The sequence below is a fragment of the Anas platyrhynchos genome, chromosome 5 (genome assembly GCF_047663525.1).
Source record: "Anas platyrhynchos isolate ZD024472 breed Pekin duck chromosome 5, IASCAAS_PekinDuck_T2T, whole genome shotgun sequence".
NCBI lineage: Eukaryota > Metazoa > Chordata > Aves > Anseriformes > Anatidae > Anas > Anas platyrhynchos.
In genome coordinates this window covers 654,545-725,066 of record NC_092591.1, presented here as the reverse complement: position 1 = coordinate 725,066, position 70,522 = coordinate 654,545, and the positions used below count along the sequence as shown (strand labels likewise).

General features: G+C 53.3%; 1 protein-coding gene and 1 long non-coding RNA gene across 4 annotated transcripts in view; both read right to left on the bottom strand.

The window, feature by feature from the left end:
- Positions 1 to 5,608, bottom strand: part of LOC106017790 (uncharacterized) — a 15,628-nt gene extending 10,020 nt beyond the window's left edge. Inside the window, exon 1 of the long non-coding RNA XR_011809368.1 lies at positions 5,288 to 5,608. This is a non-coding gene — a long non-coding RNA (uncharacterized lncRNA). The remainder of the gene's footprint in view (positions 1 to 5,287) is intronic.
- A 7,108-nt stretch (positions 5,609 to 12,716) lies between these two features.
- On the bottom strand, positions 12,717 to 68,103 carry LRFN5 (leucine rich repeat and fibronectin type III domain containing 5). 3 transcript variants are annotated; one of them, XM_027458579.3, is made up of 4 exons: positions 67,235 to 67,619; positions 21,331 to 22,738; positions 19,954 to 20,666; positions 12,717 to 13,125 (listed from the first exon to the last, which is right to left on the bottom strand). In XM_027458579.3, the coding sequence occupies exons 2-4, from the start codon at positions 22,716 to 22,718 to the stop codon at positions 13,022 to 13,024; spliced, it is 2,205 nt and encodes a 734-aa protein (XP_027314380.1). In that variant the 5' UTR covers positions 22,719 to 22,738; positions 67,235 to 67,619; the 3' UTR covers positions 12,717 to 13,021. The 3 variants fall into 3 exon arrangements, with proteins under 3 accessions (XP_027314380.1, XP_027314379.1, XP_027314378.1); XM_027458578.3 differs by lacking the exons at positions 12,717 to 13,125; positions 67,235 to 67,619 and adding an exon at positions 67,655 to 68,103 and having other exon boundaries at positions 19,150 to 20,666; XM_027458577.3 differs by lacking the exon at positions 12,717 to 13,125 and having other exon boundaries at positions 19,150 to 20,666; positions 67,235 to 67,622.
- Between the last annotated feature and the right edge of the window lie 2,419 nt (positions 68,104 to 70,522).

Genomic DNA, 70,522 nt, shown 5'->3' with positions numbered 1-70,522 from the left:
ATCATAACCCCGGCACACACTCCATGGCTTTTTGCACAGTTTAGTTGATGTCAGTTCTGTGTTGGGGAGGTCACCCTCTTTAGGAAGGGATGCAGAACTGTCTATGACCGCTCACCCCACCGCAGGGCATGAGACCTGGATATTGACCTCTGCACAACGCAGGGGCAGCAGCTGAGCATCCAGCAAGCAGCCGGATCCTGCCAGACAAGGGCAGGGCTTCCCTCCACGGAGCCTTGCCCCGGAGGCGAAGGGCTGTGTTGTGCCAGCCGCTGTCGGTGCTCCAGGAAAGCAGCAGCAAAGCCCCCACATTCCTCCAGCACAAAAATATCTCTGTGTGGGCTGAGCCGTGTGAACGCTCCCATCCTAACCAACATCTGCGCCGTCACCAAAGGCAAATGAGACGTAAAAATAGCGCTCTGCTCTTGCTGCTGCTCCACGGCCGGGCAGGAGGGCTGTGTGCGGGTGCCAGGCTGTGGCACGGCCAGGGGAAGGCGGCCCCGCACCCGGCCCCATCCTGCTGCCGCCGTGCCTGAGCTGCACCAGGCATTGGTGTTCTCAGGCAGGACTGTGGGCAGAACGCAGGGGGGATGGGGAGCTGTGTTCCAAAAGGCTTCAGATCTGGCATGCCATTGCTGCTCATAGGCTGAGTGCTGAGCCTGCACACAACACCTTTGTGCTACAGCAGCGAGACCAAGGAACAGACAAAGGCAAACCCTTTACCCAAGCACGCATGCAACCCCCTCTTCTGCAAGTCTGCCTCCCATGCTACCCTATTCCATTTTGACCAGCCCAGCATAAGGACATCACCCAAATACATCAAGAGCCATTTCTTTCACCAGGACACTGCTGGCATGGCCAGACCCCATGGGGCAGTACCAGTGCCCTGGGACAGGGCTGGATGCGGCTCCAAGGGCCTCCCGCAGCTCCCAGCCCTGAGGCTGCTTCTCCCCAGGTCAGGAGCCGGGTGGGCAGCCAGAGGCCCTCCTGCGCCTCCAGGCTTCCCCACTCCTCACAGCATTTGCTGTAGCACAGAGCCGGTACTGGGGACACTGAACAGGCAAGGGCCCCCAGAAGGCCCTTTGTGGCACTTGTAGGTGAGGTGTGGCACGAGTCCCATCCTGGGAGAGGCACAGGAGCAAGCATCTGCCCCAGTGCTGGGCTCACACTTCCACCCCCAAGCACCAAGAACTGCTGGCAGTATTTGCCCTGCACCATGCAAACGTTAAACAGCATTTCATAAACTCCATCTGCCACCATGCAACATCAGCTTCTGCTGCTGTTTACTTCGAGAGGTGAAGGTAGAACATTCAGCAGCTGGATGGGTTTTGTGACACAAAAATGCAGAAAGAGCAAAGCAGAATAAGGTGTGACTCACCCAACACAAGTGACAAGATGTGCCGGCTGTGCCAGGACCAGCAGCAGTCAGAGGGGACAATCCTGCCTCAGCCCTCCCCCACACTCAGAAGGTCAAGATTTTGCTGCTGTGTGGGCAGAAGAAAGGAAATCTGAGTCAGTATGGCTGCACAAAGCCCAGTCAGCTGCTGCAGCTCTGGAGAGGGGGTGTCCGTGTGTGTGCTCGCTTTTGCCGTTTCTTTCAGCTTGATGCCTGGACCCAGGTAGCCTGGCCAAGCAGTGTGGTTTACTGTTTCCAGAGCACACAGCACAGAGGTACATGCACCATCGCATTTCCCAGACCACAGAGAACTAGAGTCAGAAGAGCCCAGGTTGGAAGAGACCCCCGAGGACCATGGAGTCCAGCTCCAGGTTCCACATGGGACCACTCAGGGACCCCTGCGAGCGTTGCCCAGGCACTTCCTGAGCTGCACCCAGCCGGCGTGGTGCCACAACCCATGCGGACCCAAAGAAGCTCAGCAGCTCTCAGGCTCCCCCCAGCTCAGCTCCTGCACACCCCGTACCCAGGCAGGATGCGGAACCAAGCTAAAGACCATTTTTTTTTTTTTTTGTAATATACTTATTTTTATTCTAGACCTTAACAAGATATAAGCACATTTATTTTGATTTTAAAAGGTCTGATTGATAGTCTAGATTAACCCATATCTAGATTTCTGATAATTTTAAATTGTAATGCCAGGCACCAGAGCCGTGACTTGTCCAGGGTGATTTGTATTGAACCTTCATAGCAGCACAATAGGGAACTATTCTCTTCTATGTGATTGTTTCTGAATGTTTTCATCTACCAAGTTCTCCCTTCAGTATCAAAAATACAGATCACTTGTGTTCTAACATATTTGGGGATGAAGTTTGCAAGGTACAACTATGGAGCCAAACTGCACCAAAAAACAATAACCCATTACTGCAAGAGATGACCTTCAGGTCCTCACCTGCACCACATTTTTAGAAGATCTACACTTCAAATGCTTGACTGGTAAGCACTAGAATGGGATTGATGACCTGCCATTACCTGCAGCAGCAGGAGCACAGCCTCTGCCACCAGCAGCAGAGAACCAAGAGGTCTCTTCAGAGACACTGCCTGTCCCACTGCCCCCCTCCTCTGCATGTTTCCAGCCAGCCTTTGCCATAGAGACAGCGTGCACAGTGCTGGTATCAGTTGTGCTGTGCTCCAGTCACAGGCACATCCTCGGCCACAGCCCCACATAGCACTGTGCTGATGCTGCACATGCCCAGCAGACCCAGGCGCTTTGTGCAGCACTAGTGAACAGTAACAGCTTTCCCCTTGGAGCCTCCTCAGCACCCTATCACACAATCAATTCTTGGCATCATAAACAGAAGTCACAGCCCTTGCAGCAGGCAGCATTAGCTGAGAGGCCAGTGCTGTGCCCACACACTTTGTTGGTGCAGCACTGTCCACACCTCTAACTGCTGCACTGAGCCTGTCATTGATTTGGTGAATTCCTCTTACATCTAAATCACTCGATGTGTTGTTCTTCCAGTGCCACCTGACAACGTTTGTTCCTAACTGCTGACACACTGCGGGAGGGGACCAGGAGAACTCACCCAATGCCACAGGCAGCTAGGACAGACAGGCACGCATCCACTCTCCTCTGCAGAGCCAGAGCATCACAGGCCCTTGTCCCTTGGGTGAGGCTCTGCACACTTAATAATGCTGCCTCTATCTCCAACAAAGAAACAGAATCAGTTTTAGCTCTTCTATATTGCAGGGATTTTTTTTTAGGTTCAGTTTATTGCAATGTGTCAGAAGTGCTGGGTGCAATTTGTACCCTGCTGTATCACTTTGAAGTATAACCTGCATCTTCACATACGAACTAGACTAGTTATTTGTTCATTTAATGTTATGGGGTAATAGGGAAAGAAAGGAAACATGTGCACTCCATCTTTCTATTACATCAGCAAAATATACAAATATATTTCAACCTCATTTAAAATGCATCAAAATTCAACAGTTACACACCATATTATCCAGCACAAATAACAGGAACTACAATACTGCATATTCTAAAATAGCAGTCCTCACAGTTGTGCTTTATAGCACAGTTATTCACCAGAGGACTCTGTAATTGTGGTATGTCAAATATATTCACTATTTAATGACTGCAAAAGTTTCACAGCATGCAGCTGGCAAGATACTGTGAAGCACACTGTATTGAACTGCTGTGAGAGGGCTCTGTCAGGTCAGTCTGAACCCCAGATTAGATCTTATAAAAGTAAAAACCATTCTGAGAAAGCTACTGCTTTTTTGTTTTTTGTCCTGTAAGAATGTTTCTTTTTTTAAAGTAATCACAAAATCAACATTCTTCGGAGTGCTTGCATTCCACTAATACAGTTGGCTTCAACCTGGATAATGCTAGCTGCTCACATTCGATTATAAAGCTTCTCTGGTTTCAGTGAACTGCACAACAAATAATATTCCTGCAGGAAGAGAAGCCTTCCTTTCCCTTTCCCTCTGCCTGGGCTGTGAGTGGTGCAGGTTTCAGCAGGTCGCACATGGGCTGTGCGTGCAGAGCGCTGCACACCTGGGCACGCCGTGCAACCACCCCACCTGGGGAGCAGCACCCCCCCTGGAAGGAACCCAGCAGTGTGATTGCACTTCTGATTAGATGCAGCCAACATTCAGCAGGTGTGAGAGGAATTCTGTCCCCCCCAGACTAGAGCTAACAAATAGATCTGCCAGCCTGGAACCCTTTTCCCTGCTGCACCATCCCAGCGCACTGCCATCCCCCACCCACACAGAGGTGGAAAAGCAGTATGAGATCAGAGGGTGAAAAGCAACAAGGACACAGGAAACAAATCCCTCACTCCCTCTCTGTTACAGCCAAGAACACTGCAAACAGAGGTTGGCTGGCCAGGGAATGCAGAAGGCTTCAGGAGTCCCTTCTAGAACTGAATGCTAATTGGAAGCAAAAAAAAAAAAAAAAAAAAAAAAAAAAGCAGCCTTAGACCAACCCATCAAGCAGGGAAACTGAGCACAACTAACCTGAGGATAAAATCCTGGAAGGCTGAGCTGTTCTTGTACAACAGCTTCCAGTTCTGTGAAACATTTGAAGCAGCCACATACGCGCACAAAGAAGCCTTGATGCCAGCACACAAAGCCACATTGCAATGGGTCTTTAGCTTCCCGCAATCCATTAACCCCGCACAAACCCAGCAGTGCTGTACAACCGGGATTCAGGGGAGTCCTACCGCCAGCAGCCATACTTATGGGGAGCACAGAAGAGATAAAAAGCTTTGAGGGGACCACCCAGAGCACTGACCCGTGCTGGCTTTCCTGCCTGTCCTTGCAGCACAGCACCACTGGCAGCTACTCTCAGGCTGAGGCTTCTTCCCTGCCCCTAGCACCCCACCTCCCCCCCGCTTCCCGTATCTCTCCAAACCTCCAGGCAGGGGCTGGGGGAGCACAGTCCCTCCCACAGTAAGGGAAGGGCAAGTCTGGGACCTCTGGAAGCGACTGAGCAGCTACAAGTCGGCAGGGCCCAATGCCATGCACCCCAGGGTCCCAAGGGAATTGGCTGATGGAGCTGCCAAGCCTCTCTCCTTCCTGTTTGAAGAGTCCTGGCAGTCAGGGGAAGTCTCCGGTGGCTGAAAAAAAGGGAAACATCACTCCTACCTTTAGAAGAGGTAGAAAGCAGGACCCAGGAGCTACAGAGCAGTGAGCCTCACCTCTGTGCCTGGGAGGGTCATGGAGCAGATCCTCCTGGAAGCAATGTCAAGGCACATGCAGGACAAGGAGGTGATCCGAGACACCCAGCACAGCTTCACCAAGGGCAAATCCTGCCTGAGCAACCTGGTGGCCTTCTGTGATGGGGTGACTGCATCAATTGACAAGGGAAGACCAACGAATGTCATCTACCTGGACTCCTGTAAGGCCTTTGACGTGGTCCCACACGATATCCTGATCTCCAAATTGGAGAGAGGTGAATTCAAAGAGTGAACCATTCAGTGGATAAGGATCAGCTTGAAGTTTGCACCCAGAAAGTGGTGGTCAATGGCTCCATGTCCGGGTAGAGGCTGGTAACAAGTGGTGTCCCTCAGGAGCCTGTCTTAGGACCAGTGCTTTTCAGTATCTTCATCAAATATAGATGATGGGATCCCACCTCCACAAAAACACTCCAGCACAACACCCCTGCCAACCTTCCCAACCTCAGCAGTGCTAGCTTTATACCAGCTGACAGGCTGGTTCACAGGCTGGGAGATCAGGCAGCTGGCTCCTTTTATCCTTATTTCTCCAGCTGCAACAGGCACTGCTCATCGGCTGGTGCTGGGCTTCATCCCCCTAAACCCATCACACCTGAGCCTGCAGTGAAAATGTGTCTGTAATGTCTGCTCACTGGGGCTGTCGGCCTCTTCCCTCTGGGGTGACAGGGCAGGGCATGCTGCAGGCGTTGTGTGCTGTGTGCTGTGTGCTGCGCTGTGCTGTGCTGCTGTGCCAGGGCTTGGCTTCACCCGCTCGCAGTGCCCTTGCACCTGCTGCCCAAGGAACACGGGGGTTTGGCCATAGCCTGACTCCCTTGACCAGCAACCTTCAGACAGCTCACAGAGACAGAAGGATGCACTGGTGTTACCTGGCAGTCGCAAGCACCTTGGTTCACCTCCTCTCGTGGTGAGCTGCGGGCGCAGGCTGCAGAGTGGTCACACAAAAGCTGCAAAGCGGTGTCACGGCCACGCACAATGACAAGCCAATGTGAGAAAACTCTTAGTGGTATGCTTGCCCGCTCAAGAAAACTGCAAAACTGCCAGCTGAAAATTTGAAATACATTGTGTGGATAGAGGTGATTGAAAGGAGACCCGGGGTAAGAATGGGCTGATACACTAACAAATACATTTTCCACGGGACAAAAGAGGTCGCATTTTGAAAATGCTTTTCCTTTGAAGCACGATTCCCAGTGATCATTCAGACACAAGGCAGTGCCGCAGGCTGACATAACAGCACTGCATATCTCTGCTTAGTGCCTCTACGAGTGCCCTGCTTTGTCCGTGTCCTTCTGGGGTTGCCCTCACATTGCACCTGCTGTGTCCCCACAGCTTTTGGAAACAACAGGCAGGGGACCTTGCTGCGTCCCCCGAGGGACAGAAACTGCTGTTCCCCAAGGGCAGCTCAGTCCCTTGGTTTGCAGGTATCTGTGTCACTTCACATCCTGGGAGGTGAACACTGAAGTGAAGTGAACAGAGAACAAAAGGAACAGCAGAACTGCTACTTGTAGTCCAGGCCACCCCGTGGCCCTGCGCTGACTCCCAGACACAGCCCCAGGCGGGACAGAGCCCCGGGGTCTTTCCCCAGCCCCTACTCTGCATGAGGCCGGCGCTGGGCTCAGGCCAGGCTGCTCAGGGTGTTCCTCCATCAGCTCCCCAAAACCTCCAGGATGGAGATCCCCCAGCCCCTCCAGGCCCCACACCATGGCCTGGGACAGAGGGGATGGTTTCTCCCCATGTCCAGCCCCGCACACCCCAGCTTCATTGTGTGCCCCCCTGTAAGCATCTGCCCAGACGGTGCGGGACCACGCGCTGCCTGCCTCTCCCACGCCTTTCCCCCAGAGCCCAGGGACAAGGTGCTAACACACAAGAAGCTGTTTGTCTCACACACACTCAGGAGAGATACGGTGCCAGCAGTGAATTACCCACTGCAGTCACATTTGTCCTCCAAGACAGTGGCAGGAGGAGATTGGTCCAGGCACAGATTAGATTCAATGCGTTTTAAAATTCAGTTGGATTTTAGGACTTTAAAGGTCAGACAATTTTTTAGGGATGAATACTCCTAAATAATGAAGACAAATATTTGACTACTTAGAAAAGAATGGCTGTTTAAGAGCTGTATAATTACTGTCATTTAGAAGCATGAGCATAGATACAGCAATGGATATTATAATGTGAAATAATTCCAAAGGCCTGTGTTATTTCTAATATAACTGGAAAAAGGGGTTGCGAGGTCATTAGTCTACAGTGAAATGTCTGCATCAAGGCGGGTGACAGCAGTGTGTTGACTTCCTCCTTGTCTCACACATTTTTGCTGTCTTACAGCCTCCTTGGGAGCCTATTTGACATTCATCATCCACTGGCTTGTGTTAAAGCTGAACCAGTCCACCTCAAACATCGTATGTATAAGATGGTTTATAGAAAAAAATCACAGAAAGCAAGTGGTAACTTGAAAGGTGGCCCATGGCTCAAGGATTAAGGGTTTCTCTGCTGCCCCCAGAACTGCCAGGGCAGGAGCTGGGGGCACACCACCTTCTGACACACATACAGCCGAGAGCATGCACCCTGCACCCCATAACGTGTGTGCAGCTGCATCCCGGGGGCTCCTCCAAGGAACCAGCTGCTGAGGTGCTTGCAGCTTCCTTGTGCTGGTGGAAGGCTGGTGCCGCCTCTCTCAAAGTGGTGGCAGTGGTGGTGGCAGTGTGACTGTACACATTTTTGGCCAGTGTGCAAAATCACTACATTCATTGTGCTTCAGAACAGCAAAACGAACACAGGTATGACTCCTGATACAGATATGCTGGTAGGAAGATACCTAGGGTAGAAAAAAGTTATCTGTGTTATGAAGCAATATTAGCAAAAAAGAACTGGTGCAAGTTGTCAGCAAATAAAAATGTCTGATAAATGTCTTGGAAAGATCCCTCAGAAGGATTTGCAGAGAGGAGAGGTCTAACTAGGCTTTGGGCAGGGCCTGATTCATTGATTGGCAAGATTATGTGAGGCTGTACTCTGCAATGGGAAAGGACTGGACTGCACATTGCAGACAGCATCCCCAGTCCTCCTCATCCCGACAGCCAGACTGTCTCTATGTTTACTTTCCACTGCTTTAATTTCCAGTAGGCTTTTTCTTATTATAGATAAATTTCTGATCTGTCACTGTCCATCCTGTGGAGCCGGTGTCCCCCCACGGGCAGATGCCGTATCCTGCACAGGACCACCTGCAGCAGCCTGGCACACGCAGACCCCATCCAACGAGGTGGGAGTGGGCCGGGGGCTGGCAGCAGCTGCCTGGTGCCTGTCTGTGGCCCGTGGACAGCGCGTCCTCTCCTGGGGCCTTACGGTGAGACCCCGGGGTAAGGAGTGCCAGGAGCTCTGGCAACAGCAGCTGGAGCACATCACCACCACGTCTTCTCTCCCGCTGGCTTTTGTTCGTGGGTTTTCTGCACCACCACTGGAGAGCAGCCCTGGGGTGACAGCGGTCAGCAGTGCTTGGCAGGAGCAGGCACTCAGCGCAGGGCCCCTGGCAGGGGGCTGCAGGGCAGGGACAGCACGGAAGGCAGCGGAGGAACGGAGCGGGGACACCTGCTTGTCCCCACACACCGGGAGGGACTGGGGCCGCAGACAGCTTGTGGAGGTGCACAAGGAGCAAACTGCAGAGCTCACAAAACAAACTCTCCAAATCAGTGAGGGAGGAAAACATTTACTAATATCAAAGTAACCAGTACTTAGCTGTTTCTTTGGCTGTTTTCCACACGCCAGGCAAACGGCACACGTCCACCATCCACCGGCACTGGACATGTGAACAAACTGGGCAGTTATTTCAGATTTCTGTGGAAGTGACCCTGAAATCCCAGAGCTGGAGTAGCAATCAGAAGGCTGGCTTGCAGCACACGTATCCTGCATGGTGCATGTCCACCTGCCCCGATGGAAACATCCCAGAGGAGTGGAGTCCGTGCTGAGCTGGGGCCAGGCCACCCTGTGCTGGATGGACAACCTGGAAGGGCTGCCTGAGGTGCCTCCATGGCCTAGTGAAGCTTTCAGGAGACTTAAAAGCAAACAAACAAACAAAGACCAAGCATGTTGTTTGAAGTGCCTGTTAAACTCAGTCTTGTTTAATACTGTGTCCTTGACACCCATGGCTAGTGTCTGGGTGCACGCCTCCTCAGTCCTGCATGCCTGGTACGGAGATCTGTGAAGATGACTCTCATTAAAGCAAGAGGACAAGCAGGCTTAGAGAGAACGGGCTGTTAGTGCTGGGGTCACTGCTCTGCTGGGGTATCCTGGGACCCTGCTTACTGACGGCTGAAAGATGCTACAGGAACAGGTCTCCTTGCGGTCCTCCTCGTGCAGTGAGGTCGGGGCGATGCTCCAAGAATACTTTGCAGCCAGGATACAGCCTCCCTCCCTCTCTAAAGCATGGGGAAAGGGCACTCCAGCAATTCCCACTCCTGGAACGGCAAGAGAAGGCATTCCCAGGTACAACAGCCACAGTTCCAGTTCCCTGCTGGGCAGCAGTGTGTTCATCAGTAACTCCGTAGTGCTTCATCACAGCTGAGCAGGACAAGAGCTGTCCCGGTGTCCCTCGGTTGCAGTAAGCACACGACAAGGCAATTCTCTCCTGCCAGCAGCAGAGAGAACAGAAAGGCCTGTGCTAATTTGGGATTACAGCTTGGGGCGTTAGTGAGTGATGTTTGCATCAGATATGGAAGATGGAAATGTAAATCCCCACTGCAGATCTAGTCAAATCTGGGCTTTCTGCTTCCCAGGAACCAATCCTCTATGGGCTGCTCGAGGGTTTCATTTTTCTCTGAAAACAAGTTTTTTCTTCATTTATTTTTCTCCCACTGGAAAAACAAAACAAAACAAAACAAAAAAGACACAACTGAAACAGAACAAGATCATGGTAAGTCTGCATACTTCTGTGGGAACAAAGTTGAATCAGAAGTTTCCCAAGTAGCTGTCCTTGGTGCAGCACAGGACCGCCAGAGCAACAGCAGCCCACAGGCTGCACAGCCCGGCTGCCTCTTGCTGGGACACCCGGGGCACAGGGTGTGCATGGGGGTGCTGCTGGTCACAGTGTACAGAGGTGCTGCTGGTCACAGTGTGCATGGAGGTGCCGCTGGTCACGGTGTGCATGGAGCTGCAGCTGGTCATGGTGTGCATGGGGGTGCTGCTGGTCACGGTGTGCATGGGGGTGCTGCTGGTCACGGTGTGCATGGGGGTGCCGCTGGTCACACTGCCAGCACCTGGGCTGCCCGCAGCCTCCACCACCGGTGCGCCCTGGGGGTCTGTATCCTTGTCTGTCTTTCTCTCCACCGGTTCCCACTGCCTCCTTGTCACCTACAGACATGTCCTGAGCTTTCTCAACCTGTTAAGAAAAGCACTTCCCAGTGTTAATCCATTCACCTGCTGTGGTGAGCAGCAGCGGTGGCTGCGAGCTGCTGCCCACTGAGCGCTGCCCGGCCCCAAGCTGGTGGAGCTGAGGGCTGCTGCCCGCCGAAGTGGGGACGCTGGCACACGCAGGTGTCGAAATGCTGCTAGTGGGCCAGCGTTATCTCTAGCTTCATCAACAGAGACGATTGGCATGATTCTTCAGTAAGTATCCAAATTCTGTTTTTCTGTAACAAGTCATTTTTGCTTGTTGATATTCCTCTAATCTCTGAATGTATGGATGAAATGCCATTAAACTATCCAAGCTAAAGCAGTCCCCCACTGCTAGCCCACCAACAGGGCTATTAAAGGCAGAGTGCAGGTGGCAAGCTCTGCTCTTCAGATATTGCAGGGGTTTTTTTTGCAAAATCTGACTCACATCTTCTGCAAATCTGACCACGGTGAAATCTGGATTTCTAACTAACATTGAGCTGACAGGTGGAACTTACCTTGACAATTAATTAAAAGGACATAAAAAGTAATCAGCAAGGGAAAAACAGCTCTGCTATGTGCGTGAAAGCTTGAAATTGGAGCCATTGACTGAGGGTAATAACATGGTATTAATGTGAAATGAAATCCTGAGAGCTGATACGGTCTTTGCAGGAAGAATTTGGAGCTTGTTGGTTTAATAAGGTTTCAGCAGCTGCACAGCCTAATGCAGAATGTCAAAAGGAAGAAACAACCTCTCATTTCTTCTTATAGCCCCATCTCTGAATCATGGTTTCACACTACTTGGCTGTTTCACAGACTTCCTCCGAGAAAGGCCAGTCATCCTCCGTCTGCACAAGGGGTCAGCGGGGTCTGCAGTCAGAGCTGTGGTGATTTCATGGACTGATTCCACCAAACATATATATTTTTTTGTAAGTAGTTTATTTTGGGCTCATCCTTTTCCAGAATCCAAACCCCAATTACACTGTGCAGTAAGGAAAGGGAAGAGCAATATGTGCTGTTATAATCCAAGTAGAATCCAGTCTATGTGCAGTGCCAGAAAGATCCCAGGGCATGCTTCATGAAAGAGCATTGAGTCCAATTCCTGATCAAAATTGATGGGTTTTCCTCTTTAAATGTCTATCCGGCATTCTAGTGCACTGGACAAAGCCCTGACCATTCATCCCTAGGGTCTGTGGGGCCGGACCTGCCCCATGCCTCCTGCACACACTCAGCCCGGGTGAGCCCATGCCCCTGCTGCTCGCCCCGTGCAGCTCCACAGCCCAGCTCTGTGCTTTCTGTGCTTTCTGTGCTTTGGCCACCTCCAGGCAGCCTCAGCGGGTGCCCAGCAGCTGCTGGTGCTCCTGGGTCAGCTCGCACTTGAGATGACAACCATTGAGATGTGGCTGTCCCTGCTGGTGCCGCAGACCCCAGGTGAGCCCCTCGGAAGGGCATCTGGGCTGGTGTCCCATCTGCACAGGGCATCAGCAGCTGCCCCTGGGAGCCGTGGGGATGGGACAGGGCTGCGGTGCTTGGGCAGCACCAGCACCTGCCCTCCACACAGCCAGCCCCACCGGCAATGCTTCCACCGGCTGTTCTTTAGGTGTGCTGGATTCACTGTGTTTTCTGCTAAAGATGTTATCTCTGGAAGCCATGTGGAATTCTTAATGACAAAGAAAAAAAATAAAACCCTTCATCTTGTTTGAAAAGCAAGCCATGATGGGAAGTCTCGGTGTCATGTAGGACCAGAGTGTGCCGAAGGTGCTGGCGCAGCCACAGGCAGCTGCAGCCCCCACAGCCCCCAGCTGCAGCCCCTGCAGCTCCCGCCTGCCCCAGGCCCCAGCCCCCCGAGGGCTGCCCTGACTCAGGACCGGCAGCGCGCCCAGGGCTGGTGCTGCAGGAGCACAGGGAGCCCGAACACAGCCGCACCCCAGGGTCCTGTCTGGAGGAGAGAGACGCGGGTGCAAAGGCAGGGTTTTGGTGGTGCCCAGGGGCAGGAGGGGCTCCCCTCCCCGCTCCCAGCCCTGGCGTGGGCGAGATCCAGGCGGCTCTTCCCGAGGGGACCAGGGGCAAGGCGCAGGCAGTGTCCTGCCCGCACCACAGCACCACAGCACCGCGGCACCAGTCCCACACCGCGCTTGGGGCCGTGGTCACGGGGCAGCAGCACCCACACACAGGAGGTGTCACAGCCCCGGGCACTGCCCTCCGAATCAACCCACATGCCAGCTCCATCGTAGTAAAACATTTATTCGTTAAGGTGATATAAGCTACCATGTTTACAGTTTGTGAACTCACCACTGGCAACGTTTAACATGACCGGTACTGCAGCTGTTGCCACCAAATTTTTCATCATTAGTTTTATAAAAACCTCAGACACCAGAAAAAAAGGAATTTAGACTTAATGTGGCAGATGGGAGATGGGGAATCTGTGAACTGGGGAAGGAAGTTTATCCGACGCAGCCAACCTCCACGGCCTCTTGGCTTCGGCCGTGGCTTCAAGTAAGAGTTTTGATGGGAGTGAGCACGGTTCAACACATCAATCTTCACTGCGATGGAATCGTTTTGTTTTCTGCCGAGTAAAAACGTCGGTGGCAACGTTCTCAGGGAGCGGAGGAGGGCAGGTGTCCTTCGAGTCAGCTTCTGTGCAAAGAGACAGAACAGAGACAGTGAGGGGCAAAGCGCAGGGTCGGGCCTTTCGCTCAGCTGCAGCAGGACTGCTGGCTGGCCCCCTGCTGCAAAAGGCAAATGAACAAACAAACAATGCCCACATAAAGCAACGACCAGGTAAAGATCATTGTTCCAGAATCAGGATTTTCCATTTTCTAGATCGGCTTTTGCCTTCTCCAAGTTGAAGCCCTCTTCTACGGCAAGGATTTCAGCTCCTAGTATAGTTTCAGAAGTGTGCACAGAAGTGAAAACACCAAAAGAAAGCAGTGGGTGGGCACGTGTCCAGCACTGGCCCTTGCAAGGTGTACATGCAAGTGAAAAAGTCACTCTGTGGAAAACGTGCAGGTTTGTAAGTGCTGTCCCTGAGCAACCTCACTGTGCGCCGCAGGGACAGGGACAGCAGGCGGCACAGGGCACCCTGCTCCTCGGGGAGCCGCTGCCGCGCGGGGAGGGCTGCGGGCTTGCTGCCTGCCGGCCCGCAGCCTCACTTACCTTTGGGAACACCAGGCTGCGGTACCCTGCAGCCAGCCGGGCGCCCTGCTTTCGGCTCACCCTTGGCTTGCTGTGGGTCACAGCTCTCCCAGCTGCGTGAAGCCAAGCACCGGGGCCTGGGGGGCTCCCTGCCCACCGACCCCGTAGGAAGGTTGTGCTGCCCACCACCCCCCCACCCAAAGGAGCACAAAGGAGTAGAGGGAAGGTGCCAGAACCCTTCATCTTCCTTCTCATTGTCCTCTCCAAATGAAATTTGCTGTGCAGAAGAGACGGCATGGCTTAAACACAAAATCCCCATTGGTGCTGGGAGACCAAAGCTGCTCCGCAGTGGCCCTGTGGCTCCTCCCAGCCACAGAAATGCTGCACCTTGCAGGCTCACCCGGTGTCTCACAGGGCTCCAGCACCAGCAGAAGTCACCCTTAAAAGGCAGCTTCAACGTGACAGAGGAAATGGGCCCCCATGGCACAGCCCCGGCCAGCTAGGCAGCTGTGCTGAGCCAGCCTCGAAAGCAGCTGCAGGGCAAAGCCAGGAGTTTAATGAACGAGTGCCCATGAGGCTCCGCATCAGGCTGGGACATGCTGTGACTATTCCCACACTAAAAGCTGCCCCCGGTAGCCCCCACGGGCTCGGGCAGCCCCACCAGCATGCTGCACGTGCAGGAGGGCAGCAGCTCCCAGTGCACTTGCGGTGCTGGGGACCTGCTGCTCTAGCTACAGACGAGGGGAAAAAAGCAGGGAAATGCACCCCCTCCTCTGCTCTCCTGTCTCCAGCATGTGGCCGCCCTCCTGCGGGGCAAGGGGTAGCCCCTCCAGAGGTGCCCCCCAGCACTGACCAGGCTTCCCCTGGGGGACACGCATTGTGGCATCAAGGTAGGCACATGGATTTGCTCCCAATTTCCCAATTGATAACAGTTGTTACCAATTGTTATTAATTTCTATCAATTGGGAGGTTGATATCAATTTAATAACAACTTCAAACGGCCTGAGGGGGACACGGCTTGTTCCAGCACAACAAGAGCAGCACAGCTCATCCTGCTTACTTCCACAGAGACAAAGTTTGAAACTCGTGGTCTCTCTGCAGCCAGCAATTTGCCATGTTTGCTTTTTTCTTTTTTAGTTTCTTTCCTTGCAAGCTAAGCTTCCTTCTTGCTAAAGCAGCAGCCTTCACGCCTGGCTCTGTGAATAAATCAATTGTATTAAAAGCTTACTATCAGCAAGATCAGTAGGATTTGCCTTTTCTTGGTCTTGTATTACTGATGCCAGGCTGTACATGCTTTAACCCATTCAGTTTTGGCCCCACTAACCTGCACACTTTTGCTTCACAGACACCTGCGTTGCTGTGAAAGCAAGGCCACAGCCTTCAAAGAGTGTCTCAGAACACGGCACATTTGTTCTTTTCACTTTATGATGCTGACTCCATCCAACATCGAAGCGCATGTGCCTAATGCAGCCACCTCCCCGCAGCCCTCGTGGGACAGTCAGTGCCGCCGTCCCCTCTCTGCCCCGGTACCCCAGGGACATGGCAGCGCTGGTGCAGGCGCAGCGGGGAGCACCACGGCCTTGCAGGGGGTGCAGGCTCAGCGGGGTGCTGCGGGCAGGCTGCCTACCGGGGGCACCGGGAGCACCGCCCCAACGGGGGCCTGGGCACCCCAGGGTGGGAGAGGTAGCACAGCCACTGCCATGGGGCAGTGCTTTCCTTGCACAACACTGTTAGGCTGTAGCTGTTAACATTAACTCTATACAGGGGAAGTTTTCCTGTGTGCAGTAAGAGTATTTTCCTTTAAAATGAAGGTACGCAGCCGGTGCACCACACCTGTGACAAAAGCGCACACTTGCACGTCTGCACAGAGGAGAGGAGACGCTGCCACAGCCCACAGCTGCAGAGGCAATCAGCGTTTTGGTGTCATGGTCAGTGCTGAGCTAGAAGGCGTGCAGAAAGACATTTGCAAAAGCAAAGTACTGGAGACATGTTTTCAGTAAGCAGGACCCTATTGATTTTGCTGTGTTTTTGCCTTTTTTTTTTAACCGGAACTTTGACCTACCTTAAAATTACTTACTAAGTTACCATGGGAAAGGCATTGTGCTGTTCTGTTACTGTTGTTATTGTTGCTTTAAGAGAGCAAGAGAACATCACTTGTTACAAGCAGCACCTTAAAAGAACAGGGCAGTAAATTTTCTGGAGATATTGCGAGGTTGACAAATGTTGCCACTCTGCCAGCAGTACTTCTGAGCTTCCAGTTTCTCCCAATTAACACAAGAAGCAACAGTAAGTGATAACAACCGTGACCATTACTTTTGCTTGTTGGATCAATCACTGGGGACAGAACCCACTGCCTCTCCCTGCACAGTGCCTGCTGCGGCTCTGGGTGCTGGTTTTACAGGCGACGCAGGAAGAGCTACGCTGTGCTTTTTGAAGGACACGTGGGCAGTGGGCACAGGGACAGCAGGCTGCAGCAGGACCCACGGCCAGCCAGCCCTGCGGGACTGCCACCCCCCAGAGCTTGGCATCGAGCGGCTGGCTCGTGCTGCTCTGCAGGCACGCAGCTGGCTCGCGTTACTCAGGACCGCAACGTGCGAGCACGAGGCAGCAACCAGCAGACCTCCAGGAACATGCACCCAGCTCTGCTCCGCAGGGAGCACAGCTCCAGCCTCCAGCAGCTCTGCTGGGTGCAGCACCAGCCGCAGGAGTCCCGCTGGGACAGGCGCTGGCGCCACGCTGCACACCAGGCACGGCCACGAGGACGCCGGCAGAGCAGCACCGCGGGAACGGGCCCTGCCACCGCCTCCCGCCGTCCCTGCCAGGATCTGCCCAGCCACCACGGGACGTGTCCCTGCAGCCACGTGGCGGCCGCCAGCACCAGTGGCACAGGGCAGGGTGGCAGCCTGCGGCACAGGGCAGGCACGATTCCGCAGCCCTCCACGGGCATCGCCCGCCGGGCCACAAACACCTCCGGCCCCTGCCGGACCTCTGCCTGGCACCCTGCTGGCAGCTGCATCCTCCCCATCCATTGTTATCTACCGCAGGGCTGCACAGCTGCCTGGGAGGAGGCTTCAAGCAAACCAGGACACGTTGCCAGAAATAAAGCCACATTTGCACCCAGAGCTGAGCAGTACCATATATTCACTGTCAAGAACATGTCCAAAACATAAGCAGAAAGCAGCACAGAAAGAAAAGCTAACACAACAAACTTTTTATCCAACAAAACCCTGCTTCTCCATCCAAACATTGTTTGTACCAGACCTCCGTAACAGAACAACCATGCTCTGGAAAAGGGATTACGAGTGCATTTCGAAAGATGTAGGAGGAAGCACGTGCCAGAAATTTTAGTAGGAGTAAAACCTATTTTCAAGAGGCATCATTAAAAGGCAGCCGACCTGCAGGCCGGGTGGTACCTGCAGCAGCACGGTTCTGCCTGCTGCCTGCGGTGCCGCACACCCCTTGCACAGCCCCGGGCCAGAGGCGCTCAGCCAGGAGCAGGGCCCAGCACTGCAGAGCCCTGCGAGTCTCAGCAGCACCCCGCCAGCACCCGAGCTCCCAGGGCCTGCCAGTGTGAGCACCAAGCACCCGCAGCGGGGTACTCCTGGCTTGGATTCATTAAATGCACACTTTTGTTTCCGAAGAACTAGAAAATTTTCCAGCACGTCATTGAACAAACATACATAAATGTTATTCTTCTGATCAAGCAATATCTCAGCACTTTTTCTGCCTCTAACTGTTGGCAGCCTCTGGTTGTGCAGAACAGAAAGGACAGAATTTCCTCCTCCACACGGCTTTCTGTGGAATCAAGCCCAAATAAAGTGAAACGTCCTGCTGTACATTTACTGCAGTGGCAGTGGCTCAGTGCATACCCAATGGATACTCATCTGATGAAGAGAGAAAGCTGCATGAGAAGAAACCTCAGCTTTCCAGGTCTAACCGTTCCTGCAATATTCGCACAGAATTAAACCAAACACGGTGACATATGGTCCTTCTAAGCTGCTTATACAAATGCACTGTGGACAGAATACTCAGCTTCAGTGTTTAGAAAATCGATTCCTTAGAGTAAAAAATCAAAAATATAAAAATAAAGCCCCCTAAGCCCCCAGAAGCTATTAATATTTTAGCACCTTCACAAAACATTAGACACACGTCCAATTTTAGACAACATATAAAGCATTTTCATTTGATGTTTTTAAAACGCACAATTAAAACAAGTACCTCAGCAGAAAACCTTTAGAGCTGTCTCCTTACCCAAGCACAAAGGGAAGGTACTACCTGCAGAGATTCTGCTCCTCAATGGGGCACGTAAGTACTCATTTTTCCCATACTTGACAATGCCTTCATTTTCAAACTACCATCACTTTGACAAATATATCACTATCTCTGGTGGTGCACTATTTTACTAGCTAATTTATGTGCATACATCCCCTCTAGAAGAATGTGATCTTCCAGAGAAATTTGGAGGGATGTTTTTAGCTTTTCCAGCAGGAAATGGGTATTCTAATTTTGAGGCTTCGTTTCCTTTCTGGTCTCTGCACTTCCAAAGAAGAAAAAGGGCTTTCTAAAAAAGAAACAGCCTCTTCTTTTCCTGTGCTTTACACCACCCCCACCCAGGATCCACGCTTCCCAGACAGACAGCCAAGGCAGGGAGCGGCACACTGCAGCCAAGACCCTCCAAAGGTTTTGCATGCCCCGGGGCAGAGCTGGAGCACCTCGGCGGCAGGGTCCCAGAGGACTGCGAGGAGAAGCCCCCTTCCACGACAGCCCTGGGGCCGACCTGCTGCATGCATGTGCTGGCTTAGAGCCAGGACATCTTCAAGCATCTGCTTGGGTTGTATTTCCTTCAAGCACAAGCACAGGGGGTATAAAATTTAACTATTGTATCGCTTTAATGGTCACAAAGCCTATATTAAAACCAGTGTTTAGCATCTGAGAATCCACTGGAATTGCTCAGTTAAGCTGTCTTTGATTTAAACACAATGACCTTACAAGTTTAATTAATAGTAATTGTAAATTTTTCTTTAGAATGAGCAGAGCAGCAGCACATTTGTCATCCTCACAACGTGGGTGTTTCAACTGTTACCACTTATTGCCATATGCTTGTCTTTACATCGTGGCCTGATGCAAACTGCAGCGCTTAGAGGAAATAGGCCCAGACAGACCAGATTGCCATCACCACCCCTGCCCTCGTCACCCCCTGCCATCCCGAGCTGCCAGTGCTCTCCTCGGAGCTCAGCAAATTCAGGTCCCATGCAGCAAACCAAGCTTCGCATGAGCTGGGAGCAATCGGCCAGGTATTGGCCCCGGACACTGCTGCTGAAAGGCCGCAGTTTTCCTGGCTTTGGCACCGATACCCCGGCTCTGGACAGAGGGGGACCCTTGCCCCAGTGCTCCCCTGCCCCACTCCTCCTCCTCCTCCTCCTCCTCCTCCTCCTCCTCCTCCTCCTCCTCCTCCTCCTCTTCCTCCTCCTCCTTGTCTGCGACGGGCAGGGCTGAGGGCGGGCAGATACCGTGAGGCCGGCTGGGTGTACCGAGTGAGTATTTTATTTTACACAAGATAACAACACAATGTTGTTGTTTCTGTACAGCATCTGCCTAAAAACAAAGGCAACACCATTGTCACGGAAAAGAAATATACAGTCTGACCATTTTAAAAAATATTTTACTGATTGATCCAGAAGTGGTTATTTGTTAGCTTGGAGGAAATTTCATTTCCTTTATAAAAGGCTTTTTCTGTGAAAACTCTCTCTTTTGTTTTCTGCTACTGCAGAACCAGGAAGCCAGTCCTAGAGTAGGGAAGGCACTGGTGCTGTATCATGCTTTTTTCACCCTTTAATATTTTTCTTTTTTTTTTTTTTAATCTCTCAATGTTGCCTTCAGTTTTGATAATAAATAAAACAAAATGGAAACTAAATAAAACCCTGTGTGCACTGGGTGGCTTATAGAGAACCCCGCAAGAACAAGCCATTAATCAGCGAGACAACAGTGGACTTCCAAATCCCATTCCCTAGGAGATGGAGTTTCACACAACGTTTGGTGCTTTGTTTTTCACCTAAATAAAAAATAAATTAAAAAATAAAGATTAAAACAAAAAGGCAGGTCACACAGTGCTTTCCAATATCCACTCAGAACTCGAGAAAGTTGCTTTTCCACTCTCCCCGTCAGAGCGGCCTGCCTGGGTCAGCATCCCGTTCACGGAGAGGCTGCGCCTGGAGCACAGTCCGCCCGCGCCCGGGGCGTGCAGGTGGCAGCGGCACTGCAGCAGCTCCCCGCCCAGCGACAGCCTGCGCTTGGCTCTGGACGTGGCGGCTGGCAAAGTGAGAAACTTACTTGGCTTTGATTGTGCTCTTTTGTACGTGGGGGCCCCTTTGTCAGAGTCGGGGGGACGGCTAGCTAGCTGCAGAGCAGTGGAGTTATTTCTGTTAGTGTTTTGGGACTCGATATTCGTCACAGCTTCACTCTGCGGCTCGCTGCCTGGCTTTGGCCCCGGCTTCCGCTTCTGCTTCTGGGGGGCAGAAGCGCTGGAAGTCCACGCGTGAGGCAAAGCGGAGGTAGTGGTGGCGGTGTCCTGGCCAGAGCCGGCCTCCGGTGAGGGGGCGGTGCCGTCACCAGCAGCCTTGCAGCACTGGACGCCCTCCTCGTGCCCGACAGCCTGCTTGGACACGGACTGGGACAGCACCCCGCCGCAGCCCTGCATCTGAGCCCCGTTCGTCTGCGAGTACACGTTGCTGACCTTGGTGGCCTTCTGCTGCCCGTTGTTGTTGCACACCTTGTAGCGGATCATGAGGATGATGATGAACACGAGCACCGAGGCCACGATGATCCCACCAATGATGATAATCATGGTCCCCCCCAGGAACTGGGACTGCATGAAATGGCAGCGCACATAATCCTGCTCGGTGGTGAACTGCGTGCACCCCACGACGCGGGTGGCAGTCAGCGAGGTGATCCCGTCATCGTAGATGGCCAAGACACACAGGTCGTACACAGTCCCCGCAGCCAGGTTGTTGACCAGGAAGGTTTTGCTCGTGGGAGGTATCATTCTGGGGGACAAGGAGATTAAGGAGATTAGCATCAACAGACCCAGAAGACCCAGAGCCACCTCCCACCCCAGCTGCCGGAGCCCCCAGCCATGCCGGCCCCACCAGGACCTCAGTCCTCCCGTCCTGCCCATCCAGCCTCCCCTAGCTGCCTTGGCTCTGGTGCAGCAGCAGGCACCGCCACACTCCCCCTGCACAGCTCTGCTCGGCCGAGCCCATCTTGAGAAAGACCATAGTGAAAACATAGATGAAATTAAGAAAAATAGTTTTGAAAGGTGTGACTGTTACAGCCGAGACTCAGAACAAATCCACCCAGGGTGCACAGCACATCCCCGCACTGCTCCTGCACGGGCACTGCCACAGCAGCCTGGGCGCGCTCACAGGAACACATTCACGGGCAGTGTTTTCCCTGTGTTTTCATAAAACTGAGAGAGTTAACATCCACTTAGCTCATCTAACTTCACAATCCTTTTGCTAATCAGATTACTTTAGAGGATTAGAGGTCCGTTTGGATTACCAAAAATAAGAGCACTCAGAGCAATTGCCCTATCTGCGAGCTGAGCACCACATTACTGCTCCAGCAGGCTCGCACCGCCGGCCGCTGGAGGAGCGGAGAGCACCCAGCCAGGAGGGGCCCTGGGCATGGGCTGGGCTGGCTCTGCCTTACCTGTAAACCAGGGAGTCATCGTAAGTACCATTGTACTGGATCTGGAACATGCGTATTCCAGGTATGTTTCTTTGAAAATTGAATTTCAGCAGAGCAGTAGATGATGTTGCTTCAGCGACGACCACCTTCTTGTCTTGGCTGACTTTAGTATCCCCATTGCTGCTGCTCGCATTAGAGCCTGACTTGGTGGACGTAGAGATATCCGAGGAGCCAGGGTCAGGCTCGTGGATGTGGTTAGTACTGTTCAGCAGGTGAGGGAGTTTAATTATGTGCAGGTCCACTGTCTGTGTGGCTTCCCCAGCTGGGTTGGAAGCAATGCAGGTGAAAGAGCCCGTGTCCTTCACCGTCGTTATGAGGATGTCGAGCGTCCCGTTGTCGTACACCACAGACCTCGTTGCATTAGAAATAAGTTTGCCCTCAGGTGAAATCCAATGAATTGCTGGTTCTGGATCCCCCCGGGCCTTGCACCTCAGCGCTGCCCTTTGGCCCTCCAGCACCCTCAGCTCATGGGTGTGCCTGGTAATGAGAGGAGGCTCGCACAGGAACTCCTCCTCAGGGATTGACCAGAAGTACCGGCCAGACAAGAGCTGGGGAGAAGCACATGTCTCCAGGTCGTCTTCCCTGGAAAGGCGCCTCAGCCACAGAAGCTCACAGTTGCAATGCAAAGGGTTTCCACCAAAGCTTAACGCAAAAGTAGAGGGGCTGATAATTCCTGAGGTTGCCAATACCTGAGCTCGCTGGAAGAGAGGATCAGGCGGTAGCTTCTGCAGTTTGTTAGACGTGACATCTAACCTGGTCATCTTGTGGAGGTGGGAGAAGGTCCCTTTAGGAATATGGTCAATCATATTGTGGTCTAGACTGAGAGTATGCAAACTAACCATCTTCTCCACGGCATCCCAGGGGATGGTTTCCAGATTGTTGTACGACAAATCCAATTCCTCAAGAGCTAAAACGTCATCAAAAGCTGTGGAAGAAATCAGAGTCAGCTGGTTGTTGTTAAGTATCAAGTGATGAAGATTGGAGAGTCCACTGAACATGTCATTGGTGATCTTAGTCAATCGGTTGCTGTTCAAATGCAAAGCCCGCAAATTGCGCAAGTCAGCAAATGCGTGAGGTGTGATAAAACTTATTGTATTCCTGGACAACGTCAGGTCCACAAGGCTGGTCATATTGGCAAAGTCTTTCCTTTTAATATTTGTAACAAAGTTGTCTGCCAGCCTTAATTCCACGGTCCTCCTGTCAATGTTTGGTGGAACAAATAAGAGCCCTTTCTTGGCACAAAGGGTCGCAAGGTTCGGAGACAAAATCTGACAGACACAGCGCTTTGGGCAGATCTGAGCTCTCACTGCTACGCCAATGAACAGCAGAAACAAAAGCAGTTTTTCCATTGTAGATTAGGTTCACGAGCCTGTAAAGAAGAAAAAATGGCTGTTAATGCTGGCAAGATTAGCAAGTAAGATCATAAAAAAAAATAAAGACAAACCATTTATGGTTAAATCATGAAACTGAGGTTCATATAACAGTCTTTCTTTCTCATCTTAGTGCCAGATGTCTTATAATTGTCCATATCCTGACATAGGAGCTTCTGCAATACCTTCCAGAAGAACAACTGAGATTTTTATATGTATGGATACAGACATATATATACGGACACGTACACATTTATATGCAAATGACAAAGCGGTTCGGAAGCAGTTGGTGGCACCACATGTTGCAGCAGTGGTGCCTTTTGAGCCCCTCCTGCTAGAGCTCATCCACAGACTTGCAAAGCAGTCACTGAACTTTCAGAGATGCTCTTGACCTCATGATCTAGAGCCTCTTTGTGATAATGCCATTTGCATATTGGAAAGAAGGGATGTTTCATGTGTGCTTTACATGCTAAGCTAAAATTCTCTGTGGCCTCTAAATCATTCAGTAGGTTTATAACCATTTCTACTGAACATTTAAACTCTTAATGCTATTTTCAGAATAAACCCAGAAGGAGCTAATTTTGTGTCATTCAAAAAAAAACAAATAAACAAACAAAAACGTGAATAAAGCAAGCGAACAAAGAAAAAAAGGCAGGAAAAAAAATAAAATAAAGTAAAATAAAATAAAATAAAATAAAATAAATAAAATAAAATAAAATAAAATAAAATAAAATAAAATAAAATAAAATAAATAAAATAAAACAACCGCAAAACAATAGCAATCTTAATAAAAGTGGAACATGGACTAATTTTAGAGTATTGCTGTTTTCCCTGCTGCCACAGCAGTGCTGCACTCTTATCCCAGAAACCCTGACAGTTCAATTAGCCTTATCTTTTACATTGCTAGATCCAGTATCCTCACAGAGTATGAAAACAAGGAAGATAAGAACCGTGCCCACACCAATTAAATGAAATCGTCTCTCAGTGACTCTGCTAAAAACTCCACAAGTGCTATGCCACCAGTTTCTGAACACCCCTTTGACACAGCACATTCACTTCAGTACCCACTGGTGGATGGAGACAGTGGTGTGCCAGGTCTGCCTCCCTGCCAGAAGTGAGGAGCGTGGGCAGAAACACAGCACTGCTGAGTAATATACGTATGAGTTTGAGGAGAAAAACTGCTCAGTTTTAAGCAACTGTCTTCAGGAGGACTCCACACTGGAAATGAAGCAGTCAGCTTCCTCTGGGATTGCTAAAACACTTCACATACAGACCAGATTATTCAGACACATCATCATCCTAGAAGTGTACTAACAAAAATAATGTAAAATAAAGTTTCAAAGCTAACCATATGCAGGGCTCTTGAATCTCCACAGATATTTAAAGGTATTTAATATTACAACAATAATTAAATCTCCTGTTGTCTAGTCTATCTATAGTCAATCCATGCTGCCATGCAAACCTAAGCTGCAGCAAGGGTAAGTCAAAATACCAGTCCCTAAAACCTGCCTTTCAACACTATTTTTTTTTTCTCTTTTGCTAATATTTCTCATGACTACTGACTATAACCAGTAAGTCCTCATTAAGGAAAATAACATCAAATGAAAAAAGAAGTCTTTAACTGTCGTATTTATGTTCAAAAATGGATATGCCACTGAAGGCAGGGCCTATTGCTATGGCAGTGTTGGGAACCGTCCCAGACCCCTGGTGAAATCCCCAAACATATGGCCTCCTGATGAGTGAAGCTGCTCGTGCTCAGCGTGCTGCCAGCTCCGGGCAGCCGGTACTCGCTCCCAGTGCTCCCCACAGCCCCACCAGCACCCCCCGGGCCTTCCTCCCATGGGGCCTGGCAGGGGGTGGCTCCGAGCAGGGGAGCCCGGCTCCTGGCACCTGCCGGCATGTCGGCTGTGCTGCCACGCACCAGCAAGGCTTGCTGAAGAGAACTGCTATTTATCTGACAACTGGAAAAGGATATAAAAACAAATTTACTTTTTACAGCCAGCTGAGAGTGCAATTTGCTCGCTATACAATCCAACATGGCACCAATTTATATGGGACTCCTCCGGTGGAAACTGGCCGTTCTTGGGCTATAAATGCACCAATTAAATTTGTTTCCCCTTTCCGTTAACCTCACGGGAGGCAGCCTGCTCTTGTCAGAAACTGTAAAACTTTAGGACGAAACCTTTTGCACTCTGTTGGGGATAATTTTTTGCATTAATTGTAGCGGAAAGCAAACCTCCTGAGCAGTGTTTAAATATATTTTGTGGGTTAAATTTTGTACCTCTTGTGTCAGCATTGTACATCGGGGTTGTTCTGCAGATGCAAACAGAACTAAAGGACAGTTCTGACACCGGCCGTGGGCTAAGGAAGTTCTGCAGAAATAACCCACCTTGTACAACACCCCGAGCCCGCTGGGAACCCCCCCCCCCCCAGAGCCACCTCCCTGAGCAACCACTGCAGTTGCCCACCCGTTCCAGGCAGGATTTTCTCTTTTAGCCTGGATCTGGTGCACACAGATTCAAAATGAACCTCGCAGCTTACCATGGCCTGACTGCTGAGGTCCCCAAACAATCCTGGCTTGGGAACACCATACTCATTTAGATTTGCTAATACAATAGAGCTAATTTAGATTTGTAGCTGTGATTAAAGTAAGGCGCTCAGCGTTTCTCAGATTCAGCCAAGTTCATTTTCAGAGCTACGCAGGATTAAAACAAAGTCAGCAAGGTGCATTTCAGTAAAGCAGAGGGTAAAGCTTCAGATGACAAGTTTGGAAAGACTGTTACAAACAAAACGGCGACATAAGCAAATGCAACCTTAAAGCCTACCCGCAGTGCCCCTGTTCCTGACGCTGTGCAGCCCCCAGCAGAGCTGGTGCCGCAGGCCAGCCCCGCAGGTACCCTGTTCTTCCTCCATAACTGCCGGGTCACTCGCCTCCTGTGCCAGACGGGACCTAACCCTTGGTCTAACCATTTCCACCTCCTGCAACTGCCTTCACAGGCAACTTATCTGAGAGCAAGCACAGCTTCAAGCAGCCTCCCAGTTCCCAGCCTTCTTCTGACCAGCTGAGCCAGTGAAACACACAGTGCCAGCAGCCCTACATCACTCTCAGTGCACATGGCAATGCAAATGAAGTGCTGTCTTAGCTTGACTGGAGTGGAAGCAGGCACAGATCCCTCCTACAGCCGGCTTTTCACCTGAGACCTGCACTGTGTCCAGGAGTCACCACACCGGCACTGCCCATGGCCAGGCCCCGGGGCTGCCGCTGCTGCCCCTTGTGCTGACGGAGCCACAAGGCTGGCGCTCTCCTGCCCCGTCAGGGGGTTATTGCCAAACACACCAACACCAACCACGTCTTCACCAGGCACCCTGTGCTGTCCCGTCCCGCCAGGGCACCGACACACAGCCTGTCCCTGGGCTGGACCTCAGCTAAGCCTCACAAACTCTGTGTGCTGCCCAGGCCATTAATGCACACCAAGACATTAGCCATGCCCTTACTTAACAACCTACTGTTGTAGCAAGGCCAAAGACCAGCCCCACTCTGTCAGGCCGTGGAGCTGGCACAGGGACTGGGGGCAGCTGCTGGGGCAGGGGCGAGCGTTTGCCTGGCTGCTCGGTGCGCGATGGCGCGGGAGGCTCGTCAGGGCCGCAGCCATGGGTGGCTCGGGATGGGGGATGAGCTGCTGACAGCCCTGACAGGCGGGCTACAGAGACTTCAGCTTCTGGCGATCTGCGAGGAGCATCTGTGCTGAGTGTGGGACAGACGCAAAGGGAGAACATGGAGCTGGTGCCCCACGGATGGGCGGTGGGTGACTTCGCTGCTAGAGAAGGGATGACAATAAAACGTCAAGGGCCAGGAGCAAGCTTCAAGAGCTCAAAGACTCATCCTTCAGAGCCCACTGCCAGGGCCGCCTGCCCTCTCCAGCACCCTCAGCCACCTCCAGCTGCCCGTCCTGCACAGCCAGCACAGCGACACAGCCATGGCCGACCCCAGGCGAGGCAGGTCCTGGGCAGCAATGCCCTGGGGAGCAGAAGCTGTGCACGTGCTTGCAAGTGTCCCACCACACTGGGCTGGGTGAGTAAGCCCTTTCTGCAGGCCCTCTGGACACCCCCTAGCCAAAAGCAGTGGCATAAGGATCTCAGCTCCTTTGGTCTAAACAACACTTTTGCTTTGAGTCTGCAGCTGCTCCCCTAAACAGTAACGGGGTGGGTGGGGGGCTCATGGCAGCCCCAGCTTCTGGGACATACACAGGGGAAGGGAGCCCCAGCCCATGGCAGGGCACCCCGGGGCCACCCCTTTGCTGAGCCCAAAGACCCCCTGACCACAGAAAGCACCGTGTGGGCACAGTCGTGCCATGAGGGCAACGCGTGGCACTGCCAGCCAAACGCTGCTCCCATAGCATGGAGCACTTGTCCGGGCAGAGGTGCTGTGTGAGCCATGTCCATCCCCTCCCAGCACACAGAGCCTAGAGCCTTCCTCAGCAGCATCCTCTGCAGCAGCCCCCATGGGGAGCTCCTCACCTCGAAGATGCAGCTGAGACCAGTTTCCTAGCAGATGAAGCTTAAGGGAGGCAAGCACAATGTCCTCAAACAAGGCAGAAAAGTGCAACCCATCTGTGACAAACTTCTCTTCGCAGGGCTGCACGGTCAGACGCGTGCTGCTGCCTCGGAGCGAGGCATCCCCTCTGTGGAAAGGGCTCCTCACCCTGAGGGCGGCTGCGTCTGGCAGCAGGGCTGGCAGAGAGCAGGCTGGGATCGGGAATCCCACTCATCCCCATCCACCAGCACAGGCACAGTGTGCTCAACAACTTGCAGCAGGGCAAAACAGGCGTCAGCAGCTCCCACGTGCGAAACCTCCCTGTGGAGTGGGACACGGGGCAGCGAGGCTGCAGGCAGCCCAGCACAGCCTGCAAATGCTGCCCTTGGCTGCCACTTGGGGAGGGGAACACCTGACCACAGAAAAGCACTTGTGATTACTTCTTACTTCATGTGCCCCCAGGCAGGGGCATGGGGTGGGGGCAAGGCCAGAGCCCCGAGGTAGCGTCTGTCCCGTCCCGTCCCGTCCCGTCCCGTCCCGTCCCGTCCCGTCCCATCCTGCCCTGTCCCATGCTGCAGGAGCTCAGCGGAGCACAGCGGCAGAGCAGCCCCCAGGCCCCAGCCCCAGCCTGGGCAGCCAGGCCTGGTGGGGAGCACTCCATGCCCCACACTGCCCTCAAAGCTTGGGTCTGCTCTCCTCCCACAGTCCTGGTAGAAAAGCTCACGCCCCAGAAACGGAGCCGAGCCAGCACCCGCATGGCGGTTCTGAAATCCAATCAGGTCTATTGGCTCTCTTGTGCTGCAGTGCGAGAAACTGCTGTCAGCAAGTGCTGGGGGAGAAAGGAGGAGAGCAGAGAAAAGTGGGTGCATGGCTCTTCTCTGATCGTGGGCAAGCCCCACAAGGGGGTCTGTCTCCACACTGAGATGTCCTAATGAAAACTGTAGGTGCTGTGGGGTCCCTGCTTCTGCCCAGTGCCGAGCTAGTCTTGTCAAATTGTTCCTTATCATTCGCAAGGGTTTTTTTTAGAAGTGTCATGTAAGTTGCAATATAAATGCGAGCAAAGCTTAAAATAAAGCTATGTGTTTGTACAAGTGCTCACAAGTGCTCTAAAATCTGTGTGTCATAGAACGATGTACTGACATTTGCAGCTGAAGAATAGCACAGGATATTACAATTAATAGAAACTGCACTTGGCTTTGAATTGCCGGGCCCGTGCTGCAGCCTGCACAGCTCCTCAGCACAGGGAGGGCACCCGGTCCTGCTCGGGCTCACATCAGTCCAGACATGTTTCACCACCTTGCTGAAAGCCAGCAGAGTGCTTCCTCACGAAGATGCTCTGCATCGCACGCTGTGCCATGCCAGTGACCAAGGATGAGATATTTGGGGAGACGGCCGAACCCACAGGATGTCTGCCCATGCCCCCTGCCCCCCAGCATGCCTCGCCCCTCGCACCAACAGCAGCACGGCACAGCTCATGGCTCTTCATCAGCTCTGCAAAGCACTGCCTGATTCTCATGGCTTGCTTAAAAACATAAAAAAAGAAGAAAAAAAAAAAAAAAGGACCAAAAATTATGCACCTTGAATGTACGCACTGCTTTAATTTGCTGCAAAAAGGCAGGGACACCCCAGCTCCTCGTGTGATGCTGGAGATTCAAGTAAGAAAGGCTCTCAAGGTTTAGATTAGTTTAATTTAGTAGATTCTTCACTTTGAGTTATTCAACATCTGCAAAAAGTAACCATGAATTGCACGGCTCCGTGGCTCACTGCCATGCAGGCTCTAGAACCATCTCCCCAGAGCAACATCGCCGCCCTCCCGGTGCACAGCTCCCCTCGGGACTCGCCCCAGCTCGGGCAGGTGCTGGCTGAGACACCAGCAGCCTCCCGGCTCCCAGGGAGCCCAGCTCCAAAGCCAGGCCTTTAAAAGCAGCCCCAAGGGGTGAGCTGTGTGGCAGACACCAGCTGTCCTTGTCACCCACTGCAGGTCTCTGCCCTGGCAAGCTGACCGGGGAAGTGCCGACGTGATGGGCAACAACGCAGCTTTTCTCGCTGTGCCAGGTCTATCCCACATGGCTTCTGAGCTCTGCACCAGGCCCCGTCAAAGCCATGCTCTGAGCACAGACTTCAGCCCTGGGTGCTGTGTAACAGCATGGAGGAGCCCTCACATCATGCTCGGCCGGGCAAGGGAACATGGGCAGACCCCAGCGCCACACGTGGGTGCCAGGACAGGCCCCAGGGGGATGCTGTCACTGCGGCGTCCCAGGGCACCCCAGCACCCGCGGGGTGGCAGGGCTGGAGCCACCTGCACCCAGGGACTGTCACACCAGGGCTCAGGCGCCAGCAGGGTTCAGCAGCAGCTCTGATGCCTGCACCAAAGGCCTGGAGGTGCACGTGCTATGAATGTAAACGACCACCCATTGCTTCTAGTAACCAACTGAGGTCATGCAAACAGCTAATGAATTTGAAATTTCTGCCTGGAGTTGATCCAGGGGACACGCGAATGAAATGGCAGGCACATCAGACTGAAATCGCTTCCTGTTCCCGATGTACGGCTTGCTGACTTTTTTCCCCCATCTTCACTGGAGTAATACACTTCAGCAGATTTCATGTAGCATCTGCTGGTGTGTCCAGTGCTACAAGTTTCATTTTCATATTGTGAGCTAAGTAACAAAGGGAAGCAGCAGGATGCTGCAATTAATTAGCAAATGATTTCCACTGCATCTGAGTCTGTTGGATTGTAGGGTGCTGCACACAGCGAGCACATGGGAAAACTGAACACGGCACACTGCTGGCTAGCCAGAGCCAGCTCTAACATGGTGCCTGACTCAGACATAATCTGTCATCGCTAAGGTCATGACAGAAGCTATTGACTGCACATCCTATCCCTCCAGGCCTCAGGAGAAGATTTTCAACGTCTTTGCAAATGTAATTTTGTGGTGGGGAAAAAAGTCCAGAAGCTGGTCATATTCACCTGCTAGAGATGAAGGATGAGGAAATAGCTGGCACAAGTCTTGAAAGGCATCTGGAAGCCATGCTAAAACAGGCGCATATAAATAGAGATGCTGTGAGATGTGGCTTATGATCTGCTAAAACTACTTAAGCGGAGAACGCGGAGCTTCAATTTCACAAAGGTCAATGGTTTGTAAACATGCCTGAGTGTCCTCCTGAATCAGAAACAAAGCGCACCTAAGAAAGCAGAAGCACTCGGTTTAAAACACAATTTCCCAGGGGCCGCACAGCACAGACAGGACCCGTGTACCCCAGCAGCGCCCAGCGCTCACAGCCCCACGGCCCTGGTGCAGCAACAGGCACCGGGGAGCAGCGGCCGGGGGTCCCCCTGCCCTCCCGAGTTTTGCAAGGAAGAAGGAGGGGCTGCTTTGGGGTTTGGACACCTGCAGTGCTTGCTGGAGGATTTAACAGGTTAATCACCACGGGGAGGCACATTGCCAGGGAAATGCTGTAGCCAATGCTGTGTTAAACGGCTTCCAACACTGCAACAAACACAGCTGCAACCCTCAACTTTCTGAACATTAAATTCTGCCTGCTCCACAGCCTTCCTTTTGTGTGCCTGATGCTACTGCAGAGGTGGTCAGGGGCACCCCAGCGAACGGTCTCCCTGTAACTGGTGCAGTATAGCCCATCGCTGGAGGCAGACTGGCTAATGAGCTGTTTCAGCGTAGCTATTCTCGTTTTCCTCCAGCCTTCCGCCGCAAGCAATACACACTTGAAGTAATGCATTCTGGGAGGCAATTTTTCTCCCCGTAATGAGGTCTAAACCAGCAAGATTAAAGTGAAAAATAACATTTATTTTAATTAAAAAGATTTCTAAAGAAAGCAGAACCAGTACTAGTAAGACCTAGACCGCACTGCTCACCGGGCTGGTATCTGCAAGCAAAGCTGTCGCTGTTTCCATCCCCAGTGTGCAAGGCACAGCACTGAGCATGAAAGGTGAGCCCGTCCCTGCACCAAGCTGGCCGGGACCTGAGCGTGTTGCCAGCAGCCCTGAGCACAGCAAACCCCTGAGCACAGCGAACCCCTGAGCACAGCGAACCCCTGGGCCGCAGGGCTGGGAGCAAGGCAGAGGCAGGCCCTGCGCCTGTCTGGTCCCCGGATCTCCAGAAGTCAAAAAGGTGACGTAGGAAAGGCTCAGAGAAGGGCTTGTGTCTGGCACAGAGAACGATGTCTGTATGAGATCGTTCAAACACATGGGAAGGTTTTGTGAAGAGTTGGCTGAAAAGGCAGCAGCACTGGAGAGTAACTGCTGCTTGCTCCGCAGGACCGGGTGGCACTGGTGCACAGAGGAGCAGCACTTCAAGTCCTTCCTCTGCTGCTGCTGCTGTGCCTCACAGGATCCTGACCCGCACCCCGCTCACCTGGGCTTTCTGTGAGCACCTGCCCGCAGCCCATGGCAGAGCTGGGACTATGGGACAGACCTCTGAGCTGAGCCACAAAGCGCCTCTCCAGTTCTGTCTGAGGCAGAAAATCCCATTTTTCACCAAAAAGTAGTAAGACCTCCATGCTGCAGTGTGGGCAGGAAAGCTACATCCTAGAGCTCCAGGAGTCAGAGGCCATTTCAGCCAGCCGGCAGTAACAGCAGCGAGGGAAGGGCAGAAGAGGAAGCCGGGGCGAGGGGCAGCGCGGGGCAGGCAGGCTCAGGGCCCCGCGATGCTGCCAGGCTGGGGCCTCGCACAGATGCTGCGGCAGCTCTGGGCACTCGGCCTGGCTCCCCACCACCCAGGGCAGCACAGGCACTCTTCAGGAGGGGCATTTCAGCTCCTCTGGCCCACTCTCAGGTGGTCAGCAAGGCAGGAAGGAGAGGAGCACACATCCCCTGGGGGCTGGTACCACACACCAGTAGCGCAGGGCACTGATGACACGGAGCAGCGTGATACCACTACGTGCAGCATAGCCAAAAACAAAACTGTGAAACATGGACCATTACCAAACAGGTCAAGCTTTGATTCACAAATACGGCACTTTTTATCCTCAGCGCACAGTAAGCCTTTCCCCAGAACAAGTGACTACACAGACTATCACTGTCCTTTACTGAAGCGCTCACCAGTTTCCTAGATGCTTTGTTACTACAGCCCAGATCTTACGCATATTTGCTCATGTATGATGGCAGACAGGTAGAGCCAACCCTACTGGCCAGCTGTGGTGGGGTACAGCTGGTGACACAGCCCTGCAGTGCCAAGGCAGGCCCTGCTGTCCCTGGCCCCACCACCCCAGGGTCACGGCACGGTGCGAGGGCTCGCGTCCTGCTGCCATCCCCACAGCAGGGGAGTGCCAGACGTGCCCAGTGCCTCCCCGTTCCCTCCCAGAACACCGTCCCCAGCTGCTGCAGTCAAAGAGGGGCTGTCACCTGGACAGTACTAAAAGGTTGTTAAATCCATTATTAATGTTCATTCTACACATTTCTCAGTTGTCACTCGGCTATGGAGACAGCCAAGCAGTAAGAAACAGTTACATTCCTACAGAGAACTGAGGTGTTGCAGCAGTTTGGCTTTTTATTCCCCACAGTTCATCTGTTTCATGAGCAATTCTATTTCCTTAAATTGTTCGTAATCTTCAAGACAATTTGCAAGTTGTTACTTGCACTTATTTTGTCTGTTTATTTTATTATAACCCGTAAGATTGGAGTGCTTTGATATAATACTTTGTTTCAAAATCTCATCAGTGTAAAATTGGCAGAGGATGCATCAAGGGCACCAATGTAACTGCAGATTCTCGCCGCCTCGGTGTAGGTGCCCCGGGCCGTGACTCCCTGTGCGTGCAGCTCCCCAGGGGCACCTCCTGATCCAGGCCTCTCTGCAGCACGCCCGAGGCACAGCAGCCCCTTTCAGCAGAGCAGGGCAAGCCGGTACTGTGCCATCTCTTCTCCAAGACACAAGCTCCTGATGCCCTCTGCCCAGGCTGGAGCGAGGGCATGGGCACACAGCCCTGGCACAGCTCCCGCAGAGCGCAGCCCCCCCAGCAGCACTGGGCGCCGTGCGCAGCTGGCAGCGTGTGTCCAGGGGGCAACTGCTGCTGGACGAGGCCAGGCTGCTCCTCTCCTGAGCAGCCCGGGGAGGCTCGGCCATGGCAGCAATGCTGCTCTCAAGCCTTCCACAGCATTTCCAGAGATGCCGCTCACAGCACGTGCCACGCAGGCCAACAGAGAGGAGACAGCAGATGAATTACTGCCGCTGCAACGAGGCGTTCCTCGTGCCGATGCATCAGCAGATTGCTCTGGCTCCTCCAGCTGCCTCAGCTGAAAAGCAGACCTGGCCTTGGAGCAGCAACAGGACTGGGCTGGGGGAAGGAGAGGTGGGGGGAGAGGGGCTTCCAGCCTTGGTCCGCACTGCCGGAGCGCAGCTGCTGCAGAGCCATCTGACGAGCACCCGGACTGCCAGCAGGGAATGGGATTTGCTGCGTGGAGTGAGATCACCAGGACATCACACCTTGTGCCTCGCTGCTGGGAGGGGCTGACGCTCGCTCACTTCCAGGAAGGCAGCCCCAAACAAACACTAGGATCGTGTAGACGCCCACCCTCACCGGGATGGAACCACGCTTTCTGCATGCTCTTAAATTAGCCCTGCATCCCCTGCTGCGTGGGACGTGATTACCTCAGCCTGCAGTTCCACTGATCATTTCAAAATTACTCATCCCGCCTTAATTCCCAGCCTCTCCTTGGTCGCTGACCTCAGAGGATCTTTGTGTATATTGTATCACAGTTCTGGGCAAAAAATACCTCCCCTGCGTCATCACAGTCGCTCAAGCTTACTCAGGAAATAACGGGAAATGATGCAAAGGAATATTGGTCATTTGAGGGCAGGCCCCTACAGAGAGCTACAGAACCGCTGGGCTGGGCCAGCACCTCCGGGGAGTGCCTCGTGCAGCCCCCAGCAGGGTCCAGCAGGGCCGCCTGCAGCACCCTGCCCAGGCGCATGGCCTCCAGACCGCACGTCCCCCCCGGGGCACACGCACCTCGAGCTGAGGAACACAACGCCACCGCCTCCCCACACCCACCAAGCTCCAGCAGCAGCCCCCCATTCACATCCCCAAGCAACGTCCAGCTGTGTGATCTGTAGGGTGACTGTCCCTTATTTACTACTACAGCACTGTGATTTAGGATTATTTCAAAGTGGAGCAGACAGCACCCCAAAATACCAAGCCCTCAAAAGGGAAAAATAATATTCCCTGTACCGATGGAAACAAAGCGTGGCTCTCTGCTTATGGATAAAGGATTTCCAGCAGTAACCTAGGAAAATGGACACTTCAGGCAGCCTCCTCACTTCTGCTGACACAGTTCTTTCCCGAAGAGCCTATGGGAGCTCTGCATTTCTACACAGACGCAGCAGCACCTGTGCCAGCGGATGGATTGCGGTGACAAGGTGGAGCCCCAGCTCCATGGCACTGTGGGACCAGCCCCAGCACGGCACAGCTGTGGTCACAGCGGCACCGGCACAGACCCCGAGCCCTCTGCCACGCAGGCGAGGACAGGAGGAGCACAGCTGAAGCAAGTCGCAGAGACTTCCAGGAATTTGTCTCGTTTTCCCTTTCTGTTCTGCCCTCCGCTACTTGGTCTCTCTCTCACGTTTCCCAGCAAAATGATCTGAAAATGCCAAAGAACAGTGCTGTTGCCACCAGCTGCTGCCCAGCACACTGATGGCAGCTGTGATGGGCGCTGCCGTGGTGGTTCCTCTGCACCAGAGACGGGAAGCGCACCGCACGCACACCGCACACCTGCGCAGCTGCTGCACCGCTGCTGCCACCGCATCCCTGAGAGCACGGCCAAGCACACAGCTCTGCTCCACCACTGCGATTATGGGCTAAAATTAATGCGTCTGAAATTCAATAAATTAAATGCTGAGCAACTCATACAGGAAAGAAAACTCAGGCACGCAAAGCTGAAGCGAAGGCAGCTCATCAGGCATTTGTAGCACAGAGAAGGGGCAGAGAGTGATACATGGCGTGACTCAACACGGCGGTGTAGGAACAAGGCTGCAGCTATGGCATTTATTAATAGCTCTGCCGTAAGAAAACCCAGCGAGGTGACCGCCCTCAGCCTCCTGACCACGCTGGGCTCTGGGAGGCGCTTCTCACAGGCCCTGGGACCAGCCTGAGGAGATGGGTACAGACAAACCCGTACAGACAAACAAGGGCTGCTTCTGAAAGAGACACCGGTGAACATCTCAGGGATGGCTGCGGGAGAACCAGGCACGGGGCTGGACGTGGGGGTGCCCCGCAGAGCCCCCCAGCCCAGCCGGGCGCACAGCGGCACGGGCAGCAGCTGCCTGCCCAGGACAGCGCCTGGCCCTGCTCGCCCGTGCCCCCCAGCACCCCCACCCTGCTCTCCAGGTGCCCACCGGAGGGGCAGCGCCTGGTGGCTCGGGCAGCCCAGCCAGCGTGCCCCTCTGTGGGCTCCCCGCAGACACGGCAGCACCTGGGTCCTGCCTGCAGCTGCGGGTGATGCTCACCACCCTCAGCGAAGCCTCGGCAGGAACTTCACACTGCAGCTCCTCAGGGCGGTGCAGGGCTGCCTGGGTGCGTGCTGTGTCAAGCCACTGCTGCTGGGTTCGAACACTTGCTTTGCACCTCGGCACTTCACTGCAAGATGCCACGGTCCCCAACATCTGCACCCCCTGACGTTCCGTCACAGCACACAATCTCCTGTTGGGCCCCAGTTTGGTACAGGTCAGTAACCGCCACGATATTCTGCTGTGCTGAAACGCAGACTGCTGTGAAAACATCCAGCCAAGCGTGCCTGTGCCCTTCCTACATCTGCATCCCTCTGAATGCTCAGCTTCTGGTTTTAGGTACTCAGCCTGCAGAGGAAATGGCCTTTTGGCTTCATTTTTACTGATAAAAAGTAAAGGGCGTATCTGCACTCCCATCTTGTCCATTGTACAAGCCAACGAGCTGTTTGTGGCACTGTTATTACCTTGACTTCAAGGCACAGCTGAGAGCCTGCTTTGGCTTTTTTCTTTGTGCATCCTCCTTGTCCTTGAAATAGAAAGTCTCTGTAATACATTTTGGCCCAGCAGCAGTGTTTCCAGTGAAGCACTGACTTTCTGAGGCAAATCTAAACAAGTGTACATTAATAGTTATGTGTAGGCAACAGATTATTTTTTTTTTTTTACCACCTGAATTGTCTATCACTACTGCAGTAGTTTTTCTTTTTGCACTTGTTGAAGGAAGTGCACACAGCCAGAGCATCCTGCTCGGTGTTCTAAGTGCTAGAGGTCTGCAGACACAGCGGGCACAGAGCGCTCATCTTCTCCACATCTACAAAATAGCTATTACAAATTCTTTTCCTTTCCTTCAGCCAGCAATAATATTCATGCAGCCATACACAATGAAGGAAGTAGAGCGTAATTTCCTTTATGACTGGTGTGTTAGTACACCGTGCTCAGAGGGAGTTCCCATCCTTCCAGTGGAGAAGTGCAAGGATGTGTTTTGCTCTTGATCAGCCCTCGTTTGTATGAAAACTCCCTGGGCACCCAGATGAGGCTGTAACCCCACTTCTCCCCTGCAACTTCTGCCTTTGCAAAGCCGATGGTTTCAGGCAAGAGAGAGCGCAGCAGAGCCAGAGGGTCGGGCTGGTGGGGGGCAGCTGCCCTGGCTGAGCAAGGGGCAGGGCCCAGCTGCGGGGACACCACGAGGCAAGTGCTTTGCTGGTTTTTGAAGTGAGAAGCACCAAGCTATTACATTTTTCATCTGCTGGGGTATTGCCATACTAAATACTACAAAAATATGCTAAATGCTGACTGTAATATCAGCATTAATTGTGCAGCTTGAAAATGTGAGCAAGCCTAAGTGAATAAAGTGAATAATTGTTTAAACAAAACAGCTTTTATCTTATCAAAACATTGTTATTGAATTGGAGTATCACGGCATTTTCAAAACTAAGTGTTTTTGCAACATCAAAACACAACAGAAACGTGAAGGGATTTGCTTTGACACTTCTCTGTCACAAAGTTTGCCAAAATCAGTGCTTTCCCACACAGCATTTCCAAAGCAGTGCTGCCGCACTCTCCCATGGAAAACCCTTCCACGCATTTCCTTCAGCCAGCGCCGCCTGCTACCTGCGAACACCCTGCTGCAGGCCCCGCCGGCACAGCCACAGCTCTCACCCCAGTGCGCAGGGACAGAGCCTGGACCCCCTGTCCGGCACCTCCTGAGGCCACACCAGTAGCAGCTGTGCCATGCTGTGCCATGCCGTGTCGTGCCGTGCCGTGCCATGCCAGGGCCATGCAGGGCTGGGCAGTGCCCAGCGCCCACCACCCAGCACCCAGCCTGCCCCCAGGACCCACCCCGGCCTCGGGCAGCAGCTGGTGGCAGGGTGCGGGAGGAGCAGGGCATCACTCAAGTTGCTGCAAGAGGACGCAGGGAGCCAAGAAACCTATCCCAACACAGAGCGTTTCTGAATGGCAGGAGGCCAAGGAGAAGGAAAGCTGTCACAGCCTAGGGGTTTTGGCCGAGCAGCCGCCACTTCCCCAGTACAGTGTGCATCTTGCAGGGACACGGCTTCTCCGCAGGCTGCCTTGGCACTGTGAGCGGCTCGAGGTCGGCATTGCCACGGTTTGGCAGGGCACAGACTCGCCTGGCGCCAGCAAGCAGCAGAAATCCTGGGACTATCCAGAACATGCACTTTCAGCTTCACTTTTTTTTTCATACTTCTACTTTAAAGGAGTTCCTAGTCTTGGAAAACGCAGGTTTGAAAACTCAGCATTAAGTGGCCATTTCAGAAATGTTCACCCAAATGCCAAAGCCTTGGCTTCAGGCCAAGGTTGGTGACCAGGGGCACTGATGCCAGGCCTTGCCATGGCCGGGCACGCAGGACGAGTGCCAGCGCTGCACACCAAGCTCCTGCATCCTGCCCCCCTCTGCAGCCCTCAACCCCTCCAGGCAGGGAACAGCAGCCAGCGCCCGCTGGGCTACCCCAGCGCCCCAGGTAGCAGGTCGCAGCCTCACCTCTCACAAGCAGCTGCCTCCACTCGTGGGCTGCCCCTGCCCTGCCGCCCCCGGGCCCCACTGGCTGCCCCCGGACTCCAGCCCGGCCGGTGGGGACCCGGCCCCTGCCCAGCCCCAGCCAGAGCCACTCGGCTGCTGCCCAAGGAGCCCGTCCTGCTGAGGGACCGGGATGGATGGTGCTCACCAGTAATCAGCCATTAAATATTTTGCTTTATCTGGGTAGTGTACTTGTGGCCACAGGATTTATTCACTGCTCACTGTTCAAACCTTGGTCTGCAGAGATTATTATCTCCCGCGTTGGCTCTCCCGTTGTTGATTTCCAACAACACCGCCCATCTCCTCAGCTCCCCGAGGGAAGCCAATGCCGTCCCTGTTTCACACGCAGGGCCCTGACCCCCCAAACACGGTCCTGAACCCCGGGGGAGATCCCCGCAGGCACTCGCTGCCCTCCCTGTCCCCACTGCCCCGAGGGGCCGCGCACACCGAGGTGGGGCAGGACCTGGCAGCACCCAGCACCCAGCACCCCAGCACCGCGCCAGGAGCGGTCACAGCAGGCACCGCGCTGGTGGCGCTCCTCCGGGGCATGGCGCAAGCTCTTCTCCTGGCAAAGTCACACTGGGAATTTTTAATTTGTGTCAAGCAAGGAAAATAGCAAAGCTCTCACCCGAAAAAGTCATCAGTTTGTTTCCTACTTAAAAATAAATTAAAGTCATCTCAGAAACTGCTGAAATACATCGTATCGAATAAAAAAGACATTAGCTGTAGGTAAGCAATCGATTGCAATTGCTTCAGCCCAAACACAGACCAAACGCTTAAGGTGTAACATTATTATAAACTAATGAAAATAAGCGTAAGATTTGGAAATATCTGACAACCCTACTAATAAGCAGTCATGAGGCTTTTCTGTAACATGGGGCATGCCTGAAATGAAAATGTTAGAACTGTTCTTGAGAGAGCAAAGTCATTTGTCAACGCTGCAGATTTGTTTTGCTGGAATTTTAATTTCAGATTGCAAATTTCCAAAGAAAATTTAACTGAAAAACCCTCAAAATAAGTTATGTTGATTTTTTATTTTATTTATTTTTTATTTATTTTAAGAAGCCTTTTGTCAAGTCCCTAGGTCAGTCCTGGGGTGCGCCCAGTGCATGACCTTGGGCATTCCGGGGCCGATGGCACAGGCAGCTCTGGAGCATCCTCACCCACAGGTGCTCCCCAGGCCCCAGCGCGCCAACCCCAGCCCAAACCCAAGCTCAGCTACCAGCCCACAGCCCCGCGGTGAGCATGGCTTCTCCCCTGTCATTGCAGCTGGACAGGCATTTTCTACCTCAATGGCTTTGACAGCAAACATCTATCCCCAAATCCAATTTTCCCATGAGGAAAATCTCATTATTTCTATCAAAGAAAACGATTTGCCATTCAGGAAAACAAAACGAGACATTTTGTTTCAGCTTGTTCTGACACTAATCAGTGTTTCATGGTGCTGAACTCCCCTGCATGTTTTGCCTGACTGCGGTCCAGGCGCTGCGGCTGCAGCCCCAGCCCCTCACCGGGGCGGGCAGCATCTGGGGCACAATGCCAGAGCCACGCTCCTGTCCTGGGGCCCTGTGACTCCTGGCACTTCTGCTCCTGCGAGCACCTCAGCACTGTCCTCCGCTCCACCAACGTCCCCCCATGACCCTGGAGCGGGAGCGACTGCAGACACACAGACCCGTGCATGGGACAGGGCCTCACAGACAGAAAGCCACAGCCCTGCGCACTTGTGGAGCGCTCTGTGCCACGGCGGTCACAGTGCCTCCGTCACAGCCTTCACCTTCCTCCCCCACCTGCGTCCCTTTCCCCTGGTGGGGAAACTCCTGACAACACATGAGCACACACACACGTACACAGATCTGATCAGACCTCTTCCAAATGGCTAGAAAAGCAAATGTTATTCAGGTACCTGCAGTTACCCGGGGTAGCAGAAGGGATGTCCCATAGAGGACACCGGAATGTCCTTGCTTCCCTCCACACAGAGCTGAACCAGAGGCTTGGCAGGAAAATCATCCGGAAGAATTGTTCTGTCCATAGCCTGCCACAAGGCTGGCTCCACCACACAGAGCAACCTGAAATACACCACACCAAACCCTGGCACTTGTCGCTGCCAGCATGTGCGTGAACAAGACAGCAGAAGCACTAAAGCCGGCCTGATGCCTGCAGAGGCTCTGAGCAGGACAGTGACACAGGTGGCCAGGCACAGCGCAGCACTACACATACACCTACAGTGTAAGCATCCTGCAGGGCGCTGCAAGACACAGCAACTGGTGCTCAAAACAAAACCAAAGCAGGAAAAAGAGGACGAGACACCAAAATGCTGCATCAGACTTCGCTTGGCTGGCTGAGCACTCCAGCTACAGCCCAGTGGGGATCCGGTGGCTGTCCAGTGGGGATCCTCTCCTGGAAAAAGCACAAAAAACATCTCCAGCAAATTCTGGATCCACCTTGGAGTCACTAGTTCACTCCTGGAAACTGCAAAAAGCATATGGGAAGCATTTCCTGCCTGACTCTTATGCAGAGCCGGGCCTCATGAGGGCTTTTGGAGGACAGAAAGCTCAGATGTGTCATAGCCAAAGGTACCCACATGCCAAGGAACCACTCAGGGACCCCTGTCTGAAACGGGGCATCTGCATGAACTTCTCTGCCGGCCCCCGCACACGGTTCAACACGACACCAGCAAAACTCCTGCTCCGCTTCCACAGTGAAGCTCCACATAGACACAGTGCCCGTCCCTTAAATTCAGGGGGTTCATCTTTAACAAAAAGGCTTCGTTTTCAGAAAGTTCTGCACGTTCTCAAATGTAAATGCAGCATTTCACGTACAACAAGTACGAGCCTCATCTTTGCCTCGGGATCTAGCCCTTTATACTCCCTACGAGGATTACTCCAGAGCTCATACTCAGTTCCTGACCCACTTCTGGCACCCGCCGTGACAGCTCAGCCCCGTCACCGCAGCTCTCCCCAGGGACATGGCCACTGGGGCGCCACAGACCTGTGAGCAGAGGCAGACACAGGGCCGCCTGGCAGCCCAGAGCACAAAGCAGCTCCCTGAGCCCTGCCACGGAGCCAGCGGCAGGTCCCTCACGCACTGCCGTGCTCTCCTGCAGCAGCCTGGATATGCCTGGGTATGCCTTCATACCCAGCCAAGCTCCACCATGCACCTGAGCTTCAGCATGTTCATGATCTCCACCACGAGCCAAGCTCCAGCACACACCCAGGCTCCATCGCCCACCCAACCTCTATGACCCACCCGCAGCCCCAGTGGCCCTCACAGGGGAGCGTGGCACCACGACCACAGCTGAGCTGGAGGCAGAGGCGGAGGTGCCCCGGGCTGTGCAGGTGAGACATGCGCAGCAGCAGGAAGGATCCAGCCCCTGCCCTGGCCCCAGTGCTCCGGCTGAGCTGGGGGCAAGCTCAGCAGCACGCTTGTCCCTGGCTCGGGGTGCCCGCAATCAAACCCGGTGCCAGGGGCGTTTTCCAAGCTGGGTGGGACAGAGCAGGAGAAGAGAGAACCAGGACCTGAAGCACGTCCTGCCAAAGCTGGCCAGGAGCCCATGTCCCTGCGCACTGTCACACCTGTGGGACCTGCCCCACCGTCCCATTGCCCCCCCAGCACCAGCTGGGCGAGGAAGCCCAGGACACACAGGAGCAGAGCCGCAGGTGGTGCAGGCTGGTGCTGAGGCCAAGGCATCCCTGCTGCCCAGGGCCAGCACAGGGGAACGGCACAGCCCACGCTCCCTGTCCACCAGCACCGCCACCCTCTGCACCAGCACCGTGCCTGAGCACCTCACCTGCCGCCAGACCCGCCTGCAGCTTGGGCAGGGTGCGTGGGCAGCAGGAGAAACAGCACCGCCAAGGAGGGGGTCATTAGCTCGGCGTATCAAAGTAAAACAGGGGGGTTAATCGTAATTAGTTTTCCAAGCCTAAGCAGTCCATAGGTTTTATTAAGTGCTGTAAAAATAACCCAGTTCTTTCACTGCCTCACTTATGCATAATCTACAAAATTAAATGAAAAATAAACTAACAATGATTTACTCCAGATGGACATTTATTATCTTGGTATTAATATTTCGCAATCATCGCAGGACTAACTGAGGCCAATTCTTTTCTTAGTCACTGTACTTATACATAAACACGGAGTAAACTAAATGAGCCAAAAACAGATGAGCATTTATTAGGGTTTCCTCTACACTTGCCTCTACATTACTTAGGGATGTGAGCCATAAAGCATAGGCTGGATTTTAAGTTCTGAAGTTTAATTTAACATCAGCTAATACCAGCTGCAAACTGTAGATCTCTCTCCTGAAATAATACCTATTTAGTATCTAGGTCTAGCCTGTTAACCAGTAAATCAAAATGGATATGGTCAAATTAGCTGCTGAAATGATATAAGATGTGCTACGTCTACAGCAGTCTCAAAACTTCAAAGACAAAACCAAGGAATCTCAAGGAGATAAAACATTTTTATCACAATAAAGAATGATGTGCTTAGGCAGAATACGTGTAATAAAAGGACAACAAGAGCTGAAATGGAAATTTGTTTTGCAGAAGCCAAGAATAGTAAATGATTTATATGCACTTATTTTAATTTATTTTCAGGCTGAGCACAATTTATCTAAAGTCATCAAAAATTAATAGGCCGTACAGAAAGGAGTTGTAATAAATTCAAACTTAGGGGCATACAGCAAGTGTATCTCTTCTCAATTGCTATTAGCACTTAACTATCTAATTAATCCACCACGTTATCTTGCCTGGAAGTCCAAGCAGTCCCCTTCCCAGGAACCACGGGCTCACAGCTGCTGCTCCTGGCAGAGCCGCGGTGCGGAGGAGCAGCGGGGTGCTAGGAGCACCCCCAGCCTGCTGCCAGGCAGGGGTGCGGGACGGGCCTGCTGAGAGCCTTGCACTGCTCCCACCTCCATCCCTCTCTGGCTCTGAAGTAACTCCACGTCTTACCGTCTGGGAGGTAAAATCAATTCAAATGTAGTTCAAAGCTGAGACTGCCTTAGGGCTTCGATCAATTCCAAGGGAATGTTTCAGAGCACTAACGATGTGACCCGCTCCGGCTGCTGGGATCCATCTGCAGCCTAACAGCGAGTGCCAAACCCCCGTCTCAAATACCCCATGTTAAATGTCCAGAGCTTTAAGGTGACAAAACCAATTTTCCCCAACTTGTTTTAAACCACGGTTCATAAAGAGAATTACAAACCAGGCCAGCAGTGAGCAAAAACCCGTCACAGTGCTCCTGAGCATCCCCTGCACAGCACCTCCACCACAGCAGCACGGGGTGCCTGGGGGCACTGCTCCCGGCCCCAAACCACGGCCTCGGGTACAGCGGGGCACCACTGCCCGACCCCCCCAGCGCATCCTCGGGCACAGAGTTTGACCGCCCTTACACCCCCGGTCCCTCTCTGCAGGACGGGATGCACCGGGTGCTGCCAAGGGTCAGACCTGGAGGAGATGAAGCCCAGGAAGCCCAGGAGATGAAGCCCTGGCCACAGACGGCCAGAGCCCGGATCTCCCCAGGTCGCACGGAGTGTCACAGGAGCCCAGCGTGGAGCTGGACCCAGGAGCACGCCCGGCTGCGGCACTGCTGGAGAGAGGAGCATGAGCACTGTCCAGCCGCAGCATTAAGTGGATTTAGATCCAAAAGAAATCAACAGGCATGCTAAAAGGAGTGTTTTCCTTTGCCTACCAAGGACGACATTTTCAGTGAAATACTGGGACCTATATTTTTGAAAACTTGATACATCTGTCAGGTTTGGGCAATTTTGCCTAAAAGACAAACTTTCAATGTGCCATAAGGGAGAAACTATTTTTTGCAGTCTTCCCTTTGGCTCAAAATCTGCTGCTGGGATTTTTTTTCAGGAGGCAGTGCTCTGTGTGCTTGACAAACCTGATGGCATTAAAATACATATTTATCGTTTCGTGATATAGGGAAAAACAACAGAAGAAAGTAATGATGAGCTGCATGAGATATTAGCAGAGCTGTAGAAGCAGGACAGATAAGCAAATTTAGGAGCGGTGACAGCTTTAGGGGAAAGGCAGGAACAGAGGGCTGCCCCCCCCGTGCTGGCAGCCAAGGGCAGGTGAGGGGGACCCAGCACAGGGGCACACCGCTGGGTGCTGCAGGCAGCAGCCCCGTCCTGGGGCACCGGGAGAAATGCTCCTGTAGGAGATATGGCAAATAACTCAGCCCACTGGAGTCACAAGCAAAGGATCCCACCCTCTCCGGGAGAGCGAAGAACAAATTTGCAGAGGACACAGCAGAAGATAACACCCTGCAGAAAGTCATTAAGCCTATCTCTGTCGTGTAATCAGGAAACTACAGACCAAGCCCGTTCTATCAGTTCATATCAGTTCTTTCCATAATTGATGGCATATTATTTAGAGGCAACAGAATAATGATGCCAAAGGGCTTAAAAACCTGGCATGCCTCAGAGAATACATGAGGTCACTGGGTGTAGGAGAATTTATACGGAAAGCCGTGCGAGAGGGGATGCAGATAGAAAAACCTGTAGAAGCCTGTGAAACTTAAAAATTTCCTCTCAAACAAAAAAGGCCCATAAACAGAGCTCAGGACAGGTGAGAAGAGGTCCCTGGATGTACTTCGGGACACAGAGGAGCTATGTGCCCGCAGTACCACGCAGCAGGTCCCCCACCACAGGCGGGTCGCTGTGGGAGCCATCCGTGGCTCTGAGGGACAACGCGGGACAGCGTTCAGTGATCACGGACTGCAGCACCCATCTTACAGACTAAGCATCAGTTAGGCACCTGTCAGTCAGATAAATGGGAAACTGTTTAAAACAGAGCTATGGCAGCCAAGAACTCGCTGTAAAACACTGCGAGGTTTGCAGTCACTGACCCAGAGCCTCGGCTGGGTCCCACCCAACTGATGGGTGAAAATGTCCTTCCTACATTTATATTAAAAAAATAAACCAGTAATATCTAACTGTATTTTAATAAAGGAAGAAGAAACAACAGGCCAGATAAAGCTCTGCAGGGCCAGGCCAGGCAGCAGGAGCAAGGGAAGCTGCCTGCGCAGAGGGGAAACACCTCGGATAGCTCCACAGGCGGGCTGCAGGGACGGGGAGCTCTCAGGAAAGGGAGCAACAGGGCACGGGAGTCCCACAGCCACCCCCAGACCAGCAGGCGTGGGCAGGGCGGGCAGGGTGATGCTGGAGGTGCCCAGCGCAGGGCCGGCACCTGCCCGAGGACAGCCCCGGTCTGGGCTCTCCAGGAAAAGGGAGGACGGGAGGGAGATCAGAGCCGCTGGGCACCGAGTGGTGGAGGGGGCTGGACAAACTGGTGCGGGTACGGGTACTGGAACAGGAGGGGAGCACGGGAGGGATCGGGCCAGTGGGAGCCGACAGCACAGTTCCCCCTGGAGCCAATCATACTTAATTTTTCTATCAGTTTTCATTAGCCCCTTCCCATTCCTCAGGATTGTCCATGGTGTTCCAGGATGTGATAAAAATAAACCTTTGCTGTCTCAGGGAGCTCCTCGGCCAATTATTTTAATACTCTTGGGTACCCGTTATCCAGCTCTGCCACTTTTAAAGCACCTTACTTAAACTGTCACTTTTTAACCTTTTTCTTAGTTCCGGCAGAGGTAAAAAAACATCTCACTGTCACTGTGAGTTTGCATTTTTTTGCTTCTTTGGAAATGGCAAACAGAAATAATTACTGAAAAGTCCTTTCTTTTCTGCACAGCCATTGACAATATTTCTGTCTTTGCCTAGAGTTAGGTCATTCCTATGACAGGCTTTTACTGGTTTCTAAATGTAATTCTCCTTCTGCACCCAGTACCTGACCCAGGGATATTTAACATTTTAGTTAAAGGACTTCGACTGACCTCCGAAGGCATGTCGATATTCAGGCACAAAAAAGAGCCTCAGCACACAGAAATTTTTCTGGGGAGTAGGACCAAGAAGCAAAGACATGGTCTCACAGAATTGTAGCTCAGGAAATGGCAGCAAGACAGGCGGTCCCAGGAGCAGTTGTACAGATTCGCCCCAAAGGATGCCCGCGCGCCCAGGGCAGGAGGAAGCCCGGCTGCTCCAGACACAGCTCTACGTAAGTAGGTGACAAAGTAACAGCATCATTATTTAATGTGTTAATTGGTATTTCTCCATGCCACATTGCTTCACATTATAAACACCGATGTTTAGGCTAGTCAGGGTAGTGTGTACAGAAGTGTTTACTGGTCATTAAGCACTGAACTTTGGCTAATAAATAAATCCTACTACTTAAATCCAGGCTACTTCTTTTAATAACCCCCAACTCTGAACTTAAAAGAAACTGGATTATGGATTAATAACATCACAGAAACACAGACAAGCTGCACAGTGATTATTTTTATGACCTTACCTCATCTCTGAGTTAGAGTTTTGAACAGTTTCTGAATCAATCTAATTATCATGGATCATTTTAATTAATCTGGGGAACGGCTTACAGAACAGTGCCTTTTTCCAAAAGAGAGATAAAACTTCTTATAGGATGATTAAAAAAAAAAAAAGGCAAACAAAGCAGATTTCCTTTCAGCTGGACAAGATCAAAAATATTTTACACAGATTTCTGGAGAAACAAAAAGAAATCCTAAGCATGCTTTCAAAGTTTCTATCCCAGAGGAATTGTTCTAAAAAGTCTTCTCCCTCCTTTTCCGCATCTTAGTGTATAAAGAAGATACCATCAAATCTGCAGCATGAGATCAAGTAAGTTTGCAGGTTTTATAGCTATCTCTTCTGTGCCAGATAATTTAATGGGTCTCTTGGTCCTAATGTTCTTAACTCAGCAATGTGTCTGAGCATTTTAGATAAGAGACACACTTAAGGCTTTGGCAAAGAAGTTTAGATTTTAATTGCTGCTTCAAAAATTGATCAACTGTGCTTCTGTTGCAAGATTTCTGTTGGCCTCATGAAATGAACACTTGATAGACACCTACAACCCCACCAAAATCAAACCCATCAGTACACCAAGTTGAGGCTAATCCTGGCTAGAGTCATCAGAAATACCTGGCGTTCTTGGCATCTGTAAGCATTAGATCTGCACCACATTTCTGTTGCACTCAGCTGTAGATCAGCCATCCTAGAGCCTGCGAGGCTTCAGTAGAGCAGCCCCAGCTTTCACCACTGAGCCACATGTCCTGCAAAGTTTCCCCATGCCACTGCCACTTTTGGTCTTCGCTTAGAGGAGACATTTCAGGAGATCTGGAAGCCCGTTCATCACATCTTCCTGCCTGCCCCTGCAGCTCCCAAACTGTATCTTCATGGCTTGCAGGAGCAGCACGGCAGGCTCCAGACTGAAGGCAAAGGGCAAACTCCCTTGCTGCATCAGGTGTAAGCAAAATTAGCCAGAACTGCACAGCAACCTGCCATTTGCCAGCTCAGAAGGGCAAAATCTTTCATTGATTGGCAAGAGGGAATTCAACACCTGCTGCAAGCCCATGGCCTCTGCCTGCTCTTCCAGCAACCCTCCCAGCAGCACGCCCGGGTCTGGGCAGCAGTGTGCGGGGTTTGCCCTGGGGACAGCAGCTCAGGGCCAGTCCCACACCAACGCCACCCTCGCCCCCCGCACTCAGCCCATGGGCTCGCTGTGCGGCACAGTGAGCGGGGCCAGGACCTGCAGCCCTCTCACCCTGGCAGGGGGTGGCCCCGCAGTGAGGAGGCTCCATGGGAGCTCCACACGCAGCCCCTTGCAGCTCTGCAACTGCGGGGGCAAGAGCAACGGGAAGCCTTAACTTCAGTGCATCACTCAGCTGCTGGTGGCCATAGCATGATGGCTGTCTGTAGTACCTCCTACCTATGTAAGCCTTCCCAATTCTCTGATATTTTCAAAGTAAAAATGAAAATCAGCTCTCATGCACCTCTTACACACGTTCCTTGTGATGCTGTCCTATCAGCTGACCACAGAAGTCCCAGCTGTTTAGGATGCCTGTGCCTTCCAGTGACCAGGCCAGTGATTTTAACCTGGAGTTCGGGCTATATATTAAACGTGATAATTTTCCATCGAATACATTTAGGTATAATTCTCTCCTATCTTAATTAGCATCAGGAAAATTACACAGTTTCCATTTCACAAAAGGAGAAAGAACAGCATCATGCAGGAAAATGCTAGTAGAAACAGGAAGCCTCAAACTTTTACCGAAGGTAAATTAGCATGACTTTACTGAAGCTAATTGAGTTATCCCTAAATTATGCACTGAAATCAAAGGAGGTACTTTGTTCTCCCTAGAATGTTCTCTTTAGAAATGTACTGCATTTTCTCATTTTTAGGCTTCCAGGCATAGGAATGCATTTTCCCGTGATGTGGTGCATGTCAGATCCTACTCATCAATCCAAGCAAGCTTGACAGAAAGAAGCTGAATGAGAAGAAGGAATGGGAAGGACGTGCAGGAGAGCCCATCGCCTCCCAAGCAGGCAGGGAGCAGCCCTGGGCATGTCACTGGCACACTCCTGGCATCTCCCTGGCGCAGGGAGCAGCACACGGCCATGAATCGCCCTTATTGGAGAGCTCCTGCACCCAAGTCCTACTGCTTAGGTGCCACTTGGATCTACATGAGAAAGTGAGAGATGAGGAGTGAAATCCAAGCTGGGCTGCTCCCCGCGCAGCACCCGCAGTGCAGCCCCATGCAGGGGCAGGCGGGGGCACAGCTCGCGCCCACCCCCACCCAAATGGGACACCCCAAAGGCTGCTCCACCTGTGGCAGCGCGAGGGGCCCAGCGGCACCCCACGACTGCCACACACAGGTCCCTGAGCCACAGGGTTCAGGGCTCGCCCCCCAGCCTTGCCTGGCCCGGGTCTGTAACGCACACGCAATTGCAAGGTGTGAGTTACCACGGAGAGACCAGGGCACAGCCCACGGGCCACGTGCAGGCACCGTGCCATTCCCGGGGACAGGCAGCCCCTGCCCGGCTTCCTCAGGAAAGCCTGGAGCTGGCTCCCATGCGGCCGCGAGCAAGGCTGAGCAGCTGCCACAGGCAGGGAGCCACCGAGGGCCAGGAGAGCATCAGTCACAGTGGAGACCTTGGAGAACCCAGAGACATCAAACTACCTGAAATAAACCACCCAGGAGAGGTGAAGTCTTGCATCCTCTGTAACATGGTGACAGTGACTGTCTGCCACGGGAAGCACAGCGGCACAGACCCAGGACTGCACATTTTGGAGCAGTGTGAATGCACCACTTGCCGTGGCTACTGTGAATGTACTGCAATCTTTTGCCAACATTACAACTGCTGTTTCTGATTGCTGTTTTGTTCCTGAAGTTTTACTGTACTAAGGAAAGCAACAGAAAAGCAAAAGCATTATCGTTGGTCCATCCTTATCACTCCCACTGCACTGAAGCCTCTGAGATATGCAAATAATTTCTCATACGCTGAATTTTATGCTGTATAGAACTGAAGCTAATTGTCTTTCTTGCAATAAAAGAGCCTTTTCCTGAAAATAAAATTTTATTTTAAAGAACCCAAAACTTTCTTCTTCCGGCTTTGCTATCAACGTTCTTCCATTCCAATCTGTTTTTTTGTTTGTTTGTTTGTTTGTTTTTGTTTTTGTTTTCCTGGTCCTTTTGTTTAATTCCACAACTAAAAACAAGAGAGGGGAAAGACAGAGAAAAACAAAATATTTCAGTTTTACAGCGTTGAGACAGATTGGCACAGCCACACTGTGGGTTGTACTTTTAATGCTCACAGGGCTGAAAATTGTTTTTCAAGTTAGTTTGGCACTCAGCAGCTCAAGTACCACTAATTTTGTGACTGCATCGATGCTTCACCTCTCAGAAACAGGACTCTTCAGTCTTTCAAGAGATATACATCTTCTAAAAATTACAGTTATGCTTTCTAGTCAAGGTTGCACATTTTGCTCATCAGAGAGAAGTTTCTGTAGTAATCAATGCAGCAGCATTTGTTCCACGTTTACCCCTCGGGTGCTGCAGTAAGGGAGGAAAGCTAGCTCCTTCACTGGCTGGGATGAGCCCTTCAGTCTGTGCCTCGACCCTGGCTGCCACAGACCTTGAAACACCGCAAGTCACTGAGATGCTTCAGAGTTCAGTTCCTAATTAAAAATCACTCTTCTGCCAATTTTATTTATCTGGCTGTAAGCTCTGCAGAGCAGCACTTCTGTGAGCAGCACGTGCCATGGTGAGACTCCAGTGTGAGCGAGTGCTGTTTGCTGTTGTATCTCAACACAGATACGGTAATCAAAGTCCCAAAATCACTGATACAGCCGAACCAAAGTTCAGGGTCACAATCCTCCTGGAGAGGTCCATCTTCAGAGAGCATCTGTCCCCAGGTTCCTGCTCCCCTCCGCGCCTCCCTCTTCACTGCACGAACTGTGGGAGATGGAGTCTCCAAGCACAGAAACCACCGCGTGTTTCTTCTTGTCATACAATAAAGCTCCAAGCACCCCTGGCTGGCCAGCAAGCAGAGGGAACCCTCTATGCCCCTGCCCCTAGCACAGGCGGCAGCCCCTGGCATGGTGCTTGTGGGGAGCTGGGACACCTGGGCCCAGGATGGGGCATCCCCTCAGCAGAGGAGCGGGGCCATGGGGCTGGGGAGAAGATTCCTGGTGGAGCAGGGCTGGCGAGGCAGCAGGACACGGGACAGTCTGCAGGGGCTTGGAAGCAGCAGCCTCAAGCAGGGCAGGGCCGTGTAGAAGCAGGGGTGGCAGAGGAGGATGGCGGGTGCAGCACGGCTCACTCCAGCCCAGGCCGTGTCCTCTCAGCACAGCACGCGGTGCCCAGGCCGCACAGCACCAGCACCACAGGGCAGCACGGCCTGCGCTCCCCGCAGCCCGGCCCTTCTCCCCCGGGGCCCCAGCCCCATCTGTCCCCGCAGCACCGTCCCCACAGCCCCAGTCAAAACCCAGCACCTCCCCAGCACCTCTGGCAGCCCCCGCTGGTTACAGCTTTCCAGAAGCAACCTTGCAGAGTTGCTGTGCTGCTCCCCTGGCAGAGGGGACTCCTCAGCCAGGGATGTCTGTCTGGACAGGAGCTGACTCCTGGGCTGGTTTTTTTTAGTCGCTGAAAAATCTTCTAGGGACATGTAAATGCCCGGCAGCAGACCAGCCTCTCGCGAGTCACTGAGAGCAACCGCACTGCTCCCAGGACCAGTCAGAGGCAACAGCAAGAGCCCGGCTGGCTCCCAGGGTGACACCCAGACACCCCGCTGGCAGGTGTGCTGTGTCCCCACTGCCACCAGGACCTGCTCGGCTTTGACAGTGAAGGGCAAGGAGCAACAGTGGGCGGCAGCAGCCCAGCATCACCGCTCTCCGAACAGCCACGACCAGAGGAAGCACCTGGAGACATCGGTGACAGCTCTGGCACTGCCCAAACCACACCGGCACTGCTCAGAGAACAGCAGCCACAAACCGGAGCACTGCCAGGAGCACTGCCCAGGGAAAAACAAAGCCTTTCATTCTCAGGAGTGATGCTCTTAATGCAAGAAATTACTCTCTTTCAACCTGAAGGAGAGGTACGAAGCAAATCCCTGGGATCCTGTGCTCCAGACATCTGCCTCTGTGCCCTGGCCACTGCCTGCAGAGGCTGCCAGGCTGCAGCAGAGGCTCTGAACCAGACTTCAGTTGGGTGTCCACAGCAGACCTCCTGAGCATGCCATAGCTTGCTGCATCCTAACCACGGCAGAGCAGTGGCTAGGGAAGCACGGAAATATACTGCAGAAAATGTGAATTAGTACACCCGGCACAAGCACAGCCTTTTCTGACACACTCTGACGTCTAAAGATGACATATGGGAAATGAGTTTCTAATAAAGCAGTGCAGCAGAGCCACGACACAAGACAGCTCACACCACTAGAAAGGAATAGGGCAACGCTTCACTTTGTTCCAACCATTTAAATTAGAGGAATGTGCTACTTTGCTATTTGCAATCAGTTAAACTCTCATTTACATATGCATAGAGCAAAACAAACAAACAAATCCCAAAAGCACTGAGCAATATCTCCTACTGATAACACGTCAGCCTTTTACACAACCTCTGAATGAGATCTGACTGTCCTTACTGTGTCTTTTTGGTGTAAAGAGCTGTCTTTATGTGCAATTTCCTTTCAACATATTGACACTCTCAGCACTTGCACCCACCATGGCACAGCTGGAAATATATTGGAAAAGACCTTTTGCAAAGCAAAGCGATTACATTTTGAAGCTGATGTCCCTCAGTAGCTGAATCTAATGAAATAACAGAGAGGCCCATGCTCACAGCAGAAGGATTCTGCCATCGCCTCTGTCCTCGGTGATAACAGGCAGAACACGTTGATATAATGTGAAAAATTGACACTGCATGGGACGTAAGCATCATCACTTCAGCAAAACCACTGAGGAGTCACGACCTGACAAAGCAGGCACATCCTGGGAGAAGGATGCCCACCGCTGCCTGCCACATGGCCCGGGTGAGGACGCAGGAGCACGTCTCCCAGCTGGCAGCATCACAGGGCACCCTCGACCTGAGCTCAGCCTCAGTTTCCACCTCCCCACAATTTCAGCCTAGCAAATTTCAGGAGACCTGGCAGTGCTGCATGCACAGAGGGTTGCACAAGGGCCCCTCCTGCCCTCTCATCCCCAACCAGAACCCACAAGATGTCCAGGCTGCCCTTGGAAAATGCTGCTCAGCCCTGCCCTGACACAGGCTGGGAGCATGGGTATTTCACTCTTTCCTGCTCCTCGTCTGGGAGGCAAGCCTAGCCCAGCAGGCTCACAGACCACTGTCAAACAGCTGTTGCCATTTGATGGGATGCAGTGGCAAGGCACACACAGACGGTCTCAGCCCACCTCCCCAGCACTGCTGCACAGCAGCCAGCCCCCCGCCACCCAGCTGGGCTCCCGCTCACCCAGAGCCCAGCCAGGTCAGCCCTTGGAGAGGGGAGCACCACGTGCTGCAGCCAAGCCCCAAGGGCTGGGCAGCGTAGTCCTATGGGGGCAGTCACAGTGCCGCTGTTCGGCCGATGGGACTGCCCTGCCCTGGGGAGCGGGACAGCCCAGGGGTCCCCGGGAGCAGTGGGCGCAGGGCAGGGGTGCGCAGCTCTCGCCCAGGATGGGCAGTCCCAGGCACAGGAGCTCGCTGGTGGCAGGGGGAGCTGGAGCTGGAGTCACACGTGGCCAACCCAAAATGTGGGCATACAGAAGATCCCAGCCCCTAGGGCAAGGCTCAGGGCAGGGACACAGGGACACAGGGACACAGGGACAGAACACCCGGACGGCTGCACACAGGGAGCTCCACAGTCCGGAGCAGCTGGATCTGCTGCTCTGACACTGCAGAGATGAAGCCATCGTTGCAAGGATGACAAAGTCAACTTTAAATCAAGTTAGTTATGTAGACAGGTTGCCGGTTCCATCCCTGTCCTCATTTGCCGAGGAACTGACTTTCCTTCTATTGTTTTCTTCCCCTTCATTAATTTGTAAAAGGTATCCTCCTTCCCTTCAGCCCCTCCAACTACCATTAACTCATTCATATGCCATTATCTTTTCTGTGCAAGTGCTGGCTGGTAATTGGGAGCACTGCAGAGACTATTGTTCCAGGATGCCCAGAGGTGTTGTATTTGCAATTAATTTCCTGATGAAGCAGCATCCATGCATCAACACGGACTGACATTTAGAAGCATTTAGATACCATCTTACTGCAATGATTGTACCATATTAGTGTACAAAGCACTTTATGGGAATGAATGTCATGTCAAAGTTACAGCCTTAACTAACTGCATGTTTTAAAGAGAAGCAGCAGGGCACAGGTAAATAGAAAATCAGACATTGCATCACACAGTGATGGGAAAAGGAATAATGTCAGGACGGCTTGGCATCACCAGCATGTGAAAACTGACCCTAAGCATCAGGGAATTGCTGCTAAACTGTGATTGACCACGGAGACCCCAAGCTTCCACTTCTGCCCTCCAAGCAAATGGGCTCAAATCTTACAATTTTGGGAAGGATTTGAAGAAGCTGCTTGAGCTTCTGGGAGAGAAGCAGCACACAAAGAGGTTCAAGTTCTGTTCACACATTTAAGGTTCTGTAGCCGAAGGCATAAGCCGTGGGGAACTGAGGTGTGCAGGGTGCTGTGCGGCTGCATGCTCTGGGCGCACACCAGCAGCCACGGCACCCATGGCCAGGGGGCCTCAGCCAGGGCAGCCCCCCGAGGGGATGGAGCCAGCCCCCCCCCGCACGGCTCCTGTCACCTCTTGCGGTGGACAACGGCATTGGAAGGACACTGCCTGTGCAGATGGAGAAGTTGGGAAACCCGTACCTTAACCCTTTGTCTTTGAAGCCCGGTTGCTACGGTTACTGTATAAGGGCCTTGCAGCAGCTGGAAAACCAGCATTCCCCCTTCACCCAAAAAAGTCCACGCTTTCTTCCAGTGGTGGGACTTTCTGTAAGGAGAGCCACGATTTTACAATGTAATATAGCACAAACTGGACAGAAACCCGCACCGCTCCCAGCCACGCAGCGATCACCGCGTGGGGCCGAGGCCGCGCTGTCCCCAGCAGCGATGGCAGGCGGGTGCCTCTGGCTTTTCTCACCTTAGTGGGGGAACAGCTTACTGCCCAGGCCTCATTTATTTTACCATATGTGCCTAGTTTGCTGCAAAGACAGCTGCCCAGCCTACTAGCAGGTTGGGGCTTTCCTCCTGGCAAACAGTAACTGGCAGCCAAGCAAACTCCCTGCAAAGTGCAACTGAGAAAGTAAGTGCTGCAAAATGCGGGCATGGCTTACAAGCCGTTCCTTGGTCCTCAGATTATTCTCTTGTGCTGTCTGGTGCTTATATTGTGCCAGCACTGCAAGGCTACATGAGCTGATTTTATGTCTGTATTTGCACATACGTATAGATAATATAGGTATTTTCTCACTGTATTTGCATTCAACATATAACACAGTAGGCATTGCCTCATCTTTCCTGCAAATTCCTCATAATTTTGTCATGGGATTGCATGGAAAACCAGAGCATGACTTTGACCAGCATCATTGTTTTGGATAGTGAAACCCACTGGTTGTTCTGGAAATCTCTGGCAGTCCAGAAACACCTTTTGCACCCACCTGGTCCCAGCTGCATGCTCGAGTTGGGCTGGCCATGTTGCATGGCATGCTTCTCCCTGGGAGCAAATTGCCTTTCACAGTTTGGTCAAACTGTGCTTTCTGAGCCATGCTGAACATTAAATACCCAGCCAAGCTTGAAAACATTTCATAAACGAACACTAGTAAAAACCTTAACAAATTCTGCTGTTTTAATGACTGCTCAGGAGTAACACGCACTAGCTAGTCAGAGTCATGCAGGTACAGAGGCTGAGTGCTGCATGCTGGAAGCAGGGGCGAGTCAGGTCCTGCTGCCCCCGGCAGCCCCGGAGGGACATGTCTCGTTCTTCGGCCGGCAAAGGCATGAGGGCAGATGCAGCTGTGCAAGGCCTGGGTTTCCCTCCCAGCAGGCGGCACCAGAACAGGCAGCACGGCTCATGTGGGGGACAGCCGTGGTCGTGGTAGGTATCAGGGCTGCCTCCGCACCTTACCTTACCCAGGACGGCGCCAAGTGAGCATGGCGCAAGGGATGAGGAAATGGCCACATAGAGTTGGACTGAAGCTTTGCCTGTGCTCACCTCCAGCTACCAGTAGTGGTGATCAGAGGCAGCTCTTAGGGAGACCGGGCATCCTGCAGAGTGACTCTCCCCTGACTTTGTACCAGCAGCTCTCTGCAAGGCAGGAGGAGCAACCAGAGGCGCAGCCATCTCAGCGTTTTAGCTTGTAGCTACTCTTTCCAGCTTTTGCCATTTTGGTTCAGAGGCCAGAAGCGAGCTTGTCGCTGAGCTGGAAAGCAGAGCTCAAGACTCTGACCTGGCTGGCATCCACATCTTGACATCAGCAGGTCAGCCTGTCACTAATTGAATTATACCTGCATTACTTAATGAACAAAGAATACTCTCCACATTATTACAATGTAATCCTTTAATTGGTTTATGAGCACAAAGTCCCACAGGGAGTGTCACAAATCCATCAGGATGCCCTGAGCACTGCATTTCTGAGCTGGCAAGATAAGAAGTGTCGCACGCCGCCGTCCAGCCCTGGGCTGAGCCTGCACGGAGCCAAGCCAGCGCCCCGCAGCCGCGTGCTGCAGAGCTGCACTGCCGGCAGCAGCGAGCCAGGCTCCATGCCAGCCCCATCCCAGGGGACACCCCACACTGGGGAGCCCCGCTCGGGGCTGCTCCCAGGGAAACGCAGCAGGACAGGACAGCACGCTCTGCCCGCGCTCCGTGTGCTCCTGCCTCTAGCCCCCGTCCGGTCCATGATGTCTTACCAAAGCCAGATCTGTGCCACATCCCAGACACACGTGGTGTGGACATCAGCCCCTTACCACCCACCATGTCACCCTGGAAATGCTCTCCTGCTGCCCCCACCACTTGCTAAAATAGACACAAACCAAGGCTATGTCAGTGAAACTTAGCATGCTTAGACAGTGCACACGGAGACTCCCCTAAAAGCAATAGGATGTCCTGCTTCATGATGCCCTGCGCACACAAATCTAAGTTAAGAATCCAGCCTACAGTGTAAAATATCTGCTTTCGCATCTTAATACTACTTAATATTGCTTTTGCATCTTAATACTCAGCATTATTTGCAATCTCTGCACTGCTGGTCAGAACATAAACTGAAGAGGGACACGGCACATGGCAGCGGGACAATGAGCAAGCCGTTGTCTCTGCCGTGCTGCATGGACGCAGTCAGTGCACCACCAGATGAATGGGTATTCTGCAGAGATGTTTTGGTTTAGATTTTCTGTGTCCAGCAGTAAAGAAACACATTGCACCCTCAGAGTATGATTCTTCTGATTTATGTGGTAATTGTAATGCTTGTGCCCTTCACTCTCCCCTTTTATCCTTCACCTCTCTCCACATTCCAAATATAAATCAAAGAAGCATTACTGACCATCAGGGAACCACTCGGGTATCTGGTTTCATGTATGGCCTGAATTTCAGATGGCAACTCTGCATTCTGAGAGCAAAATTCTGCCAGCCGGAATTTTGCTCCTAATTATTGCTATTTATTTATTATTATTTTAACTTTCCAGATGCAATTCAAATACAGTCACGCAGTCTGAACACAGGCCTCTCTAATGCTTCTTGGTAGAAATTCAGCTTATTCAGTTGAGCTGTTTGTATCCTCCAGTGGAAGCATGGAAGACAATAACACAATGTCTGCGAACAGTGAGGGGCTGTGATACTCACACAGAGCTAACGCTGATCGCGTGGCTCGCCAACGTAAGCAATCAAAGGGCATTTACCTGAGCAGTTTGTCTTTTACTCGTTTTTACATATTCCACAACACTGCACTAGGAACATTCATTTATAAACTATATTCCTAATTTGCTCCCTTAGAAATCCATACAGTTGTCATGTGTAACTAGCAGTCAGCTGTAACTATCCTTCTTTACCTACTACATCTTTTTCCATGGTATTTATCATGTTTTCCTTCTATGGGAAGGGAAGGACATGGGGATTGCTTCAATACACAGAAGGTGTTTGTTTGCAGACTGCCTCTTAAATAAAACAAGTTGGAAACAGAGTGTCTGACCCAGGGCAGTAATGGGCAATAATGAATACAACAGAAATGTGAGCCCTGAGGGAAGTAACCTCCCATTTCAACAACCGCATCAAAATGTCTATAGGTCAGGCTGTTTGAACACAAAAAGCAAACTGGAGTGTGCTCTCCTTGTTTACTTACAGCGGAGCAAACAAAGCCCCTGCCCGGGACCACGGTGAGGGACGAACGTCCTGAGGGACGAACGTCCTGCAACTCAACTCGCCCAGCTGCCCACGAGCCCACACGCCACGCGGGGCAGCGGGGCCGGTGCTGTGACCCAGGGGATGCCCTGAGACCCTGCATCCTCAGTGCGGCCAGGGCCGGGTCCTGGATCTGACTTCCACAGGAGCGGGGCCAGTGCCCCAGGAAGAGGCCAGGCCAGCAGCCAGCTCTGACGCCTTCTTCTCTTGCGCCCACAGCACTGGGAGCAAAGCGAGCACAGCCCCGGTGCAGGGCAGAGCCGGGCCGGTGCCCCCAGCCCCAGCCCCAGCCACACCATCACGCCCGGGAGCAGCGCACAGCACGCCACAAGGCAGCCCGGCACACCGCCCTCGCTCTTATTCCCCATCACACCGGGGAGTAGGTCATCACTCAACACTAATGACCAGTGCTCATTTAACAAGACCACCATATGTCATGTGAAGAAATAAAAACCTCCTCCTAAGGTGGCAGCCCCCCCAGAGATGTGTTTTACTGTAAATCTGCCACCCCACACAGCGAACTTCATGGCACTGCAATTTATGACTTTCTACTAAATTTTTAAAAGCCAATGTTTCACAACATGCACAACCCTTGTACTGTTTCTAGCAGATTCTCCAAGCAGAGCAGGTTCAGGAAACCCCTCTTCATGTCTCTGCTGCTGCCCTGGGCAGGTGCCAGCTCTGCGCCGCGCCCAGCAGAGGAGCAGGTCCCAACAGCACGCTCCTGTGCATGTGGAACTGCGTGTCCAGCAGTGTCCAGCAGTGTCCAGCAGTGTCCAGCAGTGTCCAGCAGTCCATAAGGCACGACCTTATATCACTGAAGTAACAGCCAGTAGGGCCCTGAGCCAGGCAAGCCCTCAGGCACGCACTTCCTCTAGCCCTTTGCACAGTCCTATGGACTCTAAAAGGATTACTGCAACTAAACCTAGATAAGTATGTTAAGCGCTAGGCTGGATGAAGGACTACACTGCCAGTGTGCCAGGCGTCTATGAAGGATGCCATGAGACAAGAAACCATGCTCAGCTCTTACACCAGCAAAACTCCAATTTGGTTCCATTTTTATGGAGCTGAAATATGAGAAGTACTGACTGGAGTGCTAAAGTTTTCTGACAAAATGTAAAAAAAATAAAATAAAATAAAATAAAATAAAATAAATAAAATAAAATAAAATAAAATAAAATAAAATAAAATAAAATAAAATAAAATAAAATAAAATAAAATAAAATAAATAAAATAAAATTAAATAAAATAAAATAAAATAAAATAAAATAAAATAAAATAAAATAAAATAAAATAAAATAAAATAGAACAGAAACTGCATTATACTACTAGAACAAGACAAAAGCATTGCTCTGAATCTTTTAATTGCAAAAACAGTTGTGGGGGCTGGGCTGAAGAGCCATTTACGATGAGCCATTTATGGCTGCTCACTGCAGGAAGGGGCAGCAGCAGGGGCACAGCACCTACCTGCCACCGCACACATACACTGTTAGGCGTATACCTATTTTTAACAAACCATGAGCTGAAATATCTTCGTTCTATCTAGAACATGAACAAACCTCCTTATCTTGGACAACTGAAGACATGCAGCAGAGGACTAACCATATCCCCATGGGTTTTCCACTAGCCCACACCAGGAGGGCCTCTCGCTGCTTGCAGACACGGGGATGCAGAGATGGGGAGGTGCATGTGAGGCAACTGTTGTGATCATCTGGAGTGAGAACCGGGGCTCTGTGCGAGGGAACAAGGAACAACTAGAAAGAAAACTGCACCCGCAGAACTGGTCCCCAAGTGCATCCCCTGCCACAGGCTGGGTGACAGGGACCGAACATGCTTTGGAGTGGCCCTGTCCATTACTGCTACAGCCAGGGCACCAAACGCTGAGCAGCCCAAAGAGGGGCATCCATGTGGGTGCACTGCTCGCAGAGTCTGGGCAGAGCCCCTGCAGTGAAATGTCACCTGGCACACTGGTCGTCCCCACAAGCACTCCACAATCCTTGTCTCCAGCACAGCACAGGTCTTTCCAGCCTGTGAGTTTGCTGCCTTCCCAAAGTTTCTCCCACAGAGTCACAGAATGGTTTGGGTTGGAAGGGACCGTAGAGCTTAGGGATATGGTGTAGTGGGGACTGTTAGCGTTAGGTCAGAGGTTGGACTCGATGATCTTGAGGTCTCTTCCAACCTAGAAATTCTGTGATTCTGTGTGATTGAAGATCATAAGATTCCCACCCCCCTGCCATGGACAGAGACACCTTCCACTAGACCAGGCTGCTCCATCACACCTGGCCTTAAACACTGCCAGAGACGGGGCATCCACAGCATCTCTGGGCAGACTATTCCAGTGCCTCACTACCCTCACAAAAATAAAGTTCTTCCTAATACTTAATCTAAATCTACCCTTTTTAAGTTTAAAGCCATTACTATCAGCCTTGTTCTATCACTACACCCCCTGACAGAGTCCTTCCCCAGCTTTCCTGTAGCCCCCTTTAGGAACTGGAAGGCTGCTGGAAGGCCTTCCCAGGGCTGAACACCCTAACTCTCTCAGCCTCTTGTGCAACAGGAGAGCTCCAGCCCTCTGATCATCCTTGTGGCCTCCTCTGGACCCACTCTAACAGGGTATGCACAGAGCTGATACACAGAGAGAAGCCACGGAGTTGCATCGTGGCACTGGGTTGTGCAACAAAGCCTCTTTAGGAACCAAAGCCATAACCTAAGGGGCCCAAATGCTGCAGACTCACAAGCTGCACTGTGCGGAAAGTCCTCATGGACCAACCCACACCACCTCCCCAGCCCTGCCACAGACTATCCAAGAAGATTCCTGAACACAGCCTGCCGGGACACCCTGCAGTTGCATATGGGCAAACACCACCACAGCCTGAACTGAGGCTTGCACTGCTCTCATCTGGTTTCCTCACACCCTGGCGGAGGCAGACACACAGCCCTGTGTCGGTGCAGAAGGGTCCTAAGGGTCCTCTTGTGGCACATGAGACCAACGCGAGTGGCAGCGCCTGCTCAGTGGCGCCAGTGCCCAGTGGAGCCGTGAGGAGCCCCAGCGTGGCCGGGCTCAAAGGCAGCTCAGCACAGTGCAGCTGGGTCATGGCCCCGAGCAGGGGCTCTCGTGTGAAATGTCATGTCCTCAGCACAGCCACTAAGGTGCCCCCAGGCAAGGCGACACGTCCTGCTCGCCTTACTCAGACACCATCCCACGAAGCCTGAAGGGGGCTTCACATCAAGTATTTTAAGAGTGTGTTGGTGAAAACAAAAACAATGCAGCTTTCCAGAGCACAGGCAATGCTGCCAACTGTATGTGTTTTCCTTTGCTGGGATAGACTGCATGAAATGGGTAAATTCTTAACTCTGGCTAAAACCTAGAAGAAATTCAAACCACGTCTCATCCACATGGAGCAGAAAGTCTCTGAATTACTGTTCAGTACTGTTAGAGAAATCCCAAATCCTAGGACCAGAAACATTCCCACCAGTGTGCTGAAAACGCATTTGGGGGTTTCCTGTCTGTCGGACTTTTTCTACTACACTGCTTCTGCCTTTTGCTCACTGCTGTATTACAGCTGGTGGTCAGTCTTCGTGCTATGGTAGGTAAAGAGCTGTCACACCTCCCTGTTGCGGGCTCCTTGCCAAGCTCAGGCCTCTGGTCTCTCCGTTCCCCTTGGCCAGGCACAGAGACTACGCAAAACAAAGAATTACAATGACGTACCAAGGGAATATCAGATATCTGGCAACATAACAATGTTGAGGCAATGAAAACAGTTTTATGCCTCTAATCCAAAAAGCAATCCAACATGATCTTCACAGAGGAGCCTGAACAAAAACTTCAAAGGACAAAAAAGCCATTCAACTTTAAAGCAAAGTTACCTAATCACGTGTTTTCACGGAAATGTTTTGCTGAGAGTTCCTGGTGAGAAACTTCATCTGGAAGAGCAACCTCAAAAGCAAGGCATTAGGCAAAGGTTTCGCAGCATCGGGAACCAGCTTCAGGCACTCAGAGTCACTCCAGCCACATGCTACGCAATTAAGGAGGCCTTCACTGAGGGTTCCCATTAGCCATTTGACAAATCACCCTTTGCATTATTCAGCCAGCTCAGGACAAATATTATCTGCAGAGTGATTTAATCCCCAGGCAGGTGGAAGCTGCCACGCCAGCGAGGCCACCAACCCCACCAACCCCAAGGCCAGGGCCAGCAGGCAGCCACCCCCCAGGGCCTGCGTGGACGGAGCCCCCAGGCCCAGCGCTGCCACCGCCCTCTGGACCAGGCACCACCTGGGCATGTGCTTGGCCAGGGACCTGCCCCCAGGTCCTCCTCCCTTCAGACAGCACAGACGCCACTACACACCTTTCTAAATTACGGGGTGACTTGTCAGCTAACATAGCTGCCACTGAAATCCATGTCCCCTGGTCCTTGGCCGGGCAGTGGCCTCCAGGGTCAAGCTCCTGGCACCACAACCTTTGACCACATCACAGACCTCTGGCTAACAGAGTCTGGACCTAGGATTCACCACCTCCGAGGGTGGAAAGGCACTGCAACAGGCCGCCCGGAGAAGCTATGGATGCCCCATCCAAGAGGGTGGTCAAGGCCAGGCTGGGGCTTGGGCAACCTGATCTAGTGGAAAGTGTCCCTGCCTGTGGCAGGGGTTGGGGGTAGAACGACATGCTCTTTCAGGTCCCTTCCAACACAAACCATTGTATGATTCTGTGATTCAAGGGGCTGGAGAGGGCACAGTGCCTGTCCTTGGACATCAGGGCATGAAACACCAGTCTGAAGACTTCTGAGAACCCTGCTTTTACATTCTTTGTGCCCTGTCTCCATGCCCTAAGAATACCAGTTCCTCTCACTTCCTCTACGGGCTGTCTCACTTCTCCAATAACCATCAGCAAGAGCTGCCACAGAAAAGAAAATTACTGTTATTACTGTTTCATGATGGGCTGCAGGCCAGACAGACAGCCACATAATCACCACAACCCAATGAGGGATGCTGTTTGTTATCTGGGAATACATCGAAGGTCTCCATCCCTCTTCAGGAGCCCCACAAAACCCTCACTACTGCAGGAGAAATGCACACATAGATATGGACTCATCATTGCATTCGCTTTTGCAGCAGGGTTCTGCTGGAATATTTATGATAGCCTGGAATTAGGGCACCAGCTTTTACCCCTGGGTCTGTAACACCATTTCCAAAACACGACCCGGACAGCAATTATTATTACTCTCCACCTCAGCACTCGGTGACAGCTTCCCAGACCAGCTCCTCCACCAGCAATTATTCCCTGGTGCGCAGTACGGCTGGGTGGAGGGCTGGCCACGGGCTCCCCGCTCACTCAGGGCCCTGCTCTCCATCGGGAGCTGCTCGGTCAGTTAACCCGGGGAGGAGAGTCCTGCTCCCATCTTGCCATCGCTGTGACCCCCCGCTGCTGCCAAGGGCAGGCAGGTGCCAGCCTGGGTGCTGCTGTGGAGGAGGGGAGGCCCCAGCACCAAAGCACTGGCTGGGTCCCTGTGCCCAATACACACTCGCAGCAAATGAGAAGGTGCTTCTTCAGTATTTTGTTTCCAGAACGATGTCTCAAACTTCAGCATACCAGAGATATACCTGACTAATTGGGAGCAAATATTTCCTTTTCATTGCAAAGTACACATTCGATATATATTTATAGAAGAAGTGGTTCACTTGTAAGCAACAAAACCCTGTACTGGTTTGAATTTGGCCTTAGAGGCTTGAGCATGTCTCCAGTAGTGCTTCTGTTCAACTACATTGTTTTCTGCTATCCATCTGCGCTGACAACATGCTTTTACTTCCAAAGCATTTTAGGTAACTACTTCAAGAATAATTTTTATTTAAAACACATGCAGAGACATATCTCTTAGCACGAAACTCATCAAATCGTGTCAGCAAGCACATTTTAATAGCATAATATTGAAAAGTAATTTTACTACTAGCAAGAAAAGTCTGAAGACTGCAGAGGATATATTTAGATGTGTATAAATAGACAACACTCAGCAATGTCTGGTCAAAGGAGTACAAATCTTCCCTAATGCATGGAATATGCCTGGCCCAAAACGCTTCAATAGCACTTAGACAAGCCTTTTCTGTTTGGCTCAAATTCTGCCAGGCCTGTTAATAGCAGAGCTATTAGCATGATTTTCTGGACTGGTTGCTTGCTCAGAGAACATTCAAAGATTGTTCTATAAAACTGAACCTGTTACCACATCTGAAAGCATAGGAAATATTGATCAGCAATGGAAAGCCATTAGCTCTCCAGCATCTGACATATCCCCATACACCCCAGCAGGCGAACGAGCTCTCCAGGCACCTTCGGGTGCTTCATCTTCCCATTGTGCTTCCAGCTTGCAGGCACCCTTGCTTGCCAAGACCGTACCTAGGGGCACACCAGGCTCTCCATGAACTCTGTGCGAAACAATGCACACTAAGCCACCTGCAGTGGCAGCAGCTCACAGGAGATCTGACCGGGGAAGACCCGCTTCCTTCTTGCCACACTGTTCTGCTACATTTCTCCTTGGGTTCCGATCCGTTTTGCGCCACACACCGAGTCAGCCCCGTTTTTGGGCCGGGGAGACAATCCCTGATCCTTCTTCCCCTGCCTTATGACCAAAGTCTATCTTCACTCATCTCTGTGTAGCCAAATGGAAGCCTTTCTAGATGACAAGAGTTATATGAAAAATTCAAGAACCACCCCTAGGAAACCATCCTGAATAACATTGCACCACAGAGTCCTGCCTTTTTCTTGATCATAAACAGAAGATAAGATCATCCAGCCCTCCGGCACTCACTGGAATAGCACAGTTTGGAGTCCATTCCTGTACCTGTATGGGTTTTAGTAAACCATCAAAGTGGTAAACTACCTCAAACTCATGCTAGATGTCTGAAATATCCAGGATATATTTCCACTGACTGCATTGCCATGATAGAACTAGTAACTGCTCTTTCAGAAAGAAGCTATTATGTCAAGGGAAGCTTCTTAGTAAGGTTTGTGACTTGAGGCCTAGCAGGCAAGCTTGGATATGCATTTTGATAGTCTTATGCATTTAAATGCATTTATTATGCATTTAAACAAATACACAATCCCTTGAATACAGTATGTATTTAGAAATGTACATCAGAAAGGTGTTTGGGCACTGACAGCACTCAGTTTCTTGTATGGTTCTTCTTAGAAAATTGAACCTGACACCCAGATCAGCAGAGTCCTTGTTTTGGAGCACACCAACTCCATTCCACCAGGACAGACCTCCAGCAGCACTGCAGAGTCCATAGGCTCATACACAGCTCACAGCTTTGGGGGAATGTCTCTAAGCTAATTGGGATCCCAGCCAGTGGCCATGAGGCACCATAAGGCATGTGCAGCCCTGAAAGCACAGGTGGACACCGTGCTCCTGGAAACATCTGAAGACACGATTTGTGCTGTCAGAACCAGCTGAGACCCTCCTGTAGAGCAGCAGCAGGCCCTCAGAAACACAGCTGTCACCAAAAAGGCTAAAATGACCCAGGGTGCATCCATCCCATCTCACAAGTTTGTTGTCTGGCCACATTAGCCTGAACACAGCTGGACATGCAGCACTCAGCCAAGAACAATCAAGGAATGAACTGACACAACGTTACTTTGGGGACATGTGAAATGCAAGCAGGGATGGGAAAGATGTCAGAACAGCAAGATGACCAAGGCATGGGTATCCAGGCTCCAGGACAGTCAGCTGGAGGCTGTGAAGGCCGTAGGGTGGATGTAGCTAGAGACACCCAACTTTCCCACACTTGGTTTGGGGGACTGGTCAGGTTACGTTCGCACCTGCAACTGAGACCAGCAAGTCCTGCTCCAGACACTCCATGCAATGACAAGCAGTGCCTGTCCCAGAGACCTGACAGACCAAGCTAGACAAGACAAAGGTTCGGAAGAGGAAACACTGCTGTCTTGCACCACAGAAGGCAATAAGAGAGGGCAGTGCTCACGTTAACTCTCATGGCAGACCTCAGTGGGTGCAGATCCTGTGCCTCCAAGCCAGTGCTGGCAAGCAGCAAAGGAAGGGGCTTTCAAAAGCGCTTCCAGCCCAGCCACGCCAGTGCTCCCCTGGGTGCGGCAGCCCCAGAGCCAGCCTGACTGTGCAGGCTCCCCCTCGGGCCCCTCCTCGGCTGCGGCTGCTCCCTGGAATCAGGTTTGTTTGCTCCTGACATCAACATGGCTGCAAGGTTTCCGCTGGCTCCTCTACAACTGTTGTGCCGTCTCCCCAAACGGGAACCTTCCAGCAGCAAAAAAGGTTTCTCCTGTCCTACATTTGCTTTCCCGCAGACTAGAAGCGTACACTACAGACAGACAGAGGGGAGGGGAAGGGACAGCAGCACACACACAGCCCGGCATCCCGGGGACAGCCTTCCAGCACCGAGGACAGCGGCGTGCGCCCGGGCGAGGGCAGCGGGACGGGGCGGCTGCCGGCAGCCTGCGGCCGCGGGGACAGGCGAGGTGCCGGAGAGCCGGGCCCCCCCCCCCGTCCAGCCGCCTTCCCTCCGGAGGAGCTCCACACCCCCGCGGCCGCAGGAGCCGACGGGGCGGCGGCGCAGCCCCCGCGTGAGCGCCCGGGGGCTCCGAGCGTGGCCGCGGCCCCGCGGCGCCTCCGCCGGGCAGGGGCAGCCCCGCGCGGGCGGACACGGCGCGGCAGCGGAGAGCCCGGCACGGCCCGGTACAGCCCGGTACAGCCCGGTACAGCCCGGCACGGCACGGCACGGCACGGCGGTGCCGGCGCTCCCCAGGCGGCGGCAGCACCGCGCCGCGGCGCGGAGGGGGCGGCGGCCGCCGCGGCATTCGCGGCCCTGCAGCACCCCCAGCCGCGGGCGGCCGCCGGCGCCGTCCCGCGGGCAGCGACGGGAGCGCGGCGCGGCCCGGCCCGGTTCGGCTTGGCCCGGCCCGGCCCGGCCCGTCCGGTCCGCGGGGCGCCCGCCCCGCCCGCCCCGCGCAGCCCCGCGGCCGCCGCCTTCCCCCCGGGAGGGGCGTCCCGGGCGCCGCCGCCAGCCCCGTCCCGGCGCCGCCCGCCGCGCCTCGGGGCCAGCCCTGCCCTGCCCTGCCCTGCCCGGCCCTGCCCTGCCCTGCCCGGCCGGCCCGGGACCCGCCGCGGCCGCCCCCCCGCGCCCGTTCCCGCGCGGCCGAGGACCGGCGGCTGCAATGCAGATGGGGCCGGGCTCGGCCGCCCGCCCCGCGATTACCTGGTGCCTCCCGGGGAAAGACGGCGTCCGGAGCGCTCCCCCTGCAGCGGCGGCCGCGGCCAGGCTCCGGCGGGGCTTCGTGGCGTCGCGGCAGGCAGCCCGGCCGCCTCTCTGCCCAGTGCCGGCGCTCAGCAGCCGCATCCTAGAGCGGCTCCGCGGCGGCGGCTGCCGGCGGCCGGGGCGGGCAGGGCAGCCCGCGCGGACGGCCCCATGGAGCGCGGCGGCTCAGCGCGGCGCGGCCGGCGGCAGCGCACATGCACACGCGCGCAGCCCGCGCCGGGCGGGCGGGAGGCGGGGGTTCGGCGCGGGGCAGGCGGCGGCGCAGCCCGGCGAGCCCGCTCGCATCGCCCCGCCGCGGGCAGCCCGCTCGGCTCCGCGCCGCTCCGCGCCCGCCGGCCGGCCGGTGACCTTGCCGTGTACCTGCGCCAGGTTAATCCTCGCCGAGCGCTCTCGCTCCGCGCCCCGCTGCGTAATCCTGCGCGCCGGGGCGCCGCCGCTGGACGCACGGACGGGCGGGCGGACGGGAGGGGGGTGCGGGCGCGGGGCGCGGCGGCGGCGGCGGCGGCCCCGGCGCCTCCCGGGGGCAGCTACGGCGCAGCGGGCGCGCGGCGCGCAGGGGCGGCCGGCGGCAGGGCCATGCGGCTCCGCGCCGCTCCGCGCCGGGCGCGCTCAGGCGGAGCAGCCGCGGCGCCGGGCGTTGCGGCGGGGCAGGGCGGGGAGCTCGGCGCCCGCGGCTCGCCCCTCCGCCAAGGCTGCTGCGCCCATCCTCCGCGCCGCCGGCGGCCGCCCGGCCCCGGCCCCGGCCCCAGCCCCAGCCCCGGCCCCGGCCCCGGGCAGCCGCGCCGCTCGCTGCAGCATGGAGGCAGCCGCCGCCTCCCCCGCGCCGCGCCGCCGCGCCGGGGCGGGCTGCAGGAGCCGGGCGCCTCCCCGCCCCGCCGCACGCACGGCTGAGCCGCAGCCGCCGGCCGCCGCCGCGCAGACGTGCCGCCGGGCGGGGGAGCGCGGGGCGCCGGCACCGCACCCGGACCGGCTCCGGCACCGCGCCCGGCACCCGGCACCCGGCACGGACCCGGCACGGCACCCCGCACCCTGCCGCCTGCCCGCGGTCCCGGGGCGCCGAGCACGGCCGTGCCCACGGGCGCTGCCGCCCCCCGCCCCGGCTCGGCGCAGGGCGCGGGCTGCGGAGCGGGCGGCGGCGGCGGGGGCTGTGCGGTGCCGGGCGGCGGCCGCCGCTGCAGCGCGCGGGGAGCGAGGAAAGGACAGAGAGGAGAGGACGGGACGGGACAGGACAGCGCTGCTGCGACCCGTCGTGAGTGCTGGGGCTTCGACCTGGCCGCGCGTCCGGCAAAAGCAACCCGCGGAACCAGGAGGAAGGAGCGGCTGCGAGGCGGCGGCGAGGCTGAGCGCTGACCTGCATGGTGAGCGGGCACTGACCGCAGCCGGGCCCGCGGAGCCGTCCTGAGAGCGCCTGGTCCGAGGGCACGGCCCTGGCACCTGACGTGGAGGGGATGATCCTGGCAGGAAAAGGAGAGGCTGGGTTATCTCTGGGGTCAATAAATTCGGGAGCTTTTAGGGACTTAGAGGCTGTCGTCTGGCTCCAGAGATCTCTAACGGAGAGAAGAGTGCATCTCATGCTACGAAACACCGGTACCTTTGCTCGGTTCTCTTTGGTGAGAAAATTTCAGTGGTGTTACAGGACTGTCAGCGGAACAGTGTGACAAGTACTGCCGGGAAAGCCTTGAAGACGAGCTAATGAACCTCATCCACCTGCCAGTGACTGCGGTTGGGAGGAAGGTGCACGCCCTGCGCCCCCCGCAAGGGGCCATCTCCTTGGTTGCCCTCCGCAGGGATAGCCCACGTCTGCCCGCTCTTCTGAGGTGCCCAGGCCTGCCTGGCTGCCCTGGCTGAGGCACTCAGGGTGCTGCTGTCTGCGGCTGGACCAGCACACGGGGCAGTTGCTGCTGCAGGGTGCAGGGGAGGACTCAACGACCGCACCGTGCGTGCAGCGGCAGCGGACGCAGTGCTGCTGGGATACCCTGGCATTTTGCTGCGGGTGCACATGGGGGAAGCTCCACCCCAGAAAAGGGGAGATGTGGTGCCAGTTTTCACACCTCTCTGCTGACATGACACTGTTCGTGCACCGGGATCCAATGTGTGGTGTCAGTGTGGGGGAGAAAAGGGAATGCAGCAGTGCTCCTAGGCTCGGGTCTGTCCGTGCAACCCAAGAAAACTGCTCAGTTTGCAACCTCTGAGGGGGAAAAGGAGTTCGTTTTTGTGGTCTTCACAGCAGCTTGTGACCATGGTCCAGAGGGGAGTGCCCCTCCCAGAGCAGCAGCTGTCCTCTGCTCTTCCAGCAGGCTGTGAAGCTGCCCAGGGCCTGGCAGCCAGGCTGGGTACTCGTGGCAGCTCTCATAAGTCAGTGTTTATCTCCAAGTCCCAGCTGCTGTTTAATGGATCTGGTTCAGGTTGTTGCAGGGGCAGAGGGAGGGAATGACTAACTCTTCTTCTCCCCTAAGGGAAAGGTCAAGGCAGAAAGCTGATTTTGCTGAGGTTGGCTCATGGAGTTATTCTCCCAAACATTCACTTCTATCACTGTTGGCCTTTGGAGCTGGAGACAGTGTGTTCAGCTTTCCTCAGTCTTGAGTCCAGCCCTGCTCAGCTTTAACAGTGTGCTCTCCTCTGGAGAGAGCAGAGACAAGAAGATGCTCTGTGGTTCAACGTTTGCAGTCTTGGCTGAGTTCTACCACATCAGACAGTCTTCTCGGGCTTGCTGTGCACAGCATTTGCTGCTCTGGCAGTCCTCTGCTGCCCCAGGAATAGGACAGCTGGCACGGTGGTGATGCCAGCTGTGCGGTTGGCATTGACAAAGGAAGCAATGTTTGGATATGGCTTCCCTGGCGACAGCGAAATGAAAAAGCTCTGCAAGCAGAAGCTTGCTTTCAGAGTCGGGCTTATACTGGAGGCTCCATTGGTTTGCTACCATCCAACACAAACGCACCAGGAGGACTGGTCCAGAACCACTGTCTGAACTGGTAGTGTGACAGCACAGCCCAGAATCTGCCTTCTTGCAGACAGCTACAATAACGCCCCACACCCTCTGGCCTCAGGGGACTGTGCAAGGGCTGCTGCAGCTTCTCTGCCAGCCTGAGGTCCATGGCAGACATGGGGTTGAAGTGGCACCACTGCCTCCTTAACATATCTGGTGGAAAATGCTCCTCTGTGGAGTGTCTGGGAGTGTGGAGAGCCGGGGGGTGCTGGGGGGTGCTCACTCCCTGCTGGATGAGAGGA

Coding starts and splice junctions, on each gene's coding strand:
- LRFN5 (XM_027458578.3), bottom strand. CDS start 22,718: ATGGAAAAACTGCTTTTGTTTCTGCTGTTCATTGGCGTAGCAGTGAGA. Junction 20,667..21,330: donor GATGACTCCCTGGTTTACAG/GTAAGGCAGAGC, acceptor CTTGTCCCCCAG/AATGATACCTCCCACGAGCA.